This window comes from Zingiber officinale, chromosome 11A (assembly GCF_018446385.1).
Source record: "Zingiber officinale cultivar Zhangliang chromosome 11A, Zo_v1.1, whole genome shotgun sequence".
Lineage (NCBI taxonomy): Eukaryota > Viridiplantae > Streptophyta > Magnoliopsida > Zingiberales > Zingiberaceae > Zingiber > Zingiber officinale.
The window spans coordinates 94,461,934-94,534,022 of NC_056006.1; the positions used below are offsets into that span (position 1 = coordinate 94,461,934).

Here is a 72,089-nt window from a genome sequence, read left to right on the forward strand (position 1 = left end):
GAGGCAAGGGCCCAAGCGTCGATGATGTCACCAAGTGCGGTCGCCAATAGCCACCTGCAGATGTCCACTAGGGTATGTATTTCATTTTATCAATTCACAATTTACCTCCGGTCGATGCTAAACACTTTCCCGTTCGACTGCGGTACTAGGTGGAGAGCATAGTCATGTCCTGACGTCTTGCTTTTGTAGAGGACAAGCTGAAGAAGCTCAAACTCTTGGATGGGGCCTCTTCCTCCCAGGGGTCGTCGATTGCTGAGCTGAAGGCCGATCTTGAGAAGACCAATAAACTCCTGGCGGCCGAGCGGCAGAAATCCTTCGATCAGGCTATAATGCTAGGCCGGCTCGAGGCAAAGGTCAAGACTTATGAAGATTGAGCTGGCCACTACAAGGAAAAATCGAGCTATCGCCGACCTGGAGTTGAAGAACTAGGAGGCTCGCAATCTAGCCCAGAAGCTTAAGGAAACTCAGGACTTACTGGTAACCGAGTGGGACAACCGTTCGACTGGAGAGGCTTCTCTTCGGAGGCAGCTAAAGACCCTTGAAGACGCACTGGAGGCCTCCCACGCTGCTCTGAAGACCTGCCAGGAGGTCGAGCCCAACATCTTCGAGGTGATGAAACAGGAGTACCTTTGCTCGGACCAATTTACCGACAAGGTCATCCGTCGGATCCTTTGAGCCTTTGAACTGGCTATTGACGGAACGTTCAGTCAGCTCAAGGCTAACGGTCACCTCCTCGAAGCCCTGACTGACGACATCATCAATCACAGCTAGCTCAACAACTCGATGCCTGATGACGTCTTCGATTATCTTGAGTGAGGCGGAGAGTTTATAAGAAACTTTTTGAAGTATGTCTATGTGTCGTCCGTTCGGCTATACCACTCTCTTTGAGTAATGAAAGTTCTTATTCTCTGCAAATTTTCTTTTCTTCGTATGTTTGCTCTCGATCCCCCCGGTCGGCATAACCACCAGTCTATCGCTCTCTTTGTCTTAGCAAGTTTTTGACTATGTGATCCCGAGCAGACAATGTATTCGAGGGCTCGGGTCATAGTTCGACCACTGATGAGTTCAGTAGGGTTGTACCTCTTGGGTTTAAGGTCGCCGCTCGACCACTCATAAAGACTTGGATTTAAGGTCGTCGCTCGACCATCGGTGAAGACTCAGGTTTAAGGTCGCCGCTTGACCGTTGGTGAAGACAAGGGTTTAAGGTCGTCACTCGACAGTTGATGAAGACAGGGGTTTAAGGTCGCCGCTCGACTGTTGGTTAAGACAGGGGTTTAAGATCGCCACTCGACCGTCAGTGAAGACTCGGGTTTAAGGTTGCCGCTCGACCGTTGGTGAAGACAGGGGTTTAAGGTCACCGCTCGACTATTGATGAAGACTGAGGTTTAAGGTCGCCGCTCGACCGTTGGTGAAGACTGGGGTTTAAGGTCGCCGCTCGACCGTTGATGAAGACTTGTATTTAAGGTCGCTGCTCAACCGTTGGTGAAGACTGAGGTTTAAGGTCGCCGCTCGACCGTTGGTGGAGACAGGCGTTTAACGTCACTGCTCGACGATTTGCTTTGTCGTTCGTCCCAAATTTTTGCTTTTGATTTCAGTCCTGCATTCAAAGGGTGTAGGGATATATGAAAGTATATGATTACATCAGCGCACCTCTCATCTGGCTTGGTAGGGTTGGAGATGGTTCGCGCTCCATGTACTTTCTAGTCGTCGTCTGTCCTCGTCTTCTAGATAGTAGGTGCATGAACGGAGCTTCTCCACGACCTTGAAGGGCCCAGCCCAAGGAGCTTCCTGCTTAGTGATGTTGCCGACTGGCTTAACTTTCTTCTATACAAGGTCGTCGACCTGGAACGACCTTGGAATCACCCTCCGATTGTTGCTCTGAGTCATCCTCTGTCGGTAGGCTATCAGCCGAACGACGGGTTTATCGCGTGCTTCATCCACCAAGTCCAGCTCCAAAAGCCTCTGCTTGGCGTTGTCCTTGCTATAGTTCTGTATCCACTTAGACTCCACTTCGACTTCGACAGGGAAGACCGCTTCACCGCCATACACCAAGTGAAAGGGGGTTACTCTCGTCCCCTCCTTAGGGGTTGTGCAAATCACCCATAGCATGTTGGGGAGCTCATCTACCCAGCTTCCTCTGACATGGTCAAGCCGAACGTGTAGGATTTGCAAGATCTCTCGATTGGCGACTTCGACCTACCCGTTGCTCTAAGGGCATGCCACAGAGGTGAAGGCCTGCTGGATATCATACCCCTCGCACCACTCCCTGAGTTCCTAACCGGCAAACTGTCTACCGTTATCGGATACGAGCCAGCGTGGGATCCCGAACCGGCAAATGATGTGCTACCAAATGAACTTCATAACCATCTTCTCAGTTATCCTCGCCAGCGGCTCGGCTTCAACCCATTTGGAGAAATAGTCTACCGCGACGAGCAAGAACTTCCGCTGACCTGTCTCCATGGGGAAGGGCCCCACGATGCCCATATTGTTGGTGCGGTTAGCACTAATGGTCTAACTCAGGTTTTGATGAATGACAAATCGGGTTAAGTTAGTTTTGTTGTTGATCTAACACTCTGATCGAGTGTGTAGGAGAAGTCCAGATAGGTCGACAGGCTAACCGGATGTCTGGCACGAAGCCCAGCTAGGTCGATGGGCCGACCGGATAGCTGGCACGAAGTCCAAACGGGTCGACGGGCTGACCGGACGTTTGGCACGAAGTCCAACTAGGTCGACGGGTTGACCGGATAGCTGGCACGAAGTCCAGATGGGTCAAAGGGCTGACCGGACGTCTGGCAGGTAAGTGAAGGTAAGTCACTGGAAGGGAGTGACTGTGAGGACGCGTTCCCAGGAAGGGAACTTAGGCGCCGATATGATTTAGAACCATTTCGGAACTATAAGTCGAGATCTTGACTAGATTCCAGTCTCAGAGAGACGAAATCTAATTAATACTCTTTCTGTAAAATTATAAACTCTGCTAACATTTTGTTTTGTAGGATATACATTGTATATTTGCCTCGGACTAACCTTGTCTTGCAGGAGAAGGAGTTTCTGGAGAAAGGTGGTCCGGGCGCCCGGAGACAAATTTTATCCCCATCTCACCGTCGACACGTGGAGCTCGCTCGTTGGCTCTGCTACGTCATACAAGGGCGCCCCAAAGGGATCAGGGCGCCTCGAGCATCCTATATAAGGAGGGTCAAGGGAAGAGCTTCTACAACGACTAAGAACTGACAATCTGCTTCCTTGTGCTCCTGCGACACTGCGATCTCCGACAAGTTCTTCTTTTTCTGTCCAATTTTTATTTGTCGGTAATTTATTTTTATTAGCAATCTTGTACTTAACTTATAATTGAATTTTTGAATTGCTAGTAAATTGCCCATCGAAAGCACCCTTGTGTGCGGGCCTTGGAGTAGGAGTCGACACAGGCTCCGAACCAAATAAATAGAACTGTGTTAGCATGGTTCTTTCTTTTTCCACTGCGTACTCGTTCGATAAGTTTTAAATCGATATTCACCCCCCTCTATCGACTTTCACGATCCAACACAAACCCCACTGGTCGAACGAACAAGACACTGTGGATGACTTCATCTCCTCGATTGGCCGGTGTGAGAGGTTGTGATACTTCTGGTAGGATAAACAAGTGGAAACCGTCTGACCAGTGTCCTGTTGGAAGGTCGGCCAGAAGTATCCGGCGAGCAGGATCTTCCTAGCCAGTGAACGGCCGCCCAGATGCCCTCCACAGGATCCTAGATGCACCTCTCGCAGTATATGGTCAGCGTCCTCCAATCCGACGCATTTGAGCAGAGGCCTGGAGAAGGCTTTCTTGTAGAGCTGATCCTCGATGAGGGTGAACAGACCATCTCTCTTCCTCAGCAATCGAGCCTCCTCCTGATCGGATGGCGTAGCTCCAGACTGCATGAATTCTATCAGAGTCGTTCTCCAATCACTCGAGAGGGTGAGTCCTTCCAGTCGGTTGATCTGAGCTACCAGAGACACCTGCTCAATCGGCTGTGACATGTCGATCGGTGATAATGAGCTGGCAAGCTTGGCCAACTCATCTGCAGCCTGATTCTCTGCTCAGGGCATCTTTTGTATGACGACCTCCTGGAAATTGGCCTTCAATTTTTCGAAGGCTTCAGCGTAGAGCTTGAGATGAGCACTACTTATCTCGAACATCTCTGTCAGTTGATGGGCGGCTAGTTGTGAGTCCGAGTTGATGAGGACTTTGACATCTCCGATGTGTCGCGCAGCCTGCAGGCCGGCAATTAGCGCCTCATATTCAGATTCATTGTTTGTTATTCTGTAGTCCAACCAAATGAACAGCTGCATCCGCTCTTCCTGGGGGAGATAAGTAACATGTCGATGCCACTCCCCTGCCGAGTGGACGAACTATCCACATATATTTTTTACACGACTTCAGGCTCGGGATTTTGTACCTTAGTGATGAAATCCACCAAGGACTGCGCCTTGATAGCCGTTCGGGGTTAGTATTGAATGTCGAATTCACTGAGCTCCGTCGTCCACTTGATTAGTCGTTCGGAAGCCTCGGGATTGAGGAGGACTCTCCTCAAAGGAATGTTGGTCATCACAATGATTGAGTGAGAGAGGAAGTATGGGCGAAGCCTTCGAGTGGCGAGTACCAACGCATAGGCCAACTTCTCAAGACCGGTGTAGTGGGATTCAGCATCCTTCAATATATGACTTAGAAAGTACACTGGCTGCTCATCGTCGTTCTGCCTAACTAGCGCTGAGCCGACCGCATGCCCGATCAAGGACAAATAAATCCAAAGTGGCTCGCCGACAATAGGCTTAGCAAGTACAGACAATGAGTTGAGGTATTCCTTAAGCTCCTTGAATGACCGGTTGCATTCCTTGTCCTACTGATACTTGGTTTGGTAGCCCGGTGCAAGATTTTGAAAAAAAGCAGGCTCCGGTCAGACGATTTGGAGATGAACTGGGACAAGGCTATTATCTGACTCGTGAGCCTCTGAGCTTCCTTCAAATTCCTCGGTAGGGGCATATCTTACAACGCCTTTACCTTGTTGGGGTTCGCCTCGATGCCCCGCTCGGTGACAATGTAGCCTAAGAAACGCCCGCTCCTTGTGCCGAATAGACACTTGTTTGGATTTAGCTTGATTCTGTATGTCCTGAGTGTCTGGCAAGTCTCCTCGATATCTGCACAGAGGTCAGTAACTCGGAGGGATTTGATTAATATGTCGTCGACATATACCTCCATATTGCGGTCGATCTGCCTTCGGAACACCTTATTCATCAGTCTCTGATAAGTCATTCTGGCATTCCTTAGTTCGAACGGCATGACGTTGTAACAGTATGTTCCATCGGTCGTGATGAAGCTGACCTTTTCTTGATCTTCCCGGGCAAGTGGCACTTGAATTTGTACCTCTTCCTTTTCCTCATAGACCAAAGTAGGGGGATTTTCGGTTATGGCGCTTTCCTCTAGCCGGGGTGTTTTCCGAGTGGACTTCGCCTCGGTCTTGACCATCTTGACATAGTAGCGCCGAGTGGCCAACTGGTCTCCTTCGACTTCTCCTACCCAGTCCTCTACCAGTAACTTGATCTTCTGGCAGTAAGTTGAGACCACTACTCGGAACTCATTGAGGGTCGGTCGGCCCAAAATAATATTGTAGGCTATAGGGGCATCCACCACTATAAAGTTTGTGGTCCTGGTCCTCTTGACCGGCTCTTCTCCAAAGGATATGGCCATTTTGGTTTGGCCGATTGGCAGAACCTCATTGCCAGTGAACCCATACAGTGGGGTGGTCATTGGCAGCAGCTCACCCCGGTCGATTTAGAGTTGGTCAAACGCCTTCTTGAAAATAATATTCACTGAGCTGCCTGTGTCAATGAATATTCGATGAATGGTATAATTCGCGATTACCTCGCTAATGATGTGGGTCTCATCGTGCGGAACTTCTACTCCATTGAGATCCCTGGGACCAAAGCTAATTTCAGGCATGCTCGCCTGCTCTCGGCTGCATCCCATGGCATGGATCACCAGTCGCCGAGCATATGACTTTCTGGCTCAGTTGGAGTCCCCGCTGGTCGGCCCATCGGCGATAATATTGATTTCACCCCGGGCTGCATTACTTCTATTTTCCTCCTCTCGAACGGATGGCCTACTTCGCTCGTGTGAGGCTCAGGCGGGGTCGGCGCTTCCCCTCCCCTGGTGCTACTGTGGTGATCTTATGACATCCTCCCTTCGTCCGGCATTCTGATGCCCCTATCGTCGGTCGAGTGATGGAGATCGGCAGCGATGGCCCCTTGGCGCCGGTCGGGCGATTGGTGTGAACCCGCGACAGTCACGGGTGTTGTGCGAAGCCGATTGGTGGAAAGAGCAGAACATAGGGGTGTTAGTTAGAGCCCTAGAGCCAATCATTTGATGATTGTATTATGGACTTGTTGTATCATATTCTTATAAATGAAGGCATTAGTTTTTTTTTATTATACTTACTTGTATTGGTGCCAAATAAACTAAGTATAATAGCGTCCTTGAGTAAAAGGTTCTTACCTATATCAATCGGTTAGTTGAACCGATAGTGAGATGATATAGGGAACACTACTCTTAATCATTCCTAGTCGAGTATTAACATTCAGGGACAATGTTAATGTGACAAGACTTGCATGTAGGTCAACTCGATGACTTGATCTCACAAGTCATGGATATGGAGATATCAAGTTGACACATGGGTATGCATTGGAGAATGTATACTGAATGACCCGCCATGAAAAAGTATCATGGATCGTTATATGAGTGTCATATACTTTCTCATGTGGCTATTAGTATGACTACTAGTCCTTAGACATGAAGTTACCATGGTTCCCTACATAAGGAGTTATGTACTTTGGTTTCGTCAAACGTCACCCGTAACTGGGTGGACTAGAAAGGCGATTACTGGGTATGTAACAAATTATGCGGAGGGATGTGAGTGATGTAGATGGGATCTATCCCTCCTATATGACGGGAGTGACATCAATATTCTTGATAGAGTTAGACCATGAAGTGCATGGTCATGCCCAAATGAGTCAATATAAGATATTGAGCTCATTTGATTTAGTGAGTCTACTTGGAGTTCAAGATTTAGATTGATTAGAGGATGATACGGCCTATGCCTCACATTGATCAATCTAGATGTCTAGGATAGAAGGACACTTGTCATATATTGTGAGAAGTCACAATTAGTAGTCACAAGGTGATGTTGGATCTCAACATTCTTGTAACTTGGGTAGTAATGATGTGTTCTAGATACCGCTCATTACTTATGCTCCTAAATAGGTTTAGGGGCATTGCTAACGTTACAAGAACCTATAGGGTCACACACTAAGGACAATTAGATAGAGATTAGGTTCATATGATGAACCAAGAGGATTAGATTCATGTGATGAATCAAATTGGATTAAGAGTAATCCTAATTGGGCAAATTGAGTTGAACTCAAGTTGATTCATGTGTTCAATGAGTCTAATTTAGATTATGACTCACTGAATCAATTTAATTAGATGAATTAGATTCATTATATTAAATTGGTTTGAATCAAATGGTTGGATTAGATCAACCATGAGAGAAATTAAGTCAAGTTTGACTTGACTTGAGAGGAAGAGGAAGAGTCAAGTTTGACTTGACTTTATGCCACATCATTTGTGACTTGGCATTAAGTGGCCAATGATGATGTGCCACATCATCATGTTTGCCACATGTGTGTGCCACCTCATGGAGGTTACATATTCCCTCTTTAATGGCCACTTAATGCAAAAATGGGGGTTACATTTGTGAAAGTGGCCGGCCACTTTTGATGGGTTGAGAATGAATTTTTCATTCAATTGAATTCATTCCTCCTTCATCTTCTTCCTTGCTCCATTTTCTTCTCTCCCTCTCCTCATCTTGCCGAACCATACTAAGGTGCTAGCACACTTTAGTTTGGTGATCTCCTTCTTGTGTTCGTGTGGATACTTCTAGAGGGTTGTCTACTTTGACAACCTTGAGATCCGGCACCATTGGACGAGCGGGATACGAAAAGGGCACGCATCAAGGGTAAAGATCTTCTTCTAGTGTAGATCAAGTCTTTGTAAACTCATACTCGTAATGTTTTCGAAGTTTTATTCTTCGCACGGATCCGTGGCTGGAGCTTTCGGGGTTTCTGCGACGCGAAAAAGTAGTTTTCGCGACCCGAAAAATCCAACAGTGGTATCAGAGCCACGTGTGAAGACTTGTACGAGTTTATTCTTGATTTTTATGAAAAATATAGCTTCTATGATTTTCTATAAATTTAAGTTTTTATGGTTTTTTATGAGTAAATTTCTCGTAGAAGCGAATTACAAGTGTTTCGACACTTGTAAGCTTCGACTACCGAGAAGATTTTTCCGAAACGGCAAGGTTTCGCCCCAAAACTTTTTGGGACAGCGGGCTAAGGCACTGTAGGATCGCTAAGGAACCCTCGTGATGGTTAGATCGCGGGTAGGGGCGCTGCCCCTGGCCCCGCAAGGGGATTCGTTCCGCGATTGCGCTCGAAAACCACTAAACTGGACCGCCGGGAAATTTTACTCGTAAAAATTATAAAAATTAGTATTAAAATTACAGAAAATTATGAAAATTACATAATTTAGAATTATGTATAATTTGTGATGGTCATGGCCCAAAAAGACGCAATCTGATTAGAAATGTGTTGTAATTCATAATACGGCCTGCGTGTCGTCATGTGATGTGCTTGTTGTATTTTTTTTATTTTTTGCGACCTGCGCGTCGTGCCTTTCTCTTTTATTATTGTTGTAAATTAGTTTAGACTCGAATGTAACTTGAGTTTCAAAATTGTATGTACAAAATTGGAGCCGTGGAAGGTCCACACGAGACGGAGTTACGAGGAGGGCGCGAGCAACACAAGGTAGTCAAAGGGAGAAGCTTGAGAAGTTGTTGACCTTAGGTTGACCATCCGATCTTCTCATTGGCTTGAGAAGATCGTAGTAGGGCCATAACTAATCACAAATAAATTAATTAATTCTTTTGTGTATGTGATGCATAATTAGTAATTAATTAGTGCCTAACGATTAGATTAGATCTAAGTCATGCACATGATACACCCCACGATTAGATTAGATCTAAATCAAGTATATGATACGCATCATTGATTAGATTAGATCTAAATCACGTCAACTCAAATGCCTACCGTACCGTAATACCCATCACTACCTCGATCGCATGATGTTGTTGCATCTGCCAAAGCAGAGCAACGCATACTATCTTGGTAGGGTGCGGAGGGACAATCTTGGTCCCGCCTATCAACGCATGGGCGAATACAAACTCAATTAGATTGAGTATTCCTAGTTAACTTGGTTGGATCGAGTGCAACTATAGGCATTCTTCCAACGGTTCGAAAGATAGGACATAAATCACATTTATATTAATTCTTGGGCGTATTAGACAAAGCTAACTCAAGTTTTAATATAACTACGGATAATGATCCTATAAACAAGAGTTGCATAGAGATGTAATTGGTAAATCGTTACCTACCGATCATACTAAATCTTGAGCGTATTAGCCAAAGCTAACTCAAGGGTTAGTATGATGTGGATCTTGTCCCACATGAAATTCAGTGGGAGCGTCATTTAGTTAAATAAATGCCTAATTAAATGATTTAAAAGAATATGATATTTATTTTCTGTATTTTTCTGTTGTAGATAACCATGACGTCGAATACGAACTCTTTCTCCCTGCGATTTGTTCTTGAGAAGGACAAGCTCAACGGAGCAAATTTCCTGGACTGGTACAGGAACTTGAGAATAATTCTCACCCAGGAACGTAAACTGTACGTTCTGGAGCAGCCCATTTCGGAGGCTCCTCCTGCCAATGCCCCGCGAGCTGACAAAGATGCTTATAAGAAGCATTAAGATGATGCATTAGATGTGTCCTGTCTAATGCTCGCGACCATGAACTCTAAGCTTCAGAAGCAACACGAGTTAATGGGCGCTTACGATATGGTTGAACATCTTCGTCAACTGTATCAAGGACAAGCGAGGCATGAGAGATTTGAGATCTCAAGGGCACTGTTTCAGTGCAAGATGTCAGATGGGGCTCCCGTAGGCCCATATGTACTCAAAATGATTAGGTACATAGAAAACCTACAGAGGTTGGGATTCCCGCTTGGCCAAGAGCTGGCCACTGACCTGATCTTGCAATCCTTGCCGGATAGCTATAGTCAGTTCGTTCAAAACTACAATATGAACGAAATTGACAAGCCACTGCCGAGCTTCTTAGCATGTTAAGAACTGCTAAGCTAAACCTTAAGAAGGTTAAGCCCCACTCTGTTCTGATGGTTCAGAAACACAAGGGCAAGGGCAAGCCCAAAGGCAAAGGAAAGTCCCAAGCCAAGGGCAAAGGCAAGGCACTGAAGCCGGAAGGAGGGGTCGCCAAGGATGCTACCTGCTTCCACTGCGGTCAGACTGGGCACTAGAAGAGGAACTGCAAAATGTACCTGGAAGATCTGAAGAAGAAGAGAAGTGAGACTTTCACTTCAGGTATACATGTTATAGAAGTCAATGTATCTATTTCTACATCATGGGTATTATATACCAGATGTGCTTCTCACATTTGTACTAATGTACAGGCGCTGAGAAATAGCAGGGCATTGACGAAGGGCGAGGTGGACCTACGCGTGGGCAATGGAGCACGGGTTGCTGCTATTGCTGTAGGAACTTATCATCTATCTCTGCCCTCTGGGCTTGTATTAGAATTAGATGAATGTTGTTATCTGCCTGCATTAACTAAGAACATAATTTCAGTTTCTTGTTTGGACAAGAAAGGTTTCTCTTTTATAATAAAGGACAAATGTTGTTCTGTTTATTTAAAAGACATGTTCTATTGTAGTGCACCTCTGATGAACGGACTCTACATTCTAGATCTTGAAAGCCCTATCTATAACATAAATACCAAGAGGTTCAAGTCAAATGACATGAACCAGACCTATCTCTGGCACTGTCGCTTAGGTCATATAAATGACAAGCGCTTATCCCAGCTCCATAAGGATGGTTTGCTGGACTCATTTGATTTTGAATCTTATGAGACGTGCGAGTCATGCCTACTAGGCAAGATGACCAAGACTGCCTTTAGTGGGCACAGCGAAAGAGCACTGATTTGTTAGGACTTATACATAGTGATGTATGTGGCCCTTTCAATGTCGCAGCTAGAGATGGTTATAGGTATTTCATCACATTTACTGATGACTTCAGTAGATATGGTTATGTGTACTTGATGACACATAAGTCTGAATCCTTTGAAAAGTTCAAAGAATTAAAGAATGAAGAACAGAACCAGCTTGGCAAGAGTATTAAGATACTTCGATCATATCGAGGTGGAGAATACCTTAGCCATGAGTTTCGTGACTACCTAGCTGAGTGTGGGATTCTATCCCAACTCACTCCTCCTGGAACACCACAGTGGAATGGTGTATCCGAAAGGAGGAATCGTACTATATTAGATATGGTACAATCTATGATGAGTCACACAGATCTTCCGACATACCATTGGGGTTATGCTCTAGATACAGCAGATTTTATACTCAACCGAGTTCCATCCAAGGCCGTGATAAAGACACCATATAGGATATGGACTGGGAGAGATGCCTAGGTGTCTTTCATGAGGATTTGGGGTTGTGAGGCTTACGTTAGACATCAAGTCTCAGACAAATTAGGACCTAAATCCGACAAGTGCTACTTTATTGGATATCCCAAGGAAACTAAGGAATATTACTTCTACATTCCCAGTCAGCACAAGTTAGTTGTGGCAAAGACTGGGGTCTTTCTAGAAAGGGACTTTGTTTCTAGAAAGACTAGTGGGAGTACATTTGATGTTGAAGAAAGTCAAGATGCGGACCATAGCACTGAGGCCTCGATGGAAGTTGAACTAGAACCATAAAGAGTTGTGGATGATGTTGTTCCACAAGGAGTTGAGGAACAACAACCAGTTCAAGTAGACATACCTCTTCGAAGGTCTGATAGGGTACGTCGTCAACCTGAGAAATACTCATTTCTCTTGTCTGACCATGATGACGTTGTGCTCATAGAGGATGAGCCTACCACCTATCAGGAAGCTGTGATGAGACCAGATTCTGAGAAATGGCTAGAGGCCATGAGATCCGAAATGGAATCCATGTACACCAACCAAGTATGGACTTTGGTTGATCCACCTGAAGGGGTTAAACCCATTGGGTGTAAGTGGGTCTTTAAGAGAAAGACTGACACGGATGGACTTATCTATAAGGGTCACTTGGTAGCTAAAGGTTTCAAGCAGATTCATGGTATTGACTATAATGAAACCTTTTCTCCAGTAGCGATGTTTAAGTCCATTCGGATCATACTTGCTATTGCAGCCTACTATGACTATGAGATATGGCAGATGGATGTTAAAACCACGTTTCTGAATGGAAACCTACTCGAGGATGTGTACATGACACAACCTGAGGGTTTTGTAGATCCACAGCATACTAGCAGAGTATGCAAGCTGCATAGGTCCATTTATAGACTAAAGCAAGTTTCTCGGAGCTGGAATCTTCGATTCGATAATGCAATCAAACAGTTTGGTTTCATCAAGAACAAAGATGAGCCTTGTGTCTACAAGAAGGTTGTAGGGGATATAGTTGTCTTCCTCATATTGTATGTGGATGAAATACTACTCATTGGGAAGGACATCCCTTTGCTTCAGTCTGTCAAGACCTGGCTAGGGAGTTGCTTCTCAATGAAGGACTTAGGTGGGGCATCCCGCATTCTAGGGATACAGATCTATAGAGATAGATCTAAGAGATTACTTGGCCTAAGTCAGAGTATATACATTGATAAGGTACTCCTTCGGTTTGCCATGCAGAATTCCAAGAAGGGATTTCTGCCGATGTCACATGGCGTGAGTCTTTCGAAGACTCAAGGTCCCTCTTCTTGAGAGGAGAGAGACCGCATGGATCAGATCCCTTATGCCTCAGCCATAGGATTTGTCTGTACGCCATGTTATGTACTCGACCTGATGTCTCGTATGCTTTGAGTATGACGAGCAGATACCAGTCAGATCCAGGTGAAATTCACTGGATAACGGTCAAGAATATTCTTAAGTACTTAACAAGGACTAAAGAATATTTCTTGATATATGGAGGCAATGATGAGCTAGCTGTAAAGGGTTACAGTGATGCTAGCTTCCAGACCGACCAGGATGATTATCGATCGTAGTCAGGGTTCGTATTTTACATAAATGGTGGTGCTGTGAGCTAGAAGAGTTCGAAGCAGGACACAGTCGCTGATTCTACAATAGAGGCCGAGTACATTGCTGCATCAGAGGCAACAAAGGAGGCAGTTTGGATCCGCAAGTTCATCACTGAACTTGGGGTGGTTCTTAGCATCGCTGACCCTATTGAGCTCTATTGTGACAACAATGGAGCTATAGCACAGGCGAAGGAACCTCGCTCACACCAGCGGACCAAACACATACTACGACGCTTCCATCTCATTCGAGAGATTATCGACAGAGGAGATGTGAAGATATGCAAAGTACCCACATAAGCCAACATCGCAGATCCCTTGACCAAGGCTTTGGCACAGAGAAAGCATGATGGTAACACTAGGTCATTGGGTCTTAGAGCCTACACTGATTTGCACTAGTGCTAGTGGGAGATTGTTAGTTAAAGCCCTAGAGCCAATCATTTGATGATTGTATTATGGACTTGTTGTATCATATTCTTATAAATAAAGGCTTTAGTTTTTTGTTATTATACTTAATTGTATTGGTGCCAAATAAACTAAGTATAATAGCGTCCTTGAGTAGAAGGTTCTTACCTATATCAATCGGTTAGTTGAACCGATAGTGAGATGATATAGAGAACACTACTCTTAATCATTCCTAGTCGAGTATTAACATTCAGGGACAATGTTAATGCGGCGAGACTAGCATGTAGGTTAACTCAATGACTTGATCTCACAAGTCATGGATATGGAGATATCAAGTTGACACATGGGTATGCATTGGAGAATGTATACTGAATGACCCGCCATGAGAAAGTATCATGGATCGTTATATGAGTGTCATATACTTTCTCATGTAGCTATTAGTATGACTACTAGTCCTTAGACCTGAAGTCACCATGGTTCCCTACATAAGGAGTTATGTACTTTGGTTTCGTCAAACGTCACCCGTAATTGGGTGGACTATAAAGGCGATTACTGGGTATGTAACAAATTATGCAGAGGGATGTGAGTGATGTAGATGGGATCTATCCCTCCTATATGACGGGAGTGACATCGATATTCTTGATAGAGTTAGACCACGAAGTGCATGGTCATGCCCAAATGAGTCAATATAAGATATTGAGCTCATTTGATTTAGTGAGTCTACTTGGAGTTCAAGATTTAGATTGATTAGAGGATGATACGGTCTATGCCTCACATTGATCAATCTAGATGTCTAGGATAGAAGGACACTTGTCATATATTATGAGGAGTCACAATTAGTAGTCACAAGGTGATGTTGGATCTCAACATTCTTGTAATTTGGGTAGTAATGATGTGTTGCTAGATACCGCTTATTACTTATGCTTCTAAATAGGTTTAGGGGCATTGCCAACGTTACATGAACCTATAGGGTCACACACTAAAGACAATTAGATGGAGATTAGGTTCATATGATGAATCAAGAGGATTAGATTCATGTGATGAATCAAATTGGATTAAGAGTAATCCTAATTGGGCTAATTGAGTTGGACTCAAGTTGATTCATGTGTTCAATGAGTCTAATTTAGATTATGACTCATTAAGTCAATTTAATTAGATGAATTAGATTGTTAGTTAGAGCCCTAGAGCCAATCATTTGATGATTGTATGGACTCATGTATATCATATTCTTTTATATTAATAAAGGCATTTGTTTGGTTATTATACTTATTTATATTAGTGCCAAATAGACTAAGTATAATAGCGTCCTTGAGTAGAAGATTCATACCTATATCAATCGATTAGTTGAATCGATAGTGAGATGATATAGGGAACACTACTCTAAATCATTCCTAGTCGAGTATTAGCATTCAGGGACAATGTTAATACAATAAGACTAGCATGTAGGTCAGCTCGATGACTTGATCTCACAAGTCATGGATATAGAGATATCAAGCTGACACATGGGTATGCATTAGAGAATGTATACTAAATGACCCACCATGAGAAAGTATCATGGATCGTTATATGAGTGTCATATACTTTCTCATGTGGCTATTAGTATGACTATTAGTCCTTAGACCTGAAGTCACCATGGATCCCTACATAAGGAGTTATGTACTTTGGTTTCGTCAAACGTCACCCGTAACTGGGTGGACTATAAAGATGATTACTGGGTATATAACGAATTATGTAGAGGGATGTGAGTGATGTAGATGGGATCTATCCCTCCCATATGACGGGAGCGACATCGGTATTCTTGATAGAGTGAGACCACTAAGTGCATGGCCATGCCCAAATGAGTCAACATTAGATGTTGAGCTCATTTGATCGAGTGAGTCTACTTGGAGTTCAAGATTTAGATTGATTAGAGGATGACACGGTCTATGCCTCACATTGATCAATCTAGATGTCTAGGATAGAAGGACACTTGTCATTATTTTGTGAGTAGTCACAAGGTGATGTCGGATCTCGACATTCTTGTAACTTGGGTAGTAATGATGTGTTGCTAGATACCGCTCATTACTTATGCTCCTAAATGGGTTTAGGGCATTGCCAACGTTACAAGAACCTATAGGGTCACACACTTAGGACAATTAGATGGAGATTAGGTTCATATGATGAACCAAGAGGATTAGATTCATTTGATGAATCAAATTGGATTAAGAGTAATCCTAATTGGGCTAACTTGAGTTCGACTCAAGTTGATTCATGTGTTCAATGAGTCTAATTTAGATTTTGACTCATTGAATTAATTTAATTTAATGAATTAGATTCATTATATTAAGTTGACTCGAATCAAATGGTTAGATTAGATCAACCATGGTAGAGATTGGGTCAAGTTTGACTTGACTTGAGAAGGAAGTCCAAAGGTCAATTTTGACTTGACCTTTTGCCACCTCATTGGTGAGTTGGCATTAGGTGGACCAATAATGATATTCCACATCATCATGGGTGCCACCTCATGGAAGTTACAAAGCCATTTTCTTATTAACTTCACATTAATTGCATTTAATGGGGAGTTACACAAGATGAAAGTGGTCGGCCACTTTGTGAAGGAATTTGAATTCATTTTCATTCAAGTGTGGTAATTTTCTTCCTCCTTCTTCCTCTCAAGCTCTCCCTCTCCCTCTCCTCCTTGCTTGGCCGAATCTCACCAAGGTGCTAGCACACATTTGTGTGAGGTTTTTCTCCACCTACGTGTCCGTGTGGATACTTCTAGAGGACCGGCGCTTGACGGTCTAGAGATCCGGCAACTCCTTGGACGAGCGGGATAAGCGAAAGGCACGCTTCGAAGGTATAACCCTTATCTAGTGTAGATCTAAGGTTTTACAAACTCGTGCAAGAAAAGGTTTTTCGAAAAGTTTTGTTTACGAATCTTTGCATGGATCTACGGCTTTGGGTGACTCGGGGTTTCCGCGACGTGGAAAAGCGGTTTTGGCGGCCCGAAGAACCCAACAGTGGTATCAGAGCCACGTGCAAAGACTTGTACGAGTTCGTTTGTATTTTTATGAAAAATATACCTTCTGTGATTTTCTGTAAAAATTGAGTTTTTAGAGTTTTTATGAGTAATTTTTCCGTAGAAGCAAAGCACAAGTGTCTCGGCACTTGTAGGCTTCGGCTACCGGAAAGTTTCTTTTAAACGGCTTTATTTTGCCCCAAATCCGTTTGGGACAGCGGGGTCGGGTGCCATTAGATTGCAAAGGAGCAACTCACGATGGTTAGATCGTGGGTAGGGGTACTGCCCCTAACCCCGCAAGGGGATTTGCTCCGCGGTTGCACCCGAAATCGCTAAAAACGAACCCGCCGGGAAGATTTTTCCGAAACGGCAATGTCTCGGCCCAAATCGTTTTGGGACAGCGGGTTTAGGCGCTGTTGGATCGCAAAGGAACCCTCGCGATGGTTAGATCGCGGGTAGGGGCGCTGCCCCTGGGCCCCGCAAGGGGATCCGTTCCGCGATTGCGCCCGAAACCGCTAAACGGGACCGCCGGGAAATTTTACTCGTAAAAATTTTAAAAATTAATTTTTAAATTATATAAAATTATGAAAATATATAATTTTGAATTATATATAAATTTTGTGATAGTCATGGCCCAAAAACCCAATATGATTGGTTGTGTTGTAATTCATAATACGGCCTGCGTGCCGTTATGTGTTTGTGCGTGTTGTATGTTTTATTTATTCGCGACCTGCGCATCGTGCCTTCTTTTATATTCTTGTTGTAAATTAGATTTAGACTCGAATGTAACTCGAGTTTCAAATTGTAATGTACAAATTGGAGCGGTGGAAGGTCCACACGAGACGGAGTTCCGAGGCGGGCACGAGCAACACAAGGTGGTCAAAGGGAGGAGCTTGGAGAAGCTGTTGACCCTAGGTTGACCAATCGATCTTCTCATTGGCTTGAGAAGATCGTAGTAGGGCCAAGACTAAATCACAAATAGATTAATTAATTAATTGTTATGTATTTGATGCATGTTTAATAATTAATTAATTAATTAGTGCCTTAACGATTTGATTAGATCTAAGTCGTGCACATGATGCACCCTTGCGATTAGATTAGATCTAAGTCGTGCACAAGATGCATCCTTCTCGATTAGATTAGATCTAGATCGAACCAACTCTAAAATGCCTAACCGTGCCGTGATACCTATCACTACCTCGATCACATGTATTGTTGAATCTGCCAAAGCAGAGCAATACATATTATCTTGGTAGGGTACGGAGGGACAATCTTGGTCCCGTCTATCAACGCATGGGTGAATACAAACTCAATTAGATTGAGTATTCATAGTTACTCGGTTGGATCGAGTCAACTATAGGCATTCTTCCAATAGTTGGAAAGATAGGTCAAAATCACATCTATATTAACTCTCGGATGTATTAGCCAAAGCTAACTCGAGTTTTAATATAAATGCGGATATTGATTCTATAAACAAGAGTTGCATAGAGATGTAATTGGTAATCGTTACCTACCGATCATACTAAGCCTTGGACGTATTAGCCAAAGCTAACTCAAGGGTTAGTATGATGTGGATCTTGTCCCACAAGAATTATAGAATTCAGTGGGAGCATCATTTAATTAAAGGCCTAATTAAATGATTTTTAAAGAATATGATATTTATTTCTGTAAATTTTCTGTTGTAGATAACCATGACGTCGAACACGAATTCCTTCTCCCTGCAATCTGTCCTTGAGAAGGACAAGCTCAACGGAGCGAATTTCCTGGACTGGTACAGGAACTTGAGAATAGTTCTCACCCAGGAGCGTAAGCTGTACGTTCTGGAGCAGCCCATTCTGGAGGCTCCTCCTGCCAATGCCCCGCGAGCCGACAAAGATGCTTACAAGAAGCATCAAGACGACGCATTAGATGTGTCCTGTCTAATGCTCGCGACCATGAACTCAGAGCTTCAGAAGCAACATGAGTTGATGGGCGCTTTTGATATGGTTGAGCATCTTCGCCAACTATATCAGGGACAAGCGAGGCATGAGAGATTTGAGAACTCGAAGGCACTAGTGCAAGATGTCGACGGGGCTCCTGTAGGTCCTTATGTACTCAAGATAATTGGGTACATAGAGAACCTACAAAGACTGGTTCCCACTTGGCCAAGAGTCGGCCATCGACTTAATCTTGCAATCCTTGCCGGATAGCTATAGTCAATTCGCTCAACTATAACATGAACGAGATTGACAAGCCACGCCCGAGCTCCTTAGTATGTTACGAATGCTGAGATTAACCTTAAGAAGGTTAAGCCCATTCGATGGTCCGAAGCATAAGGGCAAAGGCAAGCCCAAAGGCAAAGGAAAGTCCCAAGCCAAGGGCAAAGGCAAGGCATTGAAGCCTAAAGGAGGGGTCGCCAAGGATGCTACCGCTTCCACTGCGGTCAGACCGGCACTGGAAGAGAAACTGCAAGGTATACTTGGAAGATCTTAAGAAGAAGCGAAGTGAGACTTCCACTCGTATATATGTTATAGAAGTCAATTTATCTATTTCTACATCATGGGTATTAGATATCGGATGTGCTTCTCACATTTGTCCTGATGGTGAGAAATAGCAGAGCATTGGCAAAGGGCGAGGTGGACCACGAGTAGGCAATGGAGCACGGGTTGTCGCTGTTCTGTAGGAACTTCTCTCTGGGCTTGTACTAGATTTAGATGATTGTTGTTATGTGCCTGCTCTTACTAAGAACATAGTTTCAGTTTCTTGTTTAGACAAGAAACGATACTCTTTTATAATAAAAGACAAATGTTGTTCTATTTATTTAAAAGATATGTTCTATTGTAGTGCACCACTAATAAACGGACTCTATATTCTAGACCTTGAGAGCCCTATCTATAACATTAGTACCAAGAGGTTCAAGTCAAATGACATGAACCAAACCTACCTCTGGCACTGTCGCTTAGGTCATATAAATGACAAGCGCTTATCCCAGCTCCATAAGGATGGTTTGCTGGACTCATTTGATTTTGAATCATATGAGATATGCGAGTCATGCCTACGAGGCAAGATGACCAAGACGCCCTTTAGTGGGCATAGCGAGAGAGCAACTGATTTGTTAGGACTCATACATAGTGATGTATGTGGCCCTTTCAATGTTGTTGCTAGAGGCGGTTATAGGTACTTCATCACATTTACTGATGATTTCAGTAGATACGGTTATGTGTACTTGATGACACATAAGTCTGAATCCTTTGAAAAGTTCAAAGAATTCAAGAATGAAGTACAGAACCAGCTTGGCAAGAGTATTAAGCTACTTCGATCAGATCGAGGTGGTGAATACTTAAGCCATGAGTTTCGTGACTACTTAGCTGAGTGTGGGATTTTATCTCAACTCACTCCTCCTGGAACACCACAGTGGAATGGTGTATCTGAAAGGAGGAATCGTACCTTATTAGATATGGTACGATCTATGATGAGTCACACAGATCTTCCGACATATCTATGGGGATATGCTCTAGACACGGCAGCTTTCATACTCAACTGAGTTCCATTAAAGGTCGTAATAAAGACACCATATAGGATATGGACTGGAAGAGATGCCCAGGTGTCTTTCATGAGGATTTGGGGTTGTGAGGCTTACGTTAGACGTCAAGTCTCAGACAAATTAGGACCCAAATCCGACAAGTGCTTTTTCATTAGATATCCCAAGAAAACTAAGGGATATTACTTCTACATTCCCAGTCAGCACAAGGTAGTTGTGGCAAAGACTGGGGTCTTTCTAGAAAGGGACTTTGTTTCTAGAAAGACTAATGGGAGCGCGTTCGATCTTGAAGAAATTCAAGATGCGAACAATAGCACTGATGCCTCGATGGAAATTGAACTAGAACCACAAAGTGTTGTGGATGATGTTGTTCCACAAGGAGTTGAGGAACAACAACCGGTTCATGTGGACATACCTCTTCGCAGGTCTGATAGGGTACGTCGTCAGCCTGAGAGATACTCATTTCTCTTGTCTGACCATGATGACGTTATGCTCATAGAGGATGAGCCTACCACCTATCAGGAAGCTGTGATGAGACCAGATTCCGAGAAATGGCTAGAAGCCATGAGATCCGAAATGGAATCCATGTACACCAACCAAGTATGGACTTTGGTTGATCCACCTGAAGGGGTAAAACCTATTAGGTGTAAGTGGGTCTTTAAGAGAAAGACTGACATGGATGGACTTATTTATAAGGGTCGCTTGGTAGCTAAAGGTTTCAAGCAGATTCATGGCATTGACTATGATGAAACCTTTTCTCCAATAGCGATGTTTAAGTCCATTCGGATCATGCTTGCTATTGCAGCCTACCATGACTATGAGATATGGCAGATGGATGTCAAAACCGCGTTTCTGAATGGAAACCTACTCGAGGATGTGTACATGACACAACCTGAGGGTTTTGTAGATCCACAGTATACTAGTAGAGTATGCAAGCTGCATAGGTCCATTTATGGACTAAAGCAAGCTTCTCGAAACTGGAATCTTCGATTCGATGATGCAATCAAACAGTTTGGTTTCATCAAGATCGAAGATGAACCTTGTGTCTACAAGAAGGTTGTAGGGGATATAGTTGTCTTCCTCATATTGCATGTGGATGACATACTACTCATTGGGAAGGACATCCCTATGCTTTAGTCTGTCAAGACCTGGCTAGGGAGTTGCTTCTCAATGAAGGACTTAGGTGAGGCATCCCGCATTCTAGGGATACAGATCTATAGAGATAGATCTAAGAGATTGCTTGGCCTAAGTCAGAGTACATATATTGACAAGGTACTCCTTCGGTTTGCCATGCAGAACTCCAAGAAGGGATTTCTGCCGATGTCACATGGCGTGAGTCTTTCGAAGACTCAAGGTCCCTCTTCTAGAGAGGAGAGAGACCGCATGGATCAGATCCCTTATGCCTCAGCCATAGGATCGATCATGTACGCCATGTTGTGTACTCGACCTGATGTCTCGTATGCTTTGAGCATGACGAGCAGATCCAGGTGAAAGTCACTGGATAGCGGTCAAGAATATTCTTAAGTACTTACGAAGGACTAAAGAATATTTCTTGATATATGGAGGCAATGATGAGCTAACTGTAAAGGGTTACAGTGATGCCAGCTTTCAGACCGATCAGGATGATTACCGATCGCAGTCAGGGTTCGTATTTTGCATTAATGGTGGTGCTGTCAGCTAGAAGAGTTCGAAGCAGGATACAGTAGCTGATTCTACAACAGAAGCCGAGTATATTGCTGCATCAAAGGAGGCAGTTTGGATCCGCAAGTTCATTACTGAACTTGGGGTGGTTCCTAGCATCACTGACCCAGTTGAGCTCTATTGTGACAACAATGGAGCTATAGCACAGGCGAAGGAACCTCGCTCACACCAGCGGACCAAGCATATACTACGGCGCTTCCATCTCATTCGAGAGATTATCGATAGAGGAGATGTGAAGATTTGCAGAGTACCTACAGAGGCTAACATCGCAGATCCCTTGACCAAGGCTTTGGCACAGAGGAAGCATGATGGTCACACTAGGTCTTTAGGCCTTAGAGCCTATACTGATTGGCACTAGTGCTAGTGGGAGATTGTTAGTTAGAGCCCTAGAGCCAATCATTTGATGATTGTATGGACTCATGTATATCATATTCTTTTATATTAATAAAGGCATTTGTTTGGTTATTATACTTATTTATATTAGTGCCAAATAGACTAAGTATAATAGCGTCCTTGAGTAGAAGGTTCATACCTATATCAATCGATTAGTTGAATCGATAGTGAGATGATATAGGGAACACTACTCTAAATCATTCCTAGTCAAGTATTAGCATTCAGGGACAATGTTAATACAATAAGACTAGCATGTAGGTCACTCGATGACTTGATCTCACAAGTCATGGATATAGAGATATCAGTCGACACATGGGTATGCATTAGAGAATGTATCGAATGACCCACCATGAGAAAGTATCATGGATCGTTATATGAGTGTCATATACTTTCTCATGTGGCTATTAGTATGACTATTAGTCCTTAGACCTGAAGTCACCATGGATCCCTACATAAGGAGTTATGTACTTTGGTTTCGTCAAACGTCACCCGTAACTGGGTGGACTATAAAGGCGATTACTGGGTATATAACGAATTATGTAGAGGGATGTGAGTGATGTAGATGGGATCTATCCCTCCCATATGACGGGAGCGACATCGGTATTCTTGATAGAGTGAGACCACTAAGTGCATAGCCATGCCCAAATGAGTCAACATTAGATGTTGAGCTCATTTGATCGAGTGAGTCTACTTGGAGTTCAAGATTTAGATTGATTAGAGGATGACACGATCTATGTCTCACATTGATCAATCTAGATGTCTAGGATAGAAGGACACTTGTCATTATTTTGTGAGTAGTCACAAGGTGATGTCGGATCTCGACATTCTTGTAACTTGGGTAATAATGATGTGTTGCTAGATACCGCTCATTACTTATGCTCCTAAATGGGTTTAGGGCATTGCCAACGTTACAAGAACCTATAGGGTCACACACTTAGGACAATTAGATGGAGATTAGGTTCATATGATGAACCAAGAGGATTAGATTCATTTGATGAATCAAATTGGATTAAGAGTAATCCTAATTGGGCTAACTTGAGTTCGACTCAAGTTGATTCATGTGTTCAATGAGTCTAATTTAGATTTTGACTCATTGAATTAATTTAATTTAATGAATTAGATTCATTATATTAAGTTGACTCGAATCAAATGGTTAGATTAGATCAACCATGGTAGAGATTGGGTCAAGTTTGACTTGACTTGAGAAGGAAGTCCAAAGGTCAATTTTGACTTGACCTTTTGCCACCTCATTGGTGAGTTGGCATTAGGTGGACCAATAATGATATTCCACATCATCATGGGTGCCACCTCATGGAAGTTACAAAGCCATTTTCTTATTAACTTCACATTAATTGCATTTAATGGGGAGTTACACAAGATGAAAGTGGTCGGCCACTTTGTGAAGGAATTTGAATTCATTTTCATTCAAGTGTGGTAATTTTTTTCCTCCTTCTTCCTCTCAAGCTCTCCCTCTCCCTCTCCTCCTTGCTTGGCCGAATCTCACCAAGGTGCTAGCACACCTTTGTGTGAGGTTTTTCTCCACCTACGTGTCCGTGTGGATACTTCTAGAGGACCGGCGTTTGACGGTCTAGAGATCCGGCAACTCCTTGGACGAGCGGGATAAGCGAAAGGCACGCTTCGAAGGTATAACCCTTATCTAGTGTAGATCTAAGGTTTTACAAACTCGTGCAAGAAAAGGTTTTTCGAAAAGTTTTGTTTACGAATCTTTGCATGGATCTACGGCTTTGGGTGACTCGGGGTTTCCGCGACGCGGAAAAGCGGTTTTCGCGGCCCGAAGAACCCAACATTAGATTCATTATATTAAATTGGTTTGAATCAAATGGTTGGATTAGATCAACCATAAGAGAAATTAAGTCAAGACTTGACTTGAGAGGAAGAGGAAGAGTCAAGTTTGACTTGACTTTATGCCACATCATTTGTGACTTGACATTAAGTGGTCAATGATGATGTGCCACATCATCATGTTTGCCACATGTGTGTGCCACCTCATGGAGGTTACATATTCCCTCTTTAATGGCCACTTAATGCAACAATGGGGGTTACATTTGTGAAAGTGGCCGGCCACTTTTGATGGGTTGAGAATGAATTTTTCATTCAATTGAATTCATTCCTCCTTCATCTTCTTCCTTGCTCCATTTTCTTCTCTCCCTCTCCTTATCTTTCCGAACCATACTAAGGTGCTAGCACACTTTAGTTTGGTGATCTCCTTCTTGTGTTTGTGTGGATACTTCTAGAGGGTTGTCTACTTTGACAACCTTGAGATCCGGCACCATTGGACGAGCGGGATACGAAAAGGGCACGCATCAAGGGTAAAAATCTTCTTCTAGTGTAGATCAAGTCTTTGTAAACTCGTACTCGTAATGTTTTCGAAGTTTTATTCTTCGCACGGATCCGTTGCTGGGGCTTTCAGGGTTTTCGCGGCCCGAAAAACCCGACAAGGGGTCCATACCTTTCCCTTTGGTTTTGGGTGCCCGGCGGCCACATGCTGGACGACGTGTGCCCTTGCCTCCTAGTGCAGCCGCACCCACTCGGCTCTGGGTCCTATCGGCAGCTGGTGGCTGCTAGCCGACCTTCGTTCGGTCGGCGTTGATGGCTCAGATGGCGTCTCCTTTCTTCTTGCCGCCTAGACTTCTTCTATGTTGATGTATTCGTTGGCCTTCTTTAGCATGTGGTCGTAGTCTCGAGGCGGCTTCCTGATGAGCAACCAGAAGAAGTCTCCTTCGACGAGCCCTTGGGTGAAGGCATTCATCATGGTCTCGGATGAGACCGAAGGGATATCTATGGCCACCTGGTTGAAGCGCTGAATGTACGCTCAGAGAGCCTCTCTGGGTCCTTGCTTTGTGGAGAACAGACTAACGTTGTTCTTCTGATAATGTCTACTACTCACAAAGTGGTGTAGGAAGACCACTCGGAAGTCTTTGAAGCTTCAGATTGATCCATCCGGCAGCCTTCGGAACTAACGTTGTGACGAGCCGGAGAGCGTCGTAAGGAAGACCCGACACTTGACTCCATCTGTATATTGATGAAGAGTAGTAGCGTTGTCGAACTTACCAAGATGATCATCCGGGTCGATCGACCCGTTGTATTCTCCGATCGCCAAGGGAGCATAGTGTCTCGGCAATGGATCTTGTAGAATTTCTTTGAAGAACTACCTGTTGACCTGCTCTGGCGATGCATTGCTTCGGGGAGCCTTTCCTTTTCGCGCGCCCCGGACAGGCGCTTCATCTAACGAGGATCTTCAATCTTGATTCACCTGCGCAATTTCAGAGGGCGTTTGGAACAAAGACAGGTGGAATGGTATCGGGGCGGGCGGTGTATCTCCTTACGTGCTGGTTGGCCCTTTGTTTTGCCCGCAGATGGAGAGCTGCTCCGGCCGGTCTTCATGCACCGCTCAACCCCTTGATGCCGATGTCACTTGCTGCGCCAGCCGATCGGCCAGCGCTTTCTGCGGCTGCTACTGCTCCACTATCTTTGCTACTCGTGCTTGTATGAGCGCGTCGAGCTCCTCTTGGGTGAGTGTCACAGTGTGCAGTCGTCTAGCTTCTTCCATCTTCGCGGCTCGGATGTAGGTGTGTTCCCACAGACAGCACCAAATTTAATCATGTCCGAGAGTCGAAGCGATGGACGTTTGGGATGTGACGCTCCCGTTGACCATACGTGGACCTCCGACGAGACGAGCCTGCAACCACAAGAAGTCAGTGCCGAGCCAGGGAAGGGTTCTCCAGCATTGGCCCTCCAACGCTCAAGTCAGTCATCGGCAGTGGCAATAAGCAAAGAAGAGAAGTGAAAACAGCAGCGTAACCGTAGCTACAGTAGAGATCTCATACCTCCGTCGAAGCTTGGGGGTCCTTATATAGGACTTCCGGGGAGCGCGTGCACGCTTCTCAAGGAGTGCACGCTCCTCAAAGCATACCTTCAAAAGACATGTCAGAAAAGCATCCCTGACACCATACCGTAATGGCCCCAGCATATCTCTGAAAAGACAATGGAAGCTTCCGTCATACAATCCTCTACCTAACCATGTCGTCAACCTTGCCGCCTGTCGGAGGCACTGATTCCCAAAAGGATATCACCAACTACTCCTTTTGTCTGTTACTGGGCCGAGCGGGAGAGCCGCTCGGCCTGTCGTCATATGTTCGAGCAACCTTGTCCCTGGGCCGAGCGGGATAGCCGCTCGGCCTGCCTTCAATCACCCGGGCGACCTTGTCCTTGGGCCGAGCAGGAGAGCCACTCGGCCAACCTTCCATTGTACTTGCTCCGCCATTAAGCCCATGCGGAGAAGTCATGTTCGGATGCAGTCTGCTCGGTTCCGGGTGCGCTCGGCCACTGGATTCGCTGCTACTCGTTCTGAGTGTCGGAAGCTCGGTATGAAGCTGAGCTGGACTGATATCCGGTCGGACCGGATATTCCTTGGTCCGATCGGGCAAGTGGGTTGCCCGATCGGAGGACGATATAGGGCGTTGACCACCCTGACTTTGACTTTCACCGTATCCTTGACCACTCTGCTGAGCGGGCCCCTCCCTATCATCGGATCTTCCACCATCTCATCAAAAAGCATGAGGTCTACTGTCATATACTCATATAATAACATATCTCTTTCCCCCACAATCCTTTTAGCATTAACACTCATTATTTATGAATCTCACAGTCCACTCATTCATTTAAAAATTAATGCATATTAAATAAATATAATTTAAAATATTTAAATTATTATTATTATTTTTTAATAATAATCTTATTTTTTAAAAAAATAATTTTACTATTTTTAAAAAATAATATTAAATTTTTTTAATATATTTTTTACAATTAAAAAATAATAAAATAAAATATATATATATAAAAAAAGAAGAGTTCATCTATCTTGACACTCCCCTCTTTAACATCCTATTAGGGATGCCCAACACTTGCATAAAAGTCATTAAAAGAAAATCAAAAGAAAAAAAATTGCAGTGGTGTACCGGGAAAAAACAAGTAACGAAGGAAGAAACTTGTGGATCATTTTGAGTTTTTCTTAAACAACACACAATACACTACGCTTTTATTCAACTCTTGGCTTCTCTAATGCATTTGGCAGGATTAACTCAATCAGTTCATCTCTTTTTCAACTTCTTAGTCCAAATTTACTATTTTTAAATTAATAAAAAAATATTCTAGATTTTTTACGATTCTCCGACAAATTATAAAAAAAATTCCCAATCAAAACTTAAACTTTATACTCAGTTTTCATATAAAAATATATTTATTCCTACTCCCTAACTAAAATATAATAGATATCAATTTATCTAATCACTCTTTTTTAATAAATATAAAAAATTAAAATAAAATATAATTCTTTCTAAATTTGAATTTATTTAAATTAAAATATAATAAATTTTCTATCAAATTTATTATGACATTTTTTTGTCTTACTAATTGATTGGGAGTCATACCAAGTGGTACGTAATTTAATAAAAAATATACTCTATTCTAATTTAAATATGTTGAATTTAAAAAGAATTATATTTTTTTAAAATTTTTTTATAGTTATAAAAAATAAAGAATAATTAAATAAATTAGAATGTATTCAAATGATGAAGAAAATAAACTTGTTTATCTGGAGATGAAGAAGGAAGAGTGATTTATTGTTCGAGAGTTTTGAACGATTTTCCACTATTCACAAGTAGTTTTTTCAAAGAAAAATCATATGCTAAAGAAGAAAGAAGTGCGAAAGAAGAAAGAAGTCTTTTTCAAATGTCATGGAGTTAATAATATCCCAAATTGAAAGTGCGGAAGAAGAAAGAAGTCTTTTTCAAATGTCATGGAGTTAATAATATCCCAAATTGAAATGTCATGGAGTTAATAATATCCCAAATTGAAAGTGCGGAAGAAGAAAGAAGTCTTTTTCAAATGTCATGGAGTTAATAATATCCCAAATTGAAAGTGCGGAAGAAGAAAGAAGTCTTTTTCAAATGTCATGGAGTTAATAATATCCCAAATTGAAATGTCATGGAGTTAATAATATCCCAAATTGAAAGTGCGGAAGAAGAAAGAAGTCTTTTTCAAATGTCATGGAGTTAATAATATCCCAAATTGAAAGTGCGGAAGAAGAAAGAAGTCTTTTAATTTAATTCTAGACGTTCTTCATTCCTAAGCTTCGCTATAAGTAGACATGATCACTACGAAGCCTATCCAAATTTTTCTTCACTCCAAAATGGCCATCACCAATTTGGCTCTTCTCCAGTTCGTCCTCCCCTCTCTGTTTCTCTTCCTCTTAAGTATTTTTCTCATATTTCATCGTCAGCGCCAAAACCACCGCCGTCTACCGCCCAGTCCCCCTTCCTTTCCGATTTTAGGCCACCTCCACCTCCTCAAACCGCCGATTCACCGCCCTCTCGCCGCCATCTCCGCCGCCCACGGCCCCGTCGTTCTCCTCCGCTTCGGTTCCCGCCCCATCCTCCTCGTGTCCTCTCCGTCCGCCGCCGAAGAGTGCTTCACCGTCCACGACATCGCCTTCGCGAACCGCCCCCGCTTCCTCGCCGGCAAGATCCTCGGGTACGACTTCACCGCCATGCTGTGGGCACCCTACGGGTCCCACTGGCGCGACCTCCGCCGCATCACCTCCATGCACTTGCTCACGTCCGGCAGCCTACGCGCCTCCTCTGACCTTCGCACCGGGGAGATCAGAGCCCTCGTGCGGAACCTCTTCCTCCAGCAAGGCGGCAGCAGCGGTGGCGCACCGAGGAGGCTGGATCTAAAGTCAACTTTGTTCGACCTCGTGTGCGCCATCATCGAACAGCTGGTGGTTCCGCTGGCGGGGGAGACGCCAAAGCAGAGGCTGATCGTCAGGGAGATGGTGATCGAGGGACTACGGTTGAGCACGGCGGCCGCAAACGCAGGGGACTACATGCCGGCGTTTATGAGAGTGGCGTGGCGCGGGCTGGAGAAGAGGCTAATGAGGCTTCGGAGGAGGAGGGATGAGTTTTGGGGAAATCTCATAGTGCAGCACCGAGAGAGACGACAGATCGAGGATAATGGCGGCGGCGGCGTGGATGGGGAAGGAAGGAAGACAATGATGGACGTTATGTTGTCACTGCAAAGCATCGATCCGGATCGCTACACGGATGACATCATCAGGGGCCTAATGATAGTACGTGCACACTCTTCGTCTTAATACTTAATTGAGAAAATTATGTATTATAATTTTGTATCAAAATCACAAGGACCGGATGACCTGCTTTAGACTTTCTTGTAAGTACTAAATCGAGTGAGTCCGGTCTGAGCCAGAGGTTTTTTAGAGGGCATACCCAATTGACAGGGCTAAGCGGGAGAGAGAGGAGAGCGGAAACTGGAGAGCGGAACCCCGAGTGAGTTTGATCCAAATCGTGAATATTACTCTTTAATGAGCTTGTCCAATTGATAGGACCAATCTAGAGAGCGTGGAGAGCGAAGCCCCGAGCGAGTCTATTCTGTGCTGGGAATAAGATTCTATAGACAGTTTATCCAATCGACACGACGGATCGGGAGAGTGAGTCCTGCAAGACCAGTTACTCGATTTTTTAATCCATCTATAACTTTGACCGATATTTATACTGACATATTGACCCTATGACCCTACCCAAAGGTCCTTTCCTCTTAACCGTATCATATGTTTTTTCAATTCATTGAAGCCACAAAAACAACCCTTTTGGCACCATTATGAAAAACAAGTTTATGAATTTTGCGTGCATAATTTTTCGGTGCACCTCGGCGCATCCCCTTTTCCACAAGATTGATGGATATACGTTTTTGTTGTTTTATTATAGACAATGTTCACAGCAGGAACAGACACCTCCGCCGGCACAACAGAGTGGGCAATGAGCTTGTTGTTAAACCATCCTCACGTTCTACAGAAGGCCGCCACCGAGCTTGACACAACGGTCGGCCACGGGCGGCTGGTCTCCGAAGACGACCTCACCAACCTCCCCTACTTGAACTGCATCATCCACGAGACTCTGCGATTGTACCCCGCCGCCCCTCTCCTCGTGCCCCACGAAACTTCCAAAGACTGCACCGTCGCGGGATTCGACGTCTCCGCCGGCACCATGCTGCTCGTCAACGTGTGGGCTATCCACAGGGATGCTGGCCTCTGGGACGAGCCCGAGAAGTTCAAGCCGGAGAGGTTCATGGCGGGGGAGGCGGCGAAGGGATACAAGTTCATGCCGTTTGGGATGGGGCGGCGGCAATGCCCCGGCGAGGGTCTAGCTATGCGAACGGTAGGGTTGATGCTGGCGACGTTCGTCCAGTGCTTCGAGTGGGAGAAAGTGTCGCCGGAGGAGGTGGACATGACGGAGGGGCTAGGACTGTCCATGCCCAAGGCGACGCCATTGGAGGCGTTGTACAAGCCACGCCAGAGCATGGTGCCACTCCTTTCGCAGCTGTGAGAGGATATGTGATCTGAAGGGCTTCCCAAAAATAAATTATCTTCTCTGCTCAAATAATTAAAATTGAATGAATAAGGCTCGATAAACTCTGGATTTAGTGAGGACTTATTGTAATGAATTATTATACGATAACTATTATTGTCCTACTTTTAATGCCAAAGTTTCCGCAATTTCTTCATCAGATTACAAAGCAAACAGAGATGGCGACAGAATTCTGGGAGCATTAACACGTGTAAATTCAAGTTAATACCCACTCGCAGACAAACAACTTTATAATCTCTGCTTTTTTCTCGAGCTCGCCTTTGTACGACATTAATAGTGTTTTAACAAAAATATATTTGCAAGGGCGAGGCTATTTTTGTGTCCCCTTCAAAGAAAAGCCGACAGCAAACGGAGCCAGAACCCAATGCCTCCCAGCTCCTGCTAATCAGTGCTTGGCGTCGGAGGAGTCTCTGCTGTTCCCAATGGCCAGCGACCACAGATCGACGCCGTTGCTGCTAGCTACGTGCTCCGTCTCTGACACCGGCACCAAGCACAACCCCCGGCTTCGCAGGTCACTCCCGCCTCCCTTCTTTTTAATACACCAAACCAAAATAAGTTTCAATATCAGCGAAGAATAGATAGAACAATTAAAACGTGCCGTGCAATTCGTATTACATGAAGGTGCGCATAGGATGGCAAGCCTTGTAGGTACAGAGAACTCAGAACCTGGAATGCCAGTTCAATTGAAAGCGACGAGGACAAGTATAAAGTGTTGGTAATTTGAGGGCATGAAAACTAAAGCGAAGCAAAAGCGGTAATCACTCACAGTGCTTTCCCGAAGAAATCGTCGAAGAACCGCTGGAGACGTCGCTGCTGCTGTCGCCGAGAATATCACCTCATGAAACCTCCTCGAACTCTTTCACGAACCAAATCCCGACCTCTCGGCGTTCTCCTCTGCTCGTTGATCACCTCCCAAAGCTCTCTGGTCACCTCCGCTTCACTCGCACACCTCTGATCTGATTGCCTTGGACGCCATTATATATAGCAAGCAAAAACATCAGTTACCAACCAATGCCTTGATGGCTGGCGTTCAATGGAGGAAGATGAAAGTGAATGGACACCCCTTCATCTTCCTGACATTACAACTGATGCAACATCTAATATCTCCCACTCGTCCAAGTCAATCCATATGGTCACAAAGACCATGTCAGTCACATAGACTACGAGGTGATCATGTCATGAAAACCAGAGCAAAATTAGTCACAAAGACTAAATAAGTCACGTAGACTTTATGACGAACAAGTCACGAAGACCAGAGCTAAATTTTAGTCACAAAGACCAAATCAGTCACGAAGATTTTATGAGGATCAAGTCACGAAGACCAGAGCAAAATTTAGTTACAAAGACCAAATAAGAACATCTATTCCATACATTAGGGAAAATGGTTCGTGCAACAGCAAGCACTGTAAGCATACAATTGTTAAGAAAATTGTCACACCTTAGCTGCTCCATAGAACTAATCAGAGACATAAATGTCCATAGAACGAATCAGAAACATAAATGACTTGCCTTTATCCTAGATTAAATTATTTACATCATTATGAACATCTCTAATCCCTAATTACTCAATGTCAAGAGCATGTTCAACATCTCCAATCAAACAAATTATTCACAATTACATTTTATGTACTAAACTAAAAATGTAATTGGTACCAGTGAATAAATGTCACAGATGTAAATCAATCTTAATCTTTCTTTTTAGCTAGAATCTATTCATTCTAATCAATCGCTTTCTTAGTTATGCTCCATAGACCGAATCATCCATAGCTAGTAGGAAAACATGCTAAAGTAGCAGACACTGATCAGAACTTCAAGTAGACAGCTAAATAGTCACTTAGGGTAAGATCGAGATTAACTTATAATCTCAAGGGTCTCACATAGTAGAGAAGCAGGGATCCATTCTCCTACTACCCTTCTTGTCGCCATAGCACATGTGGTATAAATCACATGCTATGATGTTATTCTCTTTACTAAAAAGAGCGCATGTTTTTCTCAAAATTTAACATCGTACATATTTCGATCTAGACATTCCCAATGTCTAATCCTGAATTCAACATATGAATTCTAATCTGGCCTCAAGCAGATTCAGTAAATGGTGGATGCATTTACTCCAATCATTACACAAATGATCTCATCTTGACACAATTATCAAGGTAGCCTTAACTTATGGGTATGTCTCTATTCACAGCTACATAAGCTGTCCCATAAGCAATGGTCTTACCTCTATTTGTACTTAACAAATAGAGACGATTGTCCATGTGAGTAGACCAATCTCAATCTGCCAACATGCTTATCGAGACTTTTATTTGAATGTAACTAAGACATATACATTGAATAAATCATGACATTTTTCATTTATCAAAATGTCTTTACAATTAGTTATATTCTTCGAAGTCCCAAAGACTTCACATATCCATGAAATGACTCTTTAGTCAATGGCTTAGTAAAAGGATTAGCAAGCATATTTCGTATAGGGATGTACTCAAGAATCACCTTTTTCTTGTCAACAATATCCCTTACAAAATTATACTTAATTTTTATATGCTTGCCTTTGCTGTGATATTTGGGATCCTTGGAAAAAGCTATTGCAGCTTGACTGTCACATTACACTGTAACAGGACTCCCACTGTCATCAGCAATCTTCAGATGTTTCAGGAACCTTCTTAGCCAGACAGCCTCTTGTACAGCCGCTGCACAAGCCACATACTCATCTTCCATTGTCGACAAGGCTACACAAGCCTGCTTCTTGCTGTTCCATGAGAGGGCACCATCATTCAACAAGAAGACATAGCCAGATGTGAATTTTCTATCATCAAGGTCTCCTGCCCAATCTGCATTTGAGTAGCCACTTAGGCTCATATCTGATCCTTGAAAACAGAGGCAATAATCAGCTGCTCCTTTGAGATATCTGAATATCCTCTTCACCGCTTTCCAGTGTCTCGATCCTGGGTTTGACTGGAAACGACTAATTAAGCCAACAACATAGCTTATATAAGGACGAGTACACAACATAGTGTACATCAAACTACCAATAGCACTGGCATATGATTTTTTCTTCATTTCGGCTATTTCCTCAGGCGTCTTGGGATCCATATTTTTGCTAAAAAAAATAGTACCTTTCGTTATACGCGTCTGTTCAATATTGCAATATGACATATTGAAGTGTTGTAGCATCTTAGTGATATAAACTTCTTGGGACAAACCCAAAATCCTTTTTGATCGGTCTCTAACGATCTTCACTCCTAAGATGTACTCTGCTTCTCCCATATCTATTATGTCAAATTGTGATGAAAGCCAAGATTTGACTTCTATCACACACTTTATGTCGCTTCCAGCTATTAACATATCATCAACATATAATGACAAAATGACAAACTTTCCTTTTTCCTTTCTTAGGTAAACACAATGATCCTCATTGACCATTTCGAAACCATAAGACAATATTACTTCATTAAATCTTATGTTCCATTGTCTTGACGCTTGCTTTAACCCATATATAGACTTCCTAAGTGTACATACTTTTTTCTCTTGGCCTTCAGCAACATAATCTTCTGGTTGTACCATATAGATTTCTTTGTCAAGATTACCATTAAGGATAGCCGTTTTTACATCAACTGATGTAATTCCATGTCATATTGTGCTATTATAGCTAGGATGACACGTATTGACACAAACTTCACAACTGGGGAGAATGTCTCTTCAAAGTCAATACCCTCCATTTGGGTATATCCTTTTGCAACTAATCAAGCTTTGTATCGATTACAAGGTGATCATGTCACGAAGACCAGAGCGAAATTAGTCACAAAGACTAAATAAGTCACGTAGACTTTATGAGGATCAAGTCACGAAGACCAGAGTAAAATTTAGTCACAAAGACCAAATAAGTCATGAAGACTTTATGAGGATCAAGTCACGAAGACCAGAGCTAAATTTTAGTCACAAAGACCAAATAAGTCACGAAGACTTTATGAGGATCAAGTCACGAAGACTAGAGAAAAATTTAGTAACAAAGACCAAATAAGAGCATCCATTCCATACATTAGGGAAAATGGTTCGTGCGATAGCAAGCACAGTGAGCATACAATTGCTAAGAAGATTGTCACACCTTACTTAGCTGCTCCATGAACTAATCAGAGACATAAATGTCCATAGAATGAATCAGAGATATAAATGACTTGCCTTTACCCCAGATTAAATTATTTACATCATTATGAACATCTCTAATCCCTCATATTGACTCAATGTCAAGAGCATGTTCAACATCTCCAATCAAATAAATTATTCATAATTACATTTTATGTACTAAACTAAAAATATAACTGGTACCTGTGAATAAATGTCACAGATGTAAATCAAATTTAATCTTCCTTTTTAGCTAGAATCTATTCATTCTAATTAGTCGCTTTCCTAGATATGCTTTAGCCCATATATGACTTCCTAAGTCTACATACTTTTTTCTCTTGGCCTTCAGCAACATAACCTTCTGGTTGTACCATATAGATTTTTTCGTCAAGATTACCATTAAGGAAAGCCATTTTTACATCCATTTGATGTAATTCTATGTCATATTGTGCAACTATAGCTAGGATGGCACGTATTGACACAAACTTCACAACTGGGGAGAATATATCTTCAAAGTCAATACCCTCCATTTGGGTATATCCTTTTGCAACTAATCAAGCTTTGTATCGATTACAAGGTGATCATGTCACGAAGACTAGAGCAAAATTAGTCACAAAGACTAAATAAGTCACGTAGACTTTATGAGGATCAAGTCACGAAGACCAGAGCAAAATTTAGTCACAAAGACCAAATAAGTCACGAAGACTTTATGAGGATTGATAACCATGATTTTGGCTATATTATTTTGAATCATAATGCATGTTTTTATTGGTTTATTCATAGTTTAATCTCACATTAGCATCATATCTCAATATTGCATTTGATTTTGGACCTAATTGCAAATTAGCTAATTTTCATGGTATTTGGTGCTAATATTTGATTCTTATTTTGTAGGCATCAAAAGGGGCATGGACCCGATCAGATCAGGCTACATTTGAGCTCAAATCAAGGGTTAATCAAGTCGATCAAGCCTCGGAGCATTATAGGCCGTTCATCCAAGATTGAGCAGATCTGAGCCATCCATTGAAGATCCGGCTCATCCAACCTAATGAGGGATAGATCTGAGCCATAGATGAGGATCCAGAGGTTTTGATCCAGATCTGAAGACATCACAGACGTTGATCAAGCCAGAAACGACCTGGACCGTCCGATCAAAACTGAGGAGGTTTAAAAGGCTTCGCTTGAGAAGCTACAGTTGGGCTCGGTTCGCGATTTTGCTACAGTGCCTTCATATTCTTCTTCGCCGTGACGCCGACGCTCCCATTCCTCGATCCAGATCCGTGAGCTAGATTTCTTCGACGACGACGATCATCAGCTGCCGGCGTTCATCTTCCGGTGATCAGAGAGTGTTGAGAGAGGTTTCTCGGACGCGACTCAGGTTCTGCTCACTGCCGCGATTCCAATTGTGGAGGTCTCCCAATCGGCGATCTTCGGATCCACCAGAGCTTAGAGGGAGGTCTCCTGAGAGCTACTGGACCTTTTCCGATCTTCATTACGCAGCAAAGCTGGGTCGATTTGGCCGATCGATCTGATTTGCGACTCAACAGAACTTGAGCTCTGTTTCTTCGGTTGATGGGATTACCAGAGAAATGTGAGCAGAAGGGAGGTTTCCAAGATGCTGTGATCATCACCTGATGATAGTTGGAAGCTCAGAAATTTGTTGTTGAATGCTTATAGGGGTCCCGAGGGCATTTCTGTTTGTGTTACAGCAGATTGGAGGAGTTTGAGCTTGGATCCGGTTTGTGGAATGCTAGGGTTTAGATTTCCCTCTTCTTGTCTTTAATTGTTCTCAAACTAGCTCAGATCATCAGATCTGATTTCCTTTACCTTGCAATTCAGATTTTGTTTCAGTTTTGATAGTTGCTTTCTTTGATTGTTTGCAATTCAAACCCTGTTTAGCTACTAACCTAGTTTACAATTACAGTCATGTTTTCTGCAATTCCTTTAGTTTTTAGTCTTCAATTCAGAAAATCTTTGTTCTAAACTTGGATTTGTTGTGATAGAGATTGAGCTTAAATGATGAAAGAATCACTTAGTCTTAACATTGATACCTCTGTTAACATTCTTGATTGAGGTTGTGAATTGAAGTTTTGCTAATTAATGGATTAGTTTCAATGATGCAAATTTGAGGAGTGAATGAATTATTGATCTATGAGTGTGATTCGGAGTTGAATGTTAGCTCGATTTATGCAAGAATTGTTTGGTTTCAAGCTTTAAATGTTGATTTCTTATTTCAGTTATTGTATCTTAAGTTCTATGATTGTTAATTGGATATATAGTGATTGATTCATTTGACTAAATGATGCGTAAATCTGAATTTAACTGTGGCCTATTTGATGAGGAGGAAATGGATCATGTTTAGATGAGAATGAATTCTCTCTAATGCTATTCTTGACCTAGTTGGAATTAGATTTTGATTGGAACCAATTCTAGAATTCATACACACTTACTAGTTAATCCTTGGAAAAATACGACTTGAGACTCCTTACTACACGTGTTTCATTTAGTTTATGTGAGTTCCAATCTTTATTAATTTGATGCGCCTTGTGACATGCAAAAAGGCCGACACCAAATTTTGGCGCCATTGCCGGGGAGCAACTAACTAGTAGTGTGTTTATTTTAGATTGAGCATTGATTGATTTTATTTGTTAGCATGTTGATTGATTTGATTGCTTATTTCTCTTTTGTATTTTCATGTTGGGTTGTTCTTGAATTATTAATTGCTTTTACTGTTCATGTTTTCATGAGATTGAAACTTTATGCTCTAGAATCTTCTAACATTGATTTGTAGTGTTGTTTTGAAAGAACAGGAGATTTCTTTAGCATGGATCCATATTTTCAGAATTTTGGAGGTGGAATGGAGAGTTATCAGTGTTTTCAACCTGAGTATCAAATTTACCCAAACATGGATCAACAAAATAGGTATGAGTCATTTTCAAATGGTTTTAATGCTAATTGGGTGGATAATTCATGTTTCAGGTATGAAAGTGCACAAGGACAATTTGTTGAGCCATATCCAATTTACCAAAGTTCATATGGGTTCCAAGAAGTTTCAACAAATTTTATGCCACAACCTTTTCAACAAAACAATCCTCAGATGGATGAGTCAACATGGAAACTCAGGGAGATGATGCAACAAATGATCGAACATCAAGAGCAACAATTTTCAAGGATACAGAACATACAGATTCAATTAGATCAGATTACATCATCTATTAATCAGCCGCAAGCACAAAACTCCAGTGGAGAGATGGAAAGTAGTGATTTTGTCAGGCCTGACCCTACTTCTATTTCTTCACAAGAATTTTCTAGTTTTATTTGTGATGATGATGTAGTTGTTAAAATTTCTGATTCTACTAATGTTGTTGCTTTAGATGATGTGAATGATGCAGGTATTGTTGCAAAAGATGATTTAAGTGTAGGGGAATGCTTACTGGAAGCATTACCTCAAGAACCACCAAGAATGGAGGATGTAAGTGTAGGGACTTGTGCTATGGAGCCAAGCAGCCAAGGATCACCACATGAGGTTGAACATTCACCAAAAAAAGAGTCTGAGCATTTATTTGAGGAGAAAGAGGTAACAAACACCACTCCAGGTACCTCTCAAGATGACAAGGTGAGTATTTTGTGTAATTTTTCAGAGAATTTTATAGAGGTACCGTTTATTGATTTCATTAGATGTGATTCATTTCTTGATACATTTTATACCCACACTAAAGTTCTCCTATTTTCTTTTGATCCCATATGTGTGTGGGAGACGTTTTCTTTGATTGATGTTGTAGGAGAACATAAGCTTCCGGAGTGGATGCTTACACTGAACCGCCTCAGACCTCCAGAAAGAATTTGCAACGAAAACATGGTCAATAAAAAGAAATTGATTGCAACCAAAAGTACTCTATTCCCGGTGTGGATTTTGTTGCTTAATCTTCTTCGACCGCCGGAATGAAGGGGAGTTGGTTCTAATTTAGCTTTCTTTTGCATTTTAATTCTAGCTTTGTTAATAAATTCTTTTAATGCATTTCTTTAGTTTTATACTTTGCATTTTGCATTTTGCATTTTGTTTCCATATTTGTTTTCATACTTTGCATTTTTGTTTAGTATATAGCATGTTATTTGAATAAAGTCTCCATGGGAATTTTTTCTAAGTAATATTTTTAAGATCGTAAAGCTTCTTAAATTTGATCATCAATTTAAGGTCATTTAACATGATTGGATGTTTTTTCTTGCATGATATTGGTTAAAATGGTAGTGGATTCCATATTGATTAATTGAGCTTGATTGCATAAAAAATACCTAGAGAGGACCACTTTAAGCCTATACACTATTATTTTCTCTTGTGTGGCATGCACTCATAGCAATTGAACTCTAGAACTTGCTTAGTTTCTTTTCAAAATCACAATATCATAAGTATGCATGGAAATTGAGGATTTTGTCAATTTTGTTCCCCATACTTTCCAATTCCTTTCCTCATAATTTTCTTGAAACATTCTCATGTAGCATTATAAATCTTAATTCTCTTTGCTTGTCATATTTCTTTTATTTCATTGAGAGTTTGGTTGAATACTTGATGAGTTAAATTTACAAGATGGATTAAGGATTAAGTGTGGGGGGAAGGATTGTTTATCGTTGAGGTCATGGAGATTTCTTAATATAAGTTGGAATTGTGAAATCAATTATTGTTTGATTTGCTGAAACTATCCAGATTCATTATAGTGTTAAGAATCAGTAAGATGAACAAAGGAGCTAGCTGGTCTATTTTGGACTAAATTCCTAAGTTTCTGGTTTAGTGTTGTCAATTGGTGTCTCTTCTCTTTGTGAGATTTACTGTTGCAAATACAGAAATGATCAGAGAGCATTAAGTGATCTGTGAAGATTTCAGTTTTTGATTGTTATTTGATGCTCTACTTTTTATCGTTTCTTGAATGCAAAACTTAGTGGCTTCAAGGAATTAGAACTATGATTTTTGAAACTGGAAACTAGAGGCAGAGACAGAAATGAAGGAAGTGCAGAATTGCAGAAATATGACAGTTTTGTGCCAAATTGAGATATGAATTGTAACTATTAAGAGATGCTGAAACCTGTAGGCTTCACAGTGATGCATTATAAAGGATCTTAAGAAGCAAGATGAAGAAGTTTTGAGATTTTGGTGGTTAAACAATGTATAGTTGATACAAAGGCAGAATGCTGTAAGCTGCAACAATAAGGAAATTAAAGATGAAAATGTGAGATGAGTGTAGTCTGAGATGTGCTAGTTTGTGCCAATTTTTCAACCCATTTCCTGATCAGAATGAGTAGTACTGATAAAATTCATGGACTCAATGGAAACTGAAGCTCCTGATTCTGAAATTGTGAGTTGCTGAAGTAGATTTAAATTGCTGGAATTCTGTGTAAGCTGCAGGATAATCAGGAACCATTTCAGGAATGAATCACTAAGCTGGATTTGGTACTGCACTACACATCTGTTGGAATTGGAAAATCAGAGGAATGGTTGTCGTTTGTGAGCTATTGGAGAAACTAAAGCAAGGCAGATCCGGATTCATATGATGAAGCTGCTAGATATCAAAATTCTGATACTTAATCTGGAAAGTGTCCTGCTAATTTTGAAGCTGAGACTGAGTGTTCAGTTTCTGAAATTTTCAGAAACTGAACTTAGATCCCTATTGTAATTTTCAAGTAAATCGGAAAGGAATGCTAGTTATCAGAATCTGAATTTTGAAAGCAGAATGCATTTTGCTGGAAATGCAAATTAGCCTTTCTGATAGAGATATGAAAATTGCAATGTTCCTTTTACAGGAAGTATTTATAGGAATTATGGAATATGAACATAGTTGCAAGGTTTCGAGTTTGCCAATAATTTCAGAAACCAACTTATCATGCTATTCCTGACTTGAACATAAATTGAAACTCAATCTCTGTATCTCTGTTGAACGTGGAAGCATAGAATCTGATTTCTGTAATCAGATTGTGCTGTTATAGTTGCTGGTTTTTGACACCAAGACTCTGGATTTTCAAATTCTGAAACATTCAAACTGGAATTGCCAAATGGCACTGTAGTCATCACTGAATTTACAGATATTGTTTCCCTTAACTCTTTGAGCTGGAATTAACCCTTCAGTGTCATTTGGTATCCTTTTCTTTCTATGGACAGCAGGATTTATGAATCTGGTTTGAAGACATGAATGCAGCAATTTCAGAAGCCAAGAATATTCAGCTTCCTATAGTTTAGTGCTGGATGAGAATTTCTGCTTATCTGAAATCCTCACAATTTAAGCTGGAGCTACTTTAGTATTGACATACTGTGCTTACAAAAAGAGCATTGACATATTTTGTGCCAAATGGAAATTAGTTTGATATTTAAATTTGCTTGAATCAAGCAGATAGTTGCTGAATCTTATGAATTTTTGAAGTGCTATTTTTGGAAACTGTGAGTTCTGTTGAGTTGTAAAGCTGAAGTTGATCAGGAACTAATCTATTAAATCAGAAACCTGCAGATGATACTTAAGTCTATGAGGTTTGAACAAGAAGTAAACAACAAAATTGAAACACAAAATGTGAATTGAAAGTGAGTGTAGTTGCTGCAAGTTGGAAACTTCAGAAAAGATTCTGAAAATTGTTTGAGCAAGGGCTGATTTTAGGAGGTGTTTATGGTGCAAAATCCTGAAAATTTGGTTGCTGAACATTGCTTATTCTGGACAACTTCAAGGTTCTGAAATCTGAAGTAGAAGAAGCTGCTTTAGAACAGGAATGTGCAGAATTCTGCAGGGAATTGAAGGCTGATTTTGGGTGTCGAAAAAGAACAAAAGAAGGCAGAGATGGATTTCAAGTGTGAAATGATACTTAATACAAGGAAATGGAATGTCAGATCTGAAATGGAATAATGAAAACAAAAGGAAGTATTGCTGAAGTAACAGAAATCAGAACATCTGTAAACTTCTGCAAGTTTTGAAATCTGATATTCATGTGAAGAATTGCAGAGGATACTGATCTTGGAATGTTAGTTGAGTACCAAATATAAGTGATGATAGCAACCAATTGTGAGAACTTTGTAACTATAGAAACCTCAGCAGTGCAGAATTCAAGAAGACCTCATAGCAGTATCCTCTCACACTTTTGTAAATTTTCTAATCTGCAACTAAACTGTAAGCACATAAATTCAGTTTCTGATGCTAAATGTTTGTGATCAAAGCTGCATTTGGTGGTTAATGGAAGGGCTGAAGCTGATATGTTTGACATCATGGTGAATTCAAGTTTAAAATTTCTGAAACTCAAGTCTGATATTTTAAGAACTGGAATTGCAGCAGCTTGCCAAGAATTCATATTATTGGGAATCTGAAATTTTGGTCTTAACAGATATGTTATTGAGATGAGTGGAAGATTTATAAGATGATCTTATGTTATGCACCTTCTGTTAATTCATTGCTGCCGAATCTTTAAAATGAAATCTTAGATAACACATTAAAATTTGATACACTGAATTTGGCATTGTCTACAATCATGGAATCGAAGGTCTAACAAATTCTGAATTGGAATTGGATAAATATCAATATTCAGAAGTGAAGATTCATTGATTTTGAAATTCTGAAATTCAGATTATGAATGACATATCTGAGCACTGGGAAGAGTTAGAATGATTAAACTCTTTTGCTGAACTTTCTAGGGCTGGAAGTTCAGATAGCTGATAGTTGTTGCTGCTGAGTAATATTTCTGAACATGGATATAGATGCCAAAGACAGAACAGAGAAAAAAAAATTCTGCAGAACAGAATGAACACAGGTAGAGGAGTATTAAGACATTGGATAACATCTTGTGTTAATTTTGTCCGAGACGGACATTGTTTTAAGTGTGGGGGAGGGAGCTATTTTCCATTAGCTAATTTGAGATTATTTGAGTTTCAAAATGCTGGAATTTAAGTGCAAAAATAGTGAAGAAGAGAAGAGAAAAAATGACACATTCAAGAGAGTATCAAAGTTTGAGATAGAGTATCAAGATTCTTTGTTTGCCATCAAATTGAAGGAGAGGTTAGCTTGATACTTTGAAGTGGTAATAACAAATGGTATTCATTTTTTTTATACATCAAATTGGTCAACTCATCAAGTATATTCCTCCAATACTCTTATCTTCTAAATTTTTTATTGAATTCTTTTCTTTTGCCATTTCATTCATTTTCATTGTTCTTTTTGCTTCCATTTCAATTCTTGATGATAAAATCCTTTTGATTCATGTATGCTATGTTTATGGTGGTGGAGAATTAGAAAATAAGCAAGCTTATGGTAGTGAAATGTTGTGAGTGACATTGAGTGAGCTCCACGAATACATGTTTTGAGTGTGAGGGCTAGAATAGGTACATACCTTGTGAGATTGTAACTTGCTTAATTCTTCAATTGGATTGAAACCACCATACCTACTGATTATTGTTTGGATTGTATTCATGATTGTTCGTGATCTTTAAGATGATCTTAGTTAATTACCTTTTTACTATCTTCTAAGTATTGCTAGGGAATTTTGTGGAGATGATTTTAGGTTTTCTTGACTTGAACGGGACGTCCAAGGCTAAGTGTGGGGGATTTGATAACCATGATTTTGGCTATATTATTTTGAATCATAATGCATGTTTTTATTGGTTTATTCATAGTTTAATCTCACATTAGCATCATATCTCAATATTGCATTTGATTTTTGACCTAATTGCAAATTAGCTAATTTTCATGGTATTTGGTGCTAATATTTGATTCTTATTTTGTAGGCATCAAAAGGGGCATGGACCCGATCAGATCAGGCTACATTTGGGCTCAAATCAAGGGCTAATCAAGTCGATCAAGCCTCGGAGCATTATAGGCCGTTCATCCAAGATTGAGCAGATCTGAGCCATCCATTGAAGATCCGGCTCATCCAACCTAATGAGGGATAGATCTGAGCCATAGATGAGGATCCAGAGGTTTTGATCCAGATCTGAAGACATCACAGCCGTTGATCAAGCCAGAAACGACCTGGACCGTCCGATCAAAACTGGGGAGGTTTAAAAGGCTTCGCGTGAGAAGCTACAGTTGGGCTCGGTTCGCGATTTTGCTACAGTGCCTTCATCTTCTTCTTCGCCACGACGCCGACGCTCCCATTCCTCGATCCAGATCCGTGAGCTAGATTTCTTCGACGACGACGATCATCAGCTGCCGGCGTTCATCTTCCGGTGATCAGAGAGTGTTGAGAGAGGTTTCTCGGACGCGACTCAGGTTCTGCTCACTGCCGCGATTCCGATTGTGGAGGTCTCCCAATCGGCGATCTTCGCATCCACCAGAGCTTAGAGGGAGGTCTCCTGAGAGCTACTGGACCTTTTCCGATCTTCATTACGCAGCAAAGCTGGGTCGATTTGGCCGATCGATCTGATTTGCGACTCAACAGAACTTGAGCTCTGTTTCTTCGGTTGATGGGATTACCAGAGAAATGTGAGCAGAAGGGAGGTTTCCAAGATGCTGTGATCATCACCTGATGATAGTTGGAAGCTCAGAAATTTGTTGTTGAATGCTTATAGGGGTCCCGAGGGCATTTCTGTTTGTGTTACAGCAGATTGGAGGAGTTTGAGCTTGGATCCGGTTTGTGGAATGCTAGGGTTTAGATTTCCCTCTTCTTGTCTTTAATTGTTCTCAAACTAGCTCAGATCATCAGATCTGATTTCCTTTACCTTGCAATTCAGATTTTGTTTCAGTTTTGATAGTTGCTTTCTTTGATTGTTTGCAATTCAAACCCTGTTTAGCTACTAACCTAGTTTACAATTACAGTCATGTTTTCTGCAATTCCTTTAGTTTTTAGTCTTCAATTCAGAAAATCTTTGTTCTAAACTTGGATTTGTTGTGATAGAGATTGAGCTCAAATGATGAAAGAATCACTTAGTCTTAACATTGATACCTCTGTTAACATTCTTGATTGAGGTTGTGAATTGAAGTTTTGCTAATTAATGGATTAGTTTCAATGATGCAAATTTGAGGAGTGAATGAATTATTGATCTATGAGTGTGATTCGGAGTTGAATGTTAGCTCGATTTATGCAAGAATTGTTTGGTTTCAAGCTTTAAATGTTGATTTCTTATTTCAGTTATTGTATCTTAAGTTCTGTGATTGTTAATTGGATATATAGTGATTGATTCATTTGACTAAATGATGCGTAAATCTGAATTTAACTGTGGCCTATTTGATGAGGAGGAAATGGATCATGTTTAGATGAGAATGAATTCTCTCTAATGCTATTCTTGACCTAGTTGGAATTAGATTTTGATTGGAACCAATTCTAGAATTCATACACACTTACTAGTTAATCCTTGGAAAAATACGACTTGGGACTGCTTACTACACGTGTTTCATTTAGTTTATGTGAGTTCCAATCTTTATTAATTTGATGCGCCTTGTGACATGCAAAAAGGCCGACACCAAATTTTAATTCAAATAAAGCAAAAAGTAGAGGACCGGCCCAACCAAATTTGTCGGCCTTCGTTATTTCTTTCCCCGGCAACGGCGCTAATTTGATTACGGCCCAATTTTGTCGCGAATTGGGCATCAAATAATGAAGTACCAAACCCCTCCTAAGCTAATGTAGCATAGGAATGACTCGGGTCGTCCGCCAACGAAAGCAACGATAGGATAGTAAACTTAGGATCGTACGTTATTTCTATTTTTGTGATTTTTTTATATGGAAATGGGGTTTTGGATTTTAATTCTAAATCCTATGGATGAAAAGCAGAACAAGAAAGAAACTACTCTAATGCGGAATGAAATCTAACTAAGTGCCAACAATTATCCACAACGCATTGTCACTCTACGTTATGAGTTAATCATCAACACGATTAAACTAAGGATTGAAATAACGAAGTATCAAATAAAATCTAACCTAAATAATGAAAGGCAATGCAAGTAATGAAACTAAACCTAATAAATAAAAGACATTGCAGGTAAAGAAATCTCTATCTAACCTAAAGGAAACATCTATGAAATTAAGCATGGAACGAAACCTAAAGCATTTAAGAAATCTAATCTAACCTAACCTAATTGCATTTAATCAAAACTAGAACTTAACTAAATTGAGAGAACAAGACAAAACAGAAATTAAACAATTAAAATGCATTAAAATGAACCTAATTATTGGGTGAAGCATTTCATCGAACACATTGTATGCGTTAAACTAATTAAACATAGCAAGTGCAATTCAAACATAGACAATCATATTCAATACAAGAATTCAATGAAATAACTTCAACATAAGGAAACTTAAGCAATGAACAGAATTGAACTAAGAAAACTAAACTAATCCAACCACAAACCACACTTCTTCTCCCGATTACAAACGACTACCTCCGCCATCACACGGAGACCCGGCTCGGAACCCCCAAAAACGGTGGACAGAAGCAATCTGCTGGTGGCTGCAATCTTCGACATCAACGGTGGTGAACGGATCTTGCTGGAGAACCCCTCCGACAAGGTGAAGTTGGCGGGAAATGGTGGAATGCTATGCTGGAACGAACCGCTGCCTGCTGCTCCTTGCTCTGCCGCCTGAACCCCAAGCAGTGGAGCTGCCAGGAAGAAGCTGGACGATGGAGATCACACCGGAGAACCCCTCCGGCGAGGTGGATTGGGTCGGAAATCGCTGCCAAAGCTCGCCGTTCCTTGCCGAGTTGTTGCTGCCGCTCGCCTCTGGAATCTGAGAAGAAGTATGGCTGTGGATGGCCGGCCGGCGGCAGTGCAAGCAAAGGAATAGAGGCCGCCGACCGGAGAAAGAAAGGAAGAAGAAGGTGCTATGGAGAAGCTGTCGCCGCAAGCCCTAGCCGCTGCAGAAAATCGCGAATAGAATCGAGCTCCCTTCTGTGCCGTGCGGATGAGGAGAAAAGGTAAGTTTCGGGTTTCGGGTTTGGGTCCATTAGGGCTTAGATCCGGATCCAATAAGAAAAAGGAAATTGGGTTATGAAATTGGGCTTCAGTTTGGGCTTTGTGATTGGGTTTGATTTGAAGCTTTTGGATTGGGTTTGATTGGATTCTTCTTTTGATTCAAATTGGAGATGAATTGAACTTGGATGAGGATGATCTTTATGGACGATCCAGATCAATTTAAATGAGGATGAAGGGATGGATCACTTGATCTAACTGAAAGGGCAGGATCTCACTGGTTCTTGATCAACGGTCCACATTAATTCAGCTTGATCTTCCTCATTTAGCCTCCAAATCAAGCCAAATTTGATCCGGTTCAACCCTAATCCATGGCTCTTTGAATTTCCTACAAAATCACATAAAATATGAAATTAAATTCTATAAATTGTAGGAAATTTACAATTAAGTCCAAAATGAATCCCTATTCGCAAATCATGATATAAACACAATATTAAGTATGCGAGAAGGTATAAAATGTTAAGTATAAGAGCCAAAATAATACACAAAAATACCCATTATCAAGGATCACGTCACGAAGACCATAGCTAAATTTTAGTCACAAAGACCAAATAAGTCACAAAGACTTTATGAGGATCAAGTCACGAAGACCAGAGAAAAATTTAGTCACAAAGACCAAATAAGAACATTCATTCCATACATTAGGGAAAATGGTTCGTGCGACAGTAAGCACAGTGAGCATACAATTGCTAAGAAGATTGGCACACCTTACTTAGCTGCTCCATAGAACTAATCAGAGACATAAATGTCCATAGAACGAATCAGAGACATAAATGGCTTGTCTTTACCCCAGATTAAATTATTTACATCATTATGAACATCTCTAATCCCTCATGTTGACTCAATGTTAAGAGCATATTCAACATCTCCAATCAAACAAATTATTCACAATTACATTTTATATACTAAACTAAAAATGTAACTGGTACCAGTGAATAAATGTATGTAAATTAATCTTAATCTTCCTTTTTAGCTAGAATCTATTCATTCTAATCAGTCATTTTCCTAGTTATGCTCCATAGACCGAATCATCCATAGCTAGTAGGAAAACATTTTAAAGTAGCAGACACTGATCAGAACTTCAAGTAGATAGCTAAATAGTAAGATCGAGATTAACTTATAATCTCAAGGGTCTCACATAGTAGAGAAGTAGGGATCTATTCTCCTACTACCCTTCTTGTCGCCATAGCACATATGGTATGAATTACATGCTACGATGTTATTCTCTTTACTAAAAAGAGCGCATGTTTTTCTCAAAATTTAACATCGTACAACCCATTTGGGTATATCCTTTTGCAACTAATCGAGCTTTGTATCGATTAATCGATCCATCTTGATTCCATCTTGATTAATCGATTCCATCTTGATGGACGTTGGACAGGCAGAAAGTCGATCAATACCCTCCATCTTTCTGCTTGTCCAACGTTCATGTGGGGTAGATGGAACTGACTTTGAAGGCACTTTGTTAAGTATATAGGCCGCAACTAATAATGCATCTCCCCAATAGGAGATTGGAAAATTAGCCTATGCCATCATAGACCTAACCATTTCAAGAAGAGTCCATTTATTCTTTCAGCAACCCTATTTTGCTACGGAGTTCCAGGGATAGTCAGCTGTCTAATGATCCCTTTCTCATTACACATTGTCTTAAACTGATTAGACAAATATTCACCTCCACGGTCAGTGCGCAATGTTTTAACCTTACACTCCAATGATTCTCAACTTTGTTCAAGTAACAAAAAAAGCAATCCAATGCTTCAGATTTGTGAGAAATCAAGTATGCATGACCAAAACGTGTGAAGTCATCAATAAATGTAATGAAATGAGAACTCTCATTTCTAGCCTTCATATTCATTGGACCACAAATATCCGAATGAATTAATTACAATGGTGATTCAACCCTAATAGCCTTATCAAATGGTTTCCTAGTCGTCTTTCCCGCAAGACAATGCTCACATATAAGGAAGTTAATCTTAGCATAAGTGCCTAAAAGACCCTCCTTAGCTAATCTATTCATTCGTTCTTGTCCTATATGTCCCAATCTAGCATGCCAAATTTCATCATTAACATCAACATTACTAGTAAGAGCAATGTTTGAAAAGCAACTATCATTATTATTTGGTTCCACATCAAGAACCATAAAACCATTTGTTATAAAACCATACCCAATTAACACAGAGTTAATTCGAAGTTCCACACAACAACTATAAAAATTTACATTGTAACCTAAATCAAGAAGACAAATGACAGAAACTAGATTCCGTCGAATTTCAGGAGCGTACAGGACATCATGTAGAAACAAGGTGCCTCCACCACGTAGGTTGAGCTTGCAAGTGTCAATTCCTTTGACTTCAATTCTTGCATTGTTTCCTACATATATCCATTTGTTGCCAGCTGGTACCCGACGGTACTCCACATATGTTGCTCGATCACGAGCTACGTGGTTCGTTGCTCCTGAATCTACAATCCACAAAGGATATGAATCAGCTCACAACACTGTACTTGCAACATATTGCTCATGGAAAGAAGACAATAATGGATCTACCTTTTTAAGCTCAGCACACTCCCGAGCAAAATGACCCTTCTTGCCATAGTTGAAGCAAGTCAACCTGCTCTTAGGTTTTTGTCCATATTTCTTTCCTTTCTTCTTGATTTGGTTTTTCGCAGCAACAGCATTAGCCTCCTTTCCTTTCCCCCTTCCTTTCTTAAACCACTTGTTCTTATTCTTGGAACCAGAACCTTCAGCTTGACCCGAAATCCATGCAGATTCAATTCTCTCCGCCTCAAGTTCCACATGGCGTGAGACATCAGTGAAAGTCTTGATACTCTCACTATGGGTCAGGTTCTATTTCATCGTTTCCCAAGAATCAGGAAGGGAACGGATAACTGCTTGAACCTGTTGTTCATCGGTCAATGCATAACCAGCAATCTTAAGCTCTCGAATCATGTTACCCATCTCCCTTAGATGTTGGGACATGGTAACATTCGAGTGCTTTTTACAGCTATCAAACTTGATAGTTAGCTGACGGAGCTTACTCAAACTGACTCCACTGTACTTCTCTCTAAGGGCTACCCAGACAACATGAGCCGATGGTAATGGCTCATACTCAAACACCAGGTCATCCACCATTGAACTAATCAATATTCCCTTAGCAATGGAGTCCTTCCTTTTCCATGCCTTATAGGCATCAAGGTCACGTCTGTGCTATGCTGTAAAACCATCAACCGATTCCTCCATAATTTGATTTACAGCCTCTAAAACTTCTTGTTCCTCAAGAACGTATTGTATCTTGAGGTGCCAGATTTTGTAGTTATCCCCATATAATTTCTCACCCTTATTGAGTTCAGCTATGATGTTTTTAGTTGCCATGATCTACATAAATAAACACATTATTTATTATTTCAGTGTAATTCATATATGTGCAATTAATTATTGATTCAATGTAAATTAGAATTAGTTTACAAAATTAAGTGATAACATTGTTTCCACTCATCATTTGTATGTTCTAATCTAATTAACATTGATCAATTTTATTACACACATCCCATCTAATGAACGAATCATTTAATATGAACGAATCATATCATGAAATGAACTAATCATTTCTCATATGAACTAATCATATGGATATATGAACTAATCATATTCACATGAACTAATCATGAGCAAGTTAGTTAACATATAACATAACTTTTATTATATATCATTCTGTTCGTACATAACGACAGAAATTATTACATGACTCAAAAACTAGATGAGCTAACACTGTTCGTACATAACGACCGTAAACAGAACACTAATAAACTAGAGAAGCTAGCACTACTCCCACTAGGACAAACACTAGTGTGGCAGCCAACATTATCCCTATTAACCTAGACTCATTTAGGATAATCTCAGATGGGGCAGCTTCAGGATTCTCCATCAGATCTATTTCTGAATCTTCCTCGAGCATTTCCTGGTCCTCTTCAGACTCTTCAGGCTCTTCTTCACCCATATGGTGAAGTAGTTCCTCACATAGTACTGAATATGTGACGCATCCTTCATGACACCCCCATACATAGTCCGCTATTATCCTAGGATACTCTGAAAATGAATGCATCAATGCCCAGATCCTATAACTGACCAAGACTGGAAACTCTTCTTGCTCAAGTTTCCAAAATAGTCTATCAAGCCATCTAACATGTCCGTCGACTCCATAAGTAGACTTGTACTCTATCTCTTGAATCTCCTCTCGAAGCTGGTTTCGCCGTACTTCGCGACGAGTTAATGTGGTAATAGTCCGTGCTATCTAAAAAATTGAATTTAAATAAATCAGTACAAAACCGACTAACCAGTACAAAACCAGTTTAATTCAATTCATACAGGCATACCATCATTATAAATCAAGAAAAATAAATCTTCTCAATTTTCAGTAGTTAAAGTCGACTGACCCATTAGACCGATCAATCAGGAGTCCGGATGTTAAACTTAGTCTATTGTCCTTATTAGAACTAATCTAATTATACAGGGATTTCTGACCTATGTTCTGTTATTGTTTAAGCTCATTTGAGTCAATCTCAGACTTATTGATCAAATTTAGGTCCGTTTGATTCATCCAATGTCCATTGGATTAAGTCTAACCCATTAGAACAAATCTAATGTTTTTGATCAAATCTCACACAACGGTACTAATCCGGTCATATTTGATCAGCCCAACTTCTGTAATCAAGATTACCCCAATTAATAATAAACCGAACTGGTTAAACAAACAAATAATTTGAACCAACTTCAGATATTATTGAATCAAACCGGTCTGCTTAAATCAACTAATAATTTAAACCAGACCTGAGTTTGATTGGTCAAGTTGGTTGGATTCTATTTTTAGTAAATTGAACCACAAATTAATTAAATATTTTATTTATTTTAATTAATTAAATACATATAGGTATGTATTATTAATTAGTAAATAAATATTTAATTAAATATTAGCTATTGTGCATGATGCGTGAAGAAGCAAAGAAAAAACATGCATGCACTCTTTAGTTTTTATACACGTTTTTTTTTTAATTCTTTACTGTGCTTCGTCAAATGAGCACTGTTTATTCCTTTTTTTTTTGTCTAATCGATTGATTCATGAATCGATTCAACACATGAGTGAGGCACTGTACCATCAATTTAATCGATTCAATTCCTTATTCAATCGATTCAAATATGTAAATCGATTGAACAATCAATTAAAATAAAAAAAAACGCACTGTTCATCTTCTTCGCGACAAAAAAACAAACAGCGAGTTATTCTCACTCCAATTTTCATGCTTTTAAAACCATGATTTCGTGCTCTGATACTATTGTTGGATGCTTCGTGTTCACTTTATTTTAAGTTGGCGTCTCTCCCGCTCCCCCTCTCTCTTTCCCTTCCTGTTACCCAAAACTGGCATGTTTTTTTTTTCATGTTGCATTTGTAGTCATCTATTACCGTGAGGTAAACTTTGGTTGTCGGATGTTTGATGAAGTAATTTGTGACAAGCAGGAGGATTAATTTACAGATTGGAAGAATCAAATCACCGGAGTTCCTCAATTGTACCGAGTGAGTGACGACCGGAGAGGACGGCGGAGGCTACCGTCTCCAGCGTGGCATGACGGGTGGCCTGTGTACATCGAAGTGGGGTCGATAACGACGTGAGCGGCGATGGTAACTCTCTGTTCATCATATGCCCTTTTTCGAGTAGGACAGATGAAAGCGATGGAGGTACGCTACCAAATCTCACCCGCCGCTTCGTTGTATCGATTGGAACGCAGTGGAGCAGGCTTCGTCCAATCTGGCCGGTGCATCACCGGGTTATCTCTCCGACGCTGGTGACAGTAAAAACTAAGAAGGGGAGTGAAAATTAATCGCAAACATAGACATGATCATTGTGGGAAGACTCATGCCTTCCGAATTCCAACAAAATCTCTTATATTAGATTATATTTCTTTACTTGGTTCCGGACAAGATGCATAATTTTCAAGTGACATGATTGCACTCAATTCGTAGTGTAAAAACAAATGTATAAGAATCATTTTAGTAGGTCATGCTCCTTCATTTACGTTCTATTCAATGTTTTGAAAACCGGACCAGTCATTGAACCGGTGAGGTGATCAGGTTGAGGTTTTTTAGGTTCGACCGGTCGAACCGATGGTTCAACCGTTATATATATATATATATATATATATATATATATATATATATATATATATATATATATATATATATAAACCATGCTTAAATAGTTAAAAAAATTCCTGCTTCAAAATAAAGAGAGGAAACCTATTGTACCAATAATTTATCCTATTTTATTTAAGACATGCTTCAATTATAGCATTAAATTCACTAAATTTATAACTCTAGCAAATAAATATATACTAAACAATAACATAACTACTAAATAGTCCAATTCAATTTAAAAAAAGACAATAATTCATTGCAACACATAATTAAAACTAACCAATTCATCACGAATTTACAACTCTATTATCACGTTCATATCCAATCATCTTCATCAACAAGAACACTTCTACGTTGAAATAAGTCCAAATTAACATCCTCGGGCTCAGCTTCATCTCCATCATCTGAAAAGAAAAAAAAAAACAATCACATTTAGTTCAAGAAAAATAGTTATAACTTTATACTTAATAATATAATATCATATCAAAACAACCATCAAATTGTTGAAAATTCGAACTTTCCAGAGGTATTGAAGTTCTTCAAGCTCCTCTTTCCAACTCATCATAATCAAGCTCTCCTATTGGCGTTTCTTCCACCACCCAAAAATATGTCTTATCAATGGACTCATAATCAACGGGATCATAAACTTCTCTTTGGTTGTTCACTCCTACAACACATTTCATGAGTTATTAATATATTAATAAATTTTTTGATACAAAATAATGAAATTAATAAAAAAAGGAATAATTTCAGATATACCTATATTGCAATCGCAAATTATAATGCACATATACAAGATCATTAAGTCTCTGATGCTCCAATCTATTCCTTTTTTTGTATGAATATGTCCAAAAACACTCCAATTCCCTTCACATCCAGAAGAAAAAGCTGTTTGACCCAAAATCCTAATTGCAAACTTTTGTAAATTTTGAGCATCACAACCAAAGAGCTTCCACCAACTCTCTACCACAATCACAGTGAATATTAGAATATTAGATAAAGAAAACTAAATAATAAATATTTTTTTCAAAAAAGTTAATATAATAAAAATTTATTACCTGGACGTTTTTTTTTGGTTGCTAAGAATAGCATATTTTCGCCCAAAACTCCCTTGGCGATCTCGAAACATACCAATCTCATATGTTAATACATCCAAACTACACTAATCTACCTTTGATTCTATGTAATCAAAAAAACCATTTGTGATCTCTGGATGGGTAGAAAATGTGGGATCATATTGAAAAGCAGGATTCAAATAATAAGCAGCAACATGAAGATTCTTTCTCAACATTCTATCCCATCTTTCATTGATTATGTCAGTATAAGGCTTGTAGAATCTCTCTTTGTTTTTAAAGAGCTTCTTGATACCATTAATTGCTCTATACATGCCCTCATAGACATAACCCAAAGAAGGTCTTTCATCAGTGTCACAAACACGGAAAAGACGAATAAGTGGGCCCATAATCCTCATTGTAATCAAACAATTATTCCAAAACTTTTCATCCAAAACAATTTGCTTGACCTCTTTTCCTATGTCTATTTTCAAGAACTTTTTGTAATCGCCACTAGTAACTAGAGCTTGCAAACTTTCTTTGTGATCATGCAAACTTTTTAATGCAATAAAAGTAGTTACAAATCTAGTTTCTCCTGGACGAATAATCTCCTTCCACCCTTTTGTCTTTCTCAACCAATTTAAAGTGTACTTGTGGTTATACACAAATACAGTCACACTTGAAGCAAGTGAAACTATGGCTTTCACATCATTCATTTGACCAATATCCTTTAAAATTAAATTGATGCAATGTGCAGCACATTGAGACCAACAAATGGTTGGGTATTTTTCACTTACTAGAATTTCAGCGGCCTTATAATTGCTAGCATTATCAGTAACCATATGCACCACATTTCTTGGACCAACGATTTCAACAATTTCAGCAAATAAATTACACAAATTTTGTGCATTTGTCTCAACATCATATGCATCAACAGATTTGATGAAAGATATACCTTTAGGACAGTAAACTAAAAAATTAATCAATGGTCTTTGTCTACTGTCTTTCCACCCATCACCCATTATAGTGCAACCAATTTCAGTCCAAATACTTCGAAATGAATCAATAAGTAAAGCCAAATCTTTCTAGCTTCTCGCAACAAAGGCACTCGCAGATCATAATAAGATGGAGCTTTATACCCATGACCCATTGATGCTATTTGATCAATAGCTTTTTGAAAAAATGGAGAGTAACAACATTTATAGGAATGCAAGCATCATAAAACCAACGGGCAATAGCTATCTCACAGTTGTGCCATTTTTCTTTACTTTGCAAAATAGCCTTGATAGTGGGTTGTGAATTATCATATCCACCTTTAAAGAAATTATGTATACCTGGGTCTGGTGTAGTGGCTTTTCGCTTTCCTTTTTCAGATGGTGCACTTGCCTCATTGATTGTAATTCCTTTAGTGTGAATAATGGGAATTGCTTGGACTTCATCGCCATCAAATTCATCTACAGATCAACCAAATGGATTTTCTACCCCAAATTCTCCTCTTTTTTCTTTTTTCTTCTCAAAAATATCTTTCAAGGTTACTGAACAACATGCCTAACTTCTGTTGGAACCATTCCACAAGAAACAATGCTACCCCTTGCTCCCGCTAAGTGTTGCTTCATTCAAAATATGCCCCCACCCGCAAATGTCTTGTGACAATAAATGCATGTCATAGTTTTTCTTCCTTGTGCATTTACACCTTCAGAAACATAAGCCCATGCTATATCCGTTTTCTGTCTATGACTTTGGCTTGCAGATTCTTCACTAGTAAATGGTCCGGCAGATGAATTTGCATTGCTACCAGTACCACTACTACCATCCATTATCTTGAAATAAGAAAACGTAGGAATATAAGAAAAAAAAAAATAACATTCTTATACACAAACTAAAAGACGAGTGTGCACGTGATTGGGCTAAGCTAATGCATAAGCCAAACTGTTACAACAAAAGGCAAATAAAAATGAAAACTTTCCCTTGGAATATCATAAAAGAGCTATAATAAAAAAAATGAAAACTTTCCACTAATTTATATTCTCAAGTGTATACTGATTTTGTTTTTTGTGAATATTTTTGTTTTACTAGAGAAGATTTTTACTCTCCTTTCTTTTCCTCTATTTCTTTGCCCCTTTGAAAGGGTTATCTTCTAGCATTTAGTAAATAGATGATCTGGAAGTAATGTGGTTGGATTTCCTAATATTCTCATTTTCCTTTAGTTTTAAGTATTACATTCGAAGAATTTAACAAAGGGTATGTTAATGAAAATATGAACCTTTGCAGTTCATATGTTCACAAAGATAATGAAACAAAAACACATATAAATTGTTGGTCACTGTAGCAGGAAGATTGTCAGGCTGAACTGACAATGCAATCAAGAACTATTGGAGCACTCATCTACTTAAGAAACTTAAGAAAGAAGGAATCAAGCCCAGATAACTAAATGTCTTTTGTAAATCACTTCCTAATTTTGATTTCTTTTTCATCTTAGGCTTACAATGAGAGGTATGATACTTACATTTTAAGCTTCGAATCAGCTGTATAAAATAGATTAAGCTTGGGAAAAAATAAATGAATGGAAGCTTAAAAAAATTAAAAGTTAATGGAAATTAAAGAAACTAACCTTAGGGATTTGAACAAGCTTTGAAGAAGCTGAAATCTAAAGCCTTCTGTTGAGAGTTGAGGCTGTAGTGGAGTGGAGGCTGCAAAAAGCTCGCTGGAGTGGAGTGGAGGCTGCAAGAAGCTCGCTGGAGTGGAGGTTGCAAGAAACTCGCTGGAGTGGAGTGGAGGTTGCAAGAAGCTCGCTGGAGTGGAGTGGAGGCTGCAAGAAGCTCGCTAGAGTGGAGTGGAGGCTGCAGCTATAAGAGTTGTCGAGAAATAAAATATAATAAAGCCGCTGCTAGGTTTTCCAGACGAAAAAGCCAAAAAGCAAGGGGAAAAAATCGCCGGTTCACCATATCCCGGTTGAACCGCCAGTTCCCGGTTGTTGACCAGTCAATTTACTTTTTCGGCTTTAATGGCTGACCAAACCGGATCAAGGACCGGTTCGCGGTTCAACCGGTCGGACCAGCCGGTCCGGTCCGATTTTCTCAACATGGGTTATATTACAACAAAAGTGGTAATCCTCACCTGCGCTGTTTGAGATCGTCAATAAATGGACTATTGATGATTTGACGTCAATGTTGATTTTATGCTCATACATCTTGATCTAGTGAGAATTGATAGGGTTCTCCGTCAAAGCCAGGATAAAGGGCACTAGAAAAAGAATGTTAAAATCCGGTGGAGGAGGAAGAAAGAAGGAAAAAATGAATACTAATCTAGAGTTTGTGGATACATATGTGTACATGCGTTCATAGGATCTAGCTATCTTTCATAGGAGCACGGATCCTTTAGTACGCAAATTATGGATTAGAAGATTGTCCACTTTATAAATTAGTCCATTTTGATGGACCCTATCATTTAAACAGATGGGGTCCATCCCAGTCCACCAATCACAAGTAATAGACCATCCTCTGGTCCGCAAATTGCGAATCAAAGGATCTCGCCTGCTTTCATAGAATTGTGGCTATACTCCACGTATTCTGAGATCCCCTCTGGTGTTACCCATGTTCCCTGAAATAAGTAGCCATGTTACGAGTTTAGATCCTCTGTCCCACTTTTTTCTTATCCCTGTGTCAAACGAAATAATGTACTTCTTGTTGGTGCATTTTGCACTAATGGTCTAACTCAGGTTTTGATGAATGACAAGTGAGTTAAGTTAGAGGTTGTTGTGATCTAACAACTTTACCAAGTGTGCAGGAGAAGTCCAGATAGGTCAATGGACCGACCGAATATCTAGCAACAAATCCAGCTAGGTCAACGGGCCGACCGGATAACTGGTGCGAAGTCTAGATAGGTCAACAGGCCGACTGGATATCTGGCAGGACGTCCAGATAGGTCAACGGGCCGACCGGATATTTGGCAGGAAGTCTAGTTGGGTCTGCAGACCGGAAAACTCGCAAATTGGTAAGTAAAGATAAGTCACTAGAAGAGAGTGACTCAATGAGGATGCGTTCCGGTTGAGAGGACAGTAGGCGTCAGTCCAATTTAGGATCATTTTAGATCCCTAAACTGAGACCTTGACTAGTTCATGGTTCTGGGAGGACAAGAACTTATTATAACTGTACTAGCTTTGTTTTACAGGGTAAATATTTTAGTTATTAAACTAACACATTTTACAGGGCAAAAGGAGCAAAAACCTTCGAATGAACAGTGTCCGAAGGCGCCTTCAAGCAGTGGAAGACGCCTTCATACTGTTCATCGAATGCACCTTTCATGGTTATAGAAGGCGCTTCCCGCAGGATGAATTTTGGAAGAAGTTGCGGATAGAAGTCAAGTTGTTCGGGATTAACTTTTTCAAGTTGGAGGCACCTTAAATGGATATGGAAGGTGCCTTCCATGCCCTATATAAGGCAGTCTCGAGAAGGCTTCAATACAGAACACACATACGAGCTACTACGCATCCATTTGAGGTTCCGACTGCTCCGGGCTCCTGCCATGACTCTGCTGAGAAGTCGCTGCGCCCGACGACTATTCTGAGGACTTCCGATCCCTAACAAGCTACTTCAATCCCTAAGTGTCTGTAACATTTTATTATTGTACTTAAATTCTGCAAACGGGAAGTGTAGTCTGTTACACTTCTCCGATCTTCCTTGTATTCGATTTTCTCTTCCGCAGGTACTGGAAGAGAATTTTAGTTGATTACCCATTGATAGGTCAGCGGGACCTAGGTCTTGAAGTAGGAGTCATCGAAGGCTCCGAACCAAGTAAACAGCTTGTGTTTTTCTATGTCGTTTTACTTTCAACTTCATACGTATTTTCCGCTGCGCATACTCGTGTGTTTTCAAATGATAAAACAAGTTTTTGAAAACCACGTGATTAACCGCCCCCCCCCTTTCACGTGCATATCGATCCAACAAGTGGTATCAGAGTCAAGTTCTGCTCTGAATTGGTGCAACCACCAATCAAGCCAGTGGGAATCAGTTCATTTACGGATTTCAATTTTTCTCGTTCAGTTTTAACTCAAAATTGGTGCAACACCACTCAAGTTCTTCGATATTTCATCTTATTTCTCAAACTCTGCTAATCCAAGATCAAGTCTTAGTACCTTCTTTAGTTGTTCTTTTCAGTTCTAAATGGCCGAAAATGAAGGATACTGTTGGTTGCTACTCGGAAAACCTATTGGTTGCACTGTACAAAATTTTGTACAAGGTTTGAACCTTTCCTAGCTACCATGTGTTCTTTTAAATTAAACTTGAAATCACAAACGGAACTTAACATTATTGATTCTAAATTTAACTAATCTGTTCTCAGAGGTTTAGACTTTGATCGCCTGCGGAACTTTACACTTTTGATCCAAGTCCACCTATGTTACAAAGTCGATTAAATATTTATTTCTAAAATTGGCTTCCAGTACTGCATAGCGAGGTACTAGGCCTTCTTGGATATGGGAGCAACCACCACCGACTAGACAAAGTCTTTTAAAGAAATTCAATATTTAATATTCTTACAGTAGCCATAGGTTAACCACTAAGAACAATCGAATCACAAGATCGAAAAAGAAAAGAAACACAAATCAAAACTTAAATTCGAAACCTAGAATCACACGCCTCTTGTATTTGGTATTCATTACAAAGGAAACTAGCATGATGCGGAAAAGAATTACTAGTTATACCTTTCTTTGTAAAACAACGACCTCTTGATCTTCCACCATATTCCTCTTCTTATCTCGAGCGTTGTGTGGGCAACAATCTTCCGAGATGAGAACCACCTAAGCTTCCTTCCTCCTTGCAAGTTTCGACCACCTCAAGAGCTCCTAGAGATGTTGAGGTTCGGCTACCATCATGCTCTAAGGGATGCTTCCTTTCTCTCCTTCTTCTCCAAGCTATATCCAGCCACCACAAGCTCCAAGGAATTGTAGATGTCGTCGGCCACCAAAGAAGAAGAGAAGAGGAGAAGCAATAGGACAAGGGCCGGTCACCACCAAGGAAGAGAGGAGAGGAAAATAGAATATAGTTGTGTCTTATGAAGGCACCCCTACCCTCTCTTTTATATCCTTGGCCATGACAAATAAGGAAATTTAATTACAATTAAAAACTCCTTATTTTCCTTGCCATTGATTAATAAGGAAAACTTAATTACAATTTCTTTTTAATCCTTCTTATGGTCGGCCACCTTATGTCTCACAAATAAGGAAAGTTTTCGCCAAAAAATTAAAACTTCCTTATTTATTTCTGGAAAAATTTAAAATAAAATTTTCCCTTTTAATCCCTTCATGGTTAATTTATAAAAGGAAACTTTTATAATTTAAATCTCTCTTTTAAACATGTGGATGATTTACAAATAAGGAAAGTTTTCGTCAAAATTAAAATCTTCCTTTCATCTACAAATAAGGAAAGAAATTTAATCCTTTCTCTTAATCTTTTGTAGAAAGATATAAAAGGAAAGATTTAAATTTTAAACTCTTTTTTAAAATCATAGCTTCCACATAAGGAAAAATTTTAAAATTAGAATTCCCCTTTTAATTTATTGTGGCCGGCCACCCTTGCTTGGGATCCAAGCTAGGGCCGACCACAAACCAAGGCTCTTCCTTTAGGCTTGGCGGCCCCAGGCTTGGCTTGGCCAGCCACCTAATGGTGGGTAGGAAGGTGAGTATAGGTGGGTATAATACTTTATAAATAAGAGACTATGATAGGGACCGAGAGGAGGAATTGGTTTTGGTCTCTCGATGAAATTAACTTTCCCGTGTTCTCCCCGAACACCCAACTTAATTTCATCATTAATAATTCATACCACTAAAGAATTATTATTGAACTACTGCACCAATCCCAAATTACATTTTGGACTCCTTCTTATCATGAGTGTGTTAGTCTCCCTGTGTTTAAGATATCGGATGTCCATTAATTAAATGAGTTACTGACAACTCACTTAATTAATATCTAAATCCAAGAGTAGTACCACTCAACCTTATCGTCATGTCGGACTAAGTCCACCTGCAGGGTTTACATGACAATCTTTATAAGCTCCTCTTGGGGACATTATCAACCTAGCTCACTTGGACACAGTTTCCTTCTATAATCAACAACGCATACTATAAGTAATATTATTTCCCAACTTATCGGGCCTATTGATTTATTGAACTAAATCTCACTCATTGATAAATTAAAGAAATAAATACTAAATATATATGCTTGCTATTATATTAGGATTAAGAGCACACACTTCCATAATAACCGAGATCTTGTTCTTTTATTTAGTCAGTATAAAAAGAAACTACCTCAATGGTCCTACTCAATACACTCTAAGTGTACTAGTGTAATTATATAGTTAAGATAAACTAATACCTAATTACACTACGAACATTCCGATGGTTAGTTCCTGTCCATCTTGATCGTAAGCTACTGTTTATAATTTATAAGGAACTAATAACATGATCTTCTGTGTGTGACACCACACACCATGTTATCTACAATATAAATTAATTGAACAACTATATTTAACATAAATATCGATATTTGACCAATGTGATTCTTATTTCTAAATAAATGTTTATACCAAAAGGTAGGCTTTTAGTATACACTCCAACAGATACGACATCATCCGTCCACCACTATTCAACGGGGATGACTTTCCATACTGGAAGAAGTGGATGGAGGTGTACATAAAGATCGATTTTGACCAATGGTCCAGCATTACCAAAGGATACAAGGCGCCCATTGATAACGCCGAAATTCCAATAGACCCGAAAAATTGGAATCCGAAAATGAAGAAGAAGGCTCAGATTGATTTCAAGGCCCTCAACACAATCCAGTGCAGATTAACCAAGGAGGAGCTGAACCGCGTCGGCCCACACGAAAACGCTAAAGAACTATACGACAAACTCATAGAACTACACGAGAGAACTAACGACGCAAAGGTAATGAAAAGATATTTGTATTTAAATAGATTATTTAATATAAAAATGTAAGAAGATGAGACTGCTAGTAAGCTGCACACGAGGATAAAGGATATCCTCAATGGATTTCACACAATTAGCCACTAGATGGAGAACCAGGATCTTATAAGGTACTCTCTAAACGTATTTCCTCGAAATTCACTGTGGGCATCCATCGTGGATGCCTATGAGATTTAGAGGAACTTGTCCAAGTTAAAATTAGATAAACTTTTCTGTGAATTAGAGCTACAAGAACAAACTAACACCAAAACCGAGAAAGGTATTACTCTTGTTGCAGGAACGTCGAAAGGGAAATCCAAAACTAAGCTGGAACCTGAAGTCGAGTCTAACCTAGACTTAGATGATGAAGAATACTTGGTGAACTTGGTAATAAAAATGTTCACCAGGAGAAAGAACTTCACCAACAAGGACCTGAAGAAGATCAACTCTACCTCCAACTCTAACAACAAGAATGTGATAAGCTTTGGATGCAACAAGAAGGGGCACTACAAGAATGACTGCCCGAGTCTGAAGAAGAAGAAAGCCCTTAAGGTGACTTGGGATGAATCGTCCTCGGAGGAATCAAACGGCGAAGAACCAAAGCACACCAACTACCTTGCACTGATGGCGTATGGACCAGAATCGGAGAGCGAATAGGAAGACGGGTCTAAACCCAAATCGAGCCATGAGTCCGCACTCTTTTTTGAAGGTTACGATAAGGTACATTTCGGTTTAAGCAAAAAGTTTTTTAAAATCATTGCATGCTTAAATAGGAAATTAAATATTTATAAAAATTAAATAAATGAACTAGCAAAAGAAAATAATCACTTAATAAACAACTAAACTCAACAACTAAACCGATTCAACCTAAAATCCTGACTCAAGTTGCAAAACTTGAGGAGGACAATTCCAGGTTAATAAGTGAAGTACTTGAACTTAAACAATTACTAGAGAAATTTACAACAAGATCCAAGTATCTCGACATGATACTTGGATCACAAAGAGTTGTGTACAACAAGTCCGGACTCAGATTCAAGTCCAGCTCATCTATCAAAACTTTTATATCTTTAGTTAATCAAAATAAAAATCAAACCAAGGCCTGGGTTTTGAAAGTGTGTCTAACCATGCAAGTAAGACTCAATTAATTTTATGTGCCTAAAAATGAAGTCCACCATCTAAAATCAAATCCAACTAAAACTAATAATTCAAAACCAAACCAAAATAAAAAACTAAATTCCAAAATAAAATTAAACAAATCAAACCTAATTCTAAAAGGTAAAATAAAGTCAAACTTAAACAAACAAAATAAATTCAAATCAAATAACTTAAATTACCATCAAGTTCACTATAATTATAAAAGTAATCGACACAAACTCAAAACTTAAAAATCAGTCAAATAATTCAAGAGGAGGCTCCAAATTGGCTGGCACCTCCAAAAGAATATTTTATCCTAATGGGTAATTAGGATTAGTTAAAAAAGGACAAAAGTTTAACTTAATCAACAATACTAGTGAAGTTTTGGATGATAGTAGGTTAGGGAAACTATGTCTATGCATGTAAGTTTAACTTTATCGACCTGGTGCATTTGGCTTAGTGGAATTAACTGAAGCTAACCCTTACGAATCCTAACCAGTTAGACCAAAGTTTTGTACTAAGTTTAGTGGATAGGACTATTTAGAAAACCTCGAAGGCATGGTTACTCTAATGATGTCCAGGTGACTCACCATGGCCCAGAAGTTTATCCGAAGAATGTCTATTTGTTGAACCCAAAGCTAAACTTGAATCTAACACAAAGTTAAATCAAACTATGAAAATTGAACTTAATTCATCTCATAAAATTATAGGAAACCCTAATTGAAAACATAGATCGGGTGAGATGACTAGGGAAATTAAAATTAAAATTTAAAGTTAATACTCACCTTAATTTATAATTCAAATCAAATTTTAAATTAAACTTAATCTAAATTGGTTTTGTTAATAACTCCTACCTGTTGTAGGAAACTAAGTAGATTTTGGACAATGATTGTTCCAGATACATAACTAGGGATCACACCAAGTTCACTCAATTAACATACAAAAGCTTAGGAACTGTTACCTTTGGAAACAACGACAAACTCAAGGTAATTGGGATAGGTAATATCGAACTCAAAACTGACTTTATTGTTAAAAAAAGTGTTACTTGTTGATAATTTCAAATACATGCTCCTATTTATTGATTTGATTCCATGGGAGTTAAATAGATCCAAGTGCAGCAATCTAGTATGGAATTTGTTTGAATTTGATTAGTTGATTTGTGAGTTGATTTTGTTTATTTTCCTTGTTGACAGGTATTACAAATTGTTGAGTCTAAGTTAAGTAATTTTAGTAAGCCTCTAACTAACTTGATTAATTTGGTTAAGTTTCTAAAGTTTGTGTGGAACATTCTTCTATGCCATAATCAAATTTTTTTGTTTTTGTGTCAAGTGACACTTAAATAAGGAAATAGTTAGATTAATTGCATAGATATTGTCCTTTCTAAACCCTTTTAGATTTATGTTAGGGTTATCTATATGCTTAATTAAGCATTCAGAAGATAGGAACCTAACCTTATATCCAGAATCACACAACTAATTAATGCTAAGTAAATTGTAGTCTTTATTGCCTAGTGATAATAGATGATTACTCTAGATTCACATGGGTAAAATTCTTAAAAAATAAAGATGAAACATTTGAAGTCTTTAGTAATTTTTGCAAATAAACTAAAAATGAAAAAGACCAAAAAATTAAACAAATAAAAAGTGATAACGGAGGTGAATTTAAAAATAACAACTTTAATCTATTTTGCTTTGAAAATGGCTATCATCACGATTTTTCATGCCTTAAAACACCCCAACAGAATGGAATAGTAGAAAGAAAAAATAGAACTCTACTTGAAGCCTCCAGGATAATGCTAAATGAATACCAACTTTCAAAATATTTTTGGACAAGAGCAGTTAGTACAACCTACTATGTACAAAATCGAACCACTATAAATAAAAATCATAATAAAACTTCATTTGAACTTTATTATAATAAAATACCCAATATCAAGTACTTCAAAGTATTCGGGTGCCCAGTGTATATATTAAATACAAGAGAACACTTAGGAAAATTTATCTTAAAAATAGAAAAGGGAATTTTTATGGGTTATTCATTAAACAGTAGAAGTTACAGAGTATATAATAAAAACACTCTAAGAATTGAGGAAACCACAAATGTAAAATTTGAAGAATCCAACCAAGACTTAGAACAATCCTTATTCAAACAATTAATTTTGTTCAAGGTAACACTAGTCAAGGGGGAGCAAGTGAAAGTCTAAGTCACGAATACAAAGAAGAACATCAACTTCAAGAGAATGAGCCTACTAGAACCATAAGAGCTAACCCAAATCATCCAATTGACTAAATAATTGGTGACCTAGACCTAAGAGTCCAAACTAGATCAGCTTTTAGAAATCTAAGTCAAATTGCTTTAATCTCTAAAATTGAACTCAAAACGATAGAAGAATCTCTACTTGACCCAGACTGGATCATAGACATGCAAGAACTGGCCCAATTCAAGAGAAATGAAGTCTGAGACTTAGTACCACTACTTGATAATAAAAATATAATAGAAACAAAATGGGTATTCAGAAATAAACAAAGTGAAAGTGGGGAAATTGTTAGAAACAAGGCTAGACTGGTAGCTAAAGGGTTAAGTCAAGTAGAAGGACTTGACTATGATGAAACATATGCCTCAGTAACCAGACTTAAGTCTATTAGAATGCTACTTAGCTATGCAACCCATAAAGGATTTAAGCTTTATCAAATGAATGTTAAGTCTGCCTTCTTAAATGGGCTAATAAAAGAAGAGGTTTATGTAGGTCAACCACCCGGGTTTGAGAGACTAGATCAAGCTGACCATGTCTTTAAATTTAAGAAAGTCTTGTATGGTCTTAAACAAGCACCTAGGATCTAGTATGAGAAGTTGACCTCCTACCTAATTTCCAAAGGATTCAACCAAGGACAAATTGATCCAACACTATTTGTAAATCAATCAAACAAGATATCTTTATAGCTCGAATATATATAGACAATACAATCTTTGGTTCAACCAATTTAGAATTTTTTACAAAAATTTATAACCTTAATGGAACAAGAATTTGAAATGAGCCTAGTAGATAAACTAACTTACTTTTTAGGGTTACAAATTAAACAAACTAGTGAAGGAAATTATGTTTATCAACAAAAATATATCAAAAAATTATTTAAAAAAATTGGAATGGAAAATGCTACAGAAATAAAAACACTAATGGCAACTAACACAACCTTAGATAATGACCTAAATGGAAAACCCGTAGACCTAAAATACTATAGGAGTGTCATAGGCAGCCTCATATGCTTAACTGCAAGTCAACCTGATATTTTATTTGCAGTTAGTATTTGTGCTAGATACCAAACTTGTGCTAAGAAATCTCACTTAACTAATGTAAAAAAAAAAAATTAGATATCTAAAAGGAACATCAAATGTAGGAATTTGGTATCTGAGAATAACTAATTTTGAACTAATAAGTTACTCTGACTCAGACTACGCTAGCTACAAACTAGATAGAAAAAGTATAAGTGGTGGATGTCAATTACTTGGATCATCACTTGTCAGCTAGTTTAGTAGAAAGCAACACTGTGTTACTTTATCTACTACTGAGGCAGAATATATAGCAATAGAAGAATATATTGCACAGTTGTTATGGATGATGCACACCTTAAAAGATTTTAATTTAAACTTCTAAAATACAAAAGTACTAATTGATAATATTAGCTCAATTAACTTAACAAAAAATCCAGTGCATCATTCAAGAACCAACACATTGAAATTAGACACCACTTTATCAGGGATCATGTAGCTAAAGGCGACATTGAACTCAATTACATTGAGTCCAAGTCCAACTTTGCCCTAGCCACGGTCCACAACCTCCTCTGCTTCCCTAGTTTGTGTTCACCGTCGCTCCTCCTCAGCCCCAGTGCCGACGTCGCTGCCCTAGTGCCTTCTGCCCTTAATCAATCCACGGTGAGATTTAGTTTTGGTTGGGAATTTTGTAGGTTCAAGGATCTTGATGAATTGTTTTCCTTTGTGATGATCTGTTGTTCTTGATTAGAGGAAATATAGGACTACTGTGGGTTTTCTTGTGATCGGGGCAGTGTGGAGGGTTTCCAGCAGCAATTACTTCGTTTGGCAGCAAGTTGTCCTACGGTGGAACACCTGCAGAGGCTTCGAATTAAGGTAAGGGTTTGGTGTATGGATTGAGTTGGCACACTCTTGATACATGTTGTTTTAGGTATGAATTGATACATACATAATTGGTTATGGAGTGATTTAGGTATGTTTTGATACATGGTAAATTATAGTTCATGTTTCGAATTTGATATTAGTTAGGTATGACCATTTTTTGTTGTAGGTGAATTAGACTCGATGGTTAGGTTGATTAGGGTTTTACCCTAATTTAGCCTTAAGGATTTTATTTAGCCATTCCTTTGAATTTTAGCTAAATAAAATGTATATATATTGGTGACTCAGGGTTTTGATGCGAGACGAGCATCTCGACGTCCGAGTTGGACCAGATTTGGACTTTTTGATTGGAGGCGGGTACTTTGACTTTATGTCATTTGATATGCATAATAATGCCTTTAACAAATAGCAACGATTGTGTTTTCTTATCTGTTTCGGTTGATCACTACCTGATCTGTTACATGCTTGTTTGTTTATTTGCTATGCACCTCATGTTAGTATTTACCTGATTATGCATATTTATAGAGGTAGTGACACAACCATATTATTTATCATGTTCAGGACCTAAGGTTTTTTATACGTTATCTGGTCTGTGTACCTTGATTTAATTCATTATCCTATGGTACACATTTTTATATTTATGCATGCATATTTCTATGTTGTTCAGGATATTGTCATGTTTAGTGTCATGCATCATCTCGCATGATTGCATGCTGTGTGATAGTTTGCTCCGTTATTGTCGAGCACATCACCAGTTACATGTATCTGTACACACACCACTCATGGGTTAGTGGTATATCAGACAGGTGTGTGGTAGTTCTACTGTTTGGCTTCGTTGGTCTGGTGACTCAGCGTGGTAACTGGCAGACGGTTCTGCTCTGTTTGGCTCTGTTGGTTTAGTGTAGCAGCGTGGTAGTCGGCAAGCAGTTGGACTTTGTTTGGCTCCGTTGGTTCACTCATGGGTAGTGTGACACAGCGTGATAGCCAACAGAGATTCCTCACTGTCATCGTGTACCGGGAGATGAGAGCATTGAGCTCCCCCATTTATGATTTGGGGTAGGAGGATAGGTGTACTCTGACAGCATCCTGTCCACTCGGTCACTCATCAGGGGCAGTGATGGCAGAGTGCACGGTTGTCACAGCCCTACCCACTCGGTCTCACCATTATGTGTGGTAGATGACTGACTGACGTCAGGGGTGACCATGACATTTGCATCATATGCATGATGCATTTATTGCTTGTGTTTGCTGGATTTACTTGCTGCATTTATATGGATGCATATGATTGACATGCATACAGGATTTATGACACTATCGATCTGACAACCCTGTTGTACTTATACCCTGGTCCTGGTTAGTATAGTTTTCTCCTGCTTCTTTCAGTTGCATTTACTCTTCTTGTATCAGGAGACGGTACGCATGATTAGTGTTGGTTGTTAGTTTCTTTATTATGCATATCAGTTGTTACCCGCTGAGTGTTACCCGCTAGTTGTTATTTTCAGGTTGATGCTGTCTGGAGAGTTCCAGTCGCTAGTCCCTTGCAGTCCACGAGGACGTGCTGATCTTTTAGTTTTTCTTGTTTAGACTATGTTTAGACTTATTCTGTTTTGATACATTTGGATCTTGTACGGATTTTTATGTGTTGATGGGTTTGGATTGGATATGTTTTGCTACATGCCTGCCTGGATGGCAGAAGAAGTAAGTTCATTGTGATTTGTGCTTTATGAGTGTAGTGGAGTAGGATATTGGTTTTGAGCTTTATGGGTGTAGTTGAGTAGGGTTATTTTCGAGTCTTCTTATTACTATTCTAGTTGTTCACTATTAAACTGCATGGATGTCTCTGTGTTATATTTTTATTACTGTTATTATTCCAGCTGTGTTGGTCGATGTATATATGGCCCTGAGGGCATTGTAGAAGTTTCAGATTGTCACCCGTACAGGAGAGGTGCTGCCGAAATTTCTTCGGACAGGGACTCCCCCGGGGCGTGACAATTTATTTGGTACGGAGCATATAACAATTATTGTTTTGGTAGAGATATTTGGTTTAGCTATTTTGTTTATAATAAAACTTAGCTAAACCGTATGATTTATTACAGGACTTTGACGCGAGAAGAGTATCTGGACGTCGGATTTGGACTGGATATGATCCTTTTCGATTTGAGGCGGGTACTTTGACTTTATGTCATTTGATATGCATAATAATGTTTTTAACAAATAGCAATGATTATGTTCTTATTTGCTTCAGTTGATCACTACCCGATCTGTATATGCTTGTTTGTTTATTTGCTATGCACATCATGTTAGTATTTACCTGATTATGCATATTTATAGAGGTAGTGACACAACCATGTTATATATCATGTTCAGGACCTAGGGTTTTTGATACCTTATCTGATCTGTGTACCTTTGATTTGGTCATTGTCCTAGGGTACACATTTTATATATATATGGATGTTGCTATGCTGTTCAGGATTCTGTCATGCTTAGTGGCATGCATCATTCGCATGATTGCATACTGCGCGAATGTCTGCTCCATTATTGTCGAGCACATCGCCAGTTACATGTATCCGTACACACCACCACTCATAGGTTAGTGGTATATCAGACAGGTGTGTGACAGTTCTGTTGTTTGGCTCCGTTGGTATGGTGACTCAGTGTGGTAGCACTACAACAAAAACTGCAAACGACAACGGATATTATCCGTTGTCGTAGGGTCAAAAAACCGTTGTAACTGAGGGTGTTGTAGAATGTATTGCCCTACGACAACGGTTTTGAATCCGTTGTCTTTGTAGACATTTGACAACAGTTTTTATCCGTTGTTGTTTATATGTCGAAAATTTGGCTACGAAGGATACGACAACGTTTTAAAACCGTTGTGGTAGATAATTTTAACAACAGAAATAAACCGTTGTTGTAGACATTTTTTACAACAGATATAAACTGTTGTGGTAGATAATATTTGACACGTTTTGTTTTTTTACAACAATTTTAATATATTTTACAACGGATAAAACCGTTGTCTTTTATCACTTTTTACAAAAAAATTTCGTTGTGGTTTACCTAGTTTTTACAACATTTTTAACTGTTGTCTTTAATGTTCATTAATACCAAACAACCAATCTTATTTTACTATAAGCAAACCACCAATGCAAAACTAAATATTTACTACATTAAATCCAAAATAAACATCTGTATATAATTCATCTTGTAGCCACATATACAAAAATATACAAAATGAGTTGTTACTCATCAAAATACACATGTTTTCCATTTCTCTCCATATACATTAAATCACATGTTTTCCATTTGCTGTTCTCCATATGGCTTTTAATTTACAAATTAGCAAGGCAAGCTACATCCTAACAAAGCTCACTTTTTGCATCAAAAAAACTCAAGCCTCACGAATTGCCTGACCTGCAAGAGAAAATTTAACAAAACTTATCAAATTCTAGAATTCCAAAAGGAGAATGTAATTAACCAATCTGTAGTGCATAGAAGGCAAAAACAAACCAAATGAAGGAAACAAAAAGAGGTGTTTATTAGAGAATAACAGTACATGGAATCTACTAGGAGCAGTGATACCTAGCTTAGCATAGTTTATTAAATAATTAACACTGCATGCAACTAACATTATTTAAGTGAACTATCATCCAAGATCAATAGAATCCATGCAAAGCGCATTACATCCATTAACATCTTGAAACAAAATATTCATGCAATTTTCTGTGTCATTTTCCAGACTGCATTACCTTTGAGACCTGGTAGACATAATATGCTTTTCCATTTTGCAAGTAACAAGTTGCCAGGAGCTGCAAATTGACATAAGGAGAGTACAAACAAGAAAAAATAATAAATTATAGGAGGAAAAACAAGATTAAGTCATGGCATATAGACAAAAACCATAAGGAGAGTACAAACAAGAAATTTGTAGAGCAACTCATAAGATACAAAAAGGTCATCATCTAACAATTCACAAAGAGATAACTTCCACATTGTCAGTCCTTGCATAATTTGAAAACAACTAAATAAGCTACTCACACAACCCAGCCATTATTAATTTTGGACCACAAAGAGAGGCAATAAATAAGGGAAATGTCAGCTAATTCTGCTCATGGTAGAAATGCAAGAATGAAGTATTGAGCAAAGGAGATAGCTAACTGTGAACAAACAAATTATTAGCACTAAGGAATCAAAATCAATAAGTCATGGAGTCACAAACAAAGTGTTCAACCATCTTTTGAAGTCTAGTAATTTATACCTAGTAATGAAAATAGTCTAGTACGCAATCCGCCCATTCGGATCGCACTTCGTCAATTTCTTCGTTGGAGTAAATTGTTTTCATGAACTGTTAACAAACCCAGATTATATTAGTAAAAAAAATCAGTAATGAAGAAGCAAAGTCAAATAAAAGAAATTATTTGAGAAAATTGAGAATATGTCAAATATTACCATTGACAACTACTCACATTAAAATCCAAATTCAGAAGAAAAAAAACTACATCAAAGAAAAAAGGGAGAAAAAAACAAAAGAAATTGTCCCTTCTTATTCCCCTTCACTCTGAATCTGAGTCCATACTCTCCATTCCCTTCAACCCTCTTCGCCTCTTCTTCTTCTGTTCAAAACCAATAAATAAATACTAAATAAATGTTTCTCAATAGAAAATATAATACCGATATAATTGCTAGAATAGATATAGATATTTCAAGGTGATCAATAGGGGGAAAATGAACAATAAGTGGAGAGCGAGCCACCGCACCAATGGAACATAACATACGTGGACCCGCTCGAAAGGGCCAACAAAGACATGTTGTATTAAAGACATGCAACAATGAAGGAA

General features: G+C 39.7%; 1 protein-coding gene across 1 annotated transcript; it reads left to right on the forward strand.

Moving 5' to 3' along the window:
* Window positions 1-28,418: 28,418 nt before the first annotated feature.
* On the forward strand, window positions 28,419-30,780 carry LOC122032234 (cytochrome P450 81Q32-like). Its single transcript, XM_042591506.1, has 2 exons — window positions 28,419-29,410; window positions 30,066-30,780. Exons 1-2 carry the CDS (start codon window positions 28,433-28,435, stop codon window positions 30,681-30,683), a joined length of 1,596 nt encoding a protein of 531 aa, XP_042447440.1. The 5' UTR covers window positions 28,419-28,432; the 3' UTR covers window positions 30,684-30,780.
* The last annotated feature ends 41,309 nt before the right edge of the window (window positions 30,781-72,089 follow it).

What these genes read in the sequence shown, in the direction of transcription:
- LOC122032234 (XM_042591506.1), top strand. Translation starts at nt 28,433, where the DNA reads ATGATCACTACGAAGCCTATCCAAATTTTTCTTCACTCCAAAATGGCC. An exon ending in TCATCAGGGGCCTAATGATA is followed by an intron (nt 29,411 to 30,065) that starts GTACGTGCACAC and finishes GTTTTATTATAG; the next exon opens with ACAATGTTCACAGCAGGAAC.